Source organism: Nicotiana tabacum, chromosome 4 (assembly GCF_000715075.1).
Source record: "Nicotiana tabacum cultivar K326 chromosome 4, ASM71507v2, whole genome shotgun sequence".
Classification (NCBI taxonomy): domain Eukaryota; kingdom Viridiplantae; phylum Streptophyta; class Magnoliopsida; order Solanales; family Solanaceae; genus Nicotiana; species Nicotiana tabacum.
The window spans coordinates 147,796,160-147,868,248 of NC_134083.1; the positions used below are offsets into that span (position 1 = coordinate 147,796,160).

General features: G+C 40.4%; 1 protein-coding gene across 1 annotated transcript; it reads right to left on the bottom strand.

Moving 5' to 3' along the window:
* Positions 1-35,432: 35,432 nt before the first annotated feature.
* LOC107800730 (uncharacterized) lies at positions 35,433-39,687 on the bottom strand. Its single transcript, XM_016623953.2, has 7 exons — positions 39,382-39,687; positions 39,116-39,262; positions 38,578-38,676; positions 38,121-38,312; positions 37,574-37,693; positions 36,323-36,394; positions 35,433-35,824 (listed from the first exon to the last, which is right to left on the bottom strand). The coding sequence occupies exons 1-7, from the start codon at positions 39,646-39,648 to the stop codon at positions 35,600-35,602; spliced, it is 1,122 nt and encodes a 373-aa protein (XP_016479439.2). The 5' UTR covers positions 39,649-39,687; the 3' UTR covers positions 35,433-35,599.
* Positions 39,688-72,089: the final 32,402 nt, after the last annotated feature.

Sequence of the window (72,089 nt, forward strand, 5' to 3'; positions counted from 1 at the left end):
TTGAACCCGTAAAATTTATATTCTGGATCCAGCTCTTCTTAATAGTACACCCATCCTGCCAAAATCCTGGATCCCACTTTGATTGTCGGTTTAAGCTTTGTTTACAAAATTACCCTTACGCTTCAACGGTTATAAAATAAAAGTTCATGTGCAACAATCACCTGTATAAATTTATATATAACCAGAGATAAAGCCAGTAAAAGAACTGTACAGTGAAAATCTTTTAGAAATTGAGATTATTAATAGAGATTAAAATTGAGATTATTAATAGAGATTATTATAATAATAATAATAATAATAATAATAATATCAAAGGGAGGTAATTTTGTGGTATGTGATGTGTGTAGATGGAATTATTTGACCTTTCGAAATCAGACAAAATGTCAAGTAGTTGTTTGGTGTGGACAATTGTGGTTTGCCTAAACTCGTTTCTAGACTTAGTAATAACAGTAGTAGTATTTATTGATTATTTTTTCTTTTTTGTAAATTGTCACACATCAAGCTCTAAAATAATTTTAGTTGCTTATCATTTTTCGAGATGTCTTCACATACATGTAATTAACTAACGTGAAGGGTTGAAAAAATTAATTCGAGTGATATTCTTTTTATGTCATGCCAAGGAGATTACGATAACATTATTCGATAACATTATTCTATATTTTTCACTTTTTTTTAAGAATTGTATTTCTCATCCACCCTACTTTTTAGAGTTTCCTAACTACTCCATTTTTTTAACATGTTAAATTTATTATGGTAAATAAGGTTTTAAAATTTATGTACAGATTTATCAAATAGTTAAATTTACGTATAGTGGTCTTTATTTAAAAAATGGAATAATATTCAATTGGATTTCGATTTGAGACTAAAGTTTATACTTGACAAGCTGATGTAAAAAATGTATTTATGGAATAATTGCCGTGTTATAATTACGGTAACGTAACTTAATTAGAGTATTGTGTACTTATTGTCATCAATCATTTACGGGATCTGCTCCCATCCCCTGCACGTGTTCGAGATTAGTATATAGGGTTGTTAACCTTAACTAGATTTAACCCATTATTACATAAATTTAATAATTTAACCCTTTATTACATAAATTTAATAGTTTAACCGGAAGTTATATTTTTTGGTCAAATAATTTGGCGCCATCTATGGGGACTTTCTAGTTACGTCTTTTAGCTTCTTCTAGATCTACAATCGACACTGGTTACTAACAAAAAAAAACAAGAACCTTTTTCTCCCTGCACGCATAGATCTAATATGGAAGGATACAGAGAAGAAAGAATGAGAATAATGAGTGACCTCCCAACCAACCTCATGAACATCATCCACGAAAGCTCTAAAGCAGTGGACGAGGACACAACGCCCAATGCCTCTACTAGGCGAGGTGGATCACTCACTCCCCACTGCAGTATCACAAAATCTCTTGGCAAGACAACCTCTACATCCGTGGGAGAGGAGACACCACCAGCGATAAAGAAGCCCCTTGAGGCCTGGCTAACTGATACATTGACCAGCATCCTCCATAAGCCCGTTCAGGATGTGGCCGCAGTAAATGCGAGAACCTCTGCTGCACCATCAGTGGACGAACAACATGATCAACCCTCTCCTCCACCCACGACGACAGGTATTACTCACAATGTTGATAACAATGCAGGCGACGACGCTCTCACAACCATTATGAAAAGGATGGGGGAAATGAAAAACGAGAACAAGGCACTTCGGGACCAAATGAGAGAACATCAACAAAGGGTCTATAAAATTCCGAGCGCTCCTAAGTTATTGCCGAAGAGAGATGTCGGTTGGTTCGTCGAGTAGCCGTACAGAGATAGCGCTGCCCCACATGCCATACCAAAAACCTTTAAAATGCCTCCTTATCTGAAAATATACGATGGCACAACCGACCCCGAGGATCATGTGACCCATTACGTCATCGCCGTGAAAGGCAATGACCTTGCCAAGGAACAAGTATCCTCCATTTTGCTAAAGAAATTCGGCGAAACCCTCACGGGAGGTGCATTAACCTGGTACTCGCAATTGCCGGCACATTCCATTGAAACCTTTGAGAAAATGACCGATAAGTTCGTGACGGCCCATGCCGGACATCTTTGCTATCAAACAGTCCCCGGGAGAAGGACTGAGGGACTTCCTCGCCCGTTTTAACCGAGTAAGAATGACTTTGGTGAATGTATCAAAAGGAATGGTGGTAGCTGCTTTTCAAAACTGGCTGAGCAGAAATGGTTCAAAGGTGACAAGAAAATTATTAAGTCGGCTTATGAAATATCCCCAAACAACTTGGGATGAAATATATAAAATCATAATGTGCCGAAGTCCGAGCAGACGAAGACGACCTCAATGGGCTGGCTCATCGACTGACCTCAGTACAAGCAGAATCCAGAAAAGATCAGAGAAATGATATCAGAAGAGATCCTGTGGCCTCACGACCAAACAGGGAAAGACATCACCCATATGTCAGAACTACCGCTGCATCCTCATCTCTCCATGAAGAAGGCCCACCCCGATTAAGAACTGGGACTCACCGGAATGAGAGAGGTATGCCCCATTTACTATCCGCTCACAATTTTTGCGTGTCACCTACAGAGATCGTCTATGCCTTGGAGAAGCTCGGACCAAAGGTAAAGTGGCCACAAAATATGAGGTCGGACCCGAATACTAGAAAATCAAATGCCCTCTACGAGTTCCATAAAGAGCAAGGACACAAAACCGAAGATTGCATCGCCCTAAGACAGTAGGTCGTAAACATGTTGCGACAGGGACACCTCAAAGAATTGCTGAGCGATCGGCGAAGGACCAACTTTGCCAGGGGACGTGAACAACATCAAGGGCCACCCTCGCTAGCCCGCACCATCCACATGATCATCAGTGGAGGGGCGACGCTTCCATCAACAGCGTGAATTTCACCACAACCCATAAGCTCAAACGGTCGATCACCCACGAACGGTATGATGGACTCGAAGAAAGTATCATATTTGATAAGTCAGATACCAACGGTTTGGATTTCCCTCACTATGATTCTCTCATTATCACTTTACGAATTTTAGATACTGATGTAAGACAGATTATGGTAGACGATGGGAGCAGCGTGTGTATTATCCATCCTTGAGTACTCGCTCAAATGAAACTCGAGGACAAGATAGTGCCACACTACATCACACTAACAGGATTTAACAATGCAGTTGAGCGAACATCTGGCAAGATCACACTCCCTGTCCCGGTGGGAGGAGTCACTCTGGAGACCACATTCCACATCATGGACCAGGACACGACATACAACGCCATAATAAGGCGACCATGGATACACACCATGAGAGCTATACCCTCCAGCTTGTACCAAGTCATTAAATTCCCAACTCCATGGGGCATATTCAGTATACGAGGGGAGAAACGCACATCCCAGGAATGTTACTGCATCGCCCTAGACTGCACGGCCACCCAACAAATAAAGAATAAAGAAAAAGAGGCATAGCAATCAACAAGGTCGAGGTCGGTATGTGATGACGGCGAGGACGTCATCAGAGACCCCGATATGATCGAGGCCGCAGGATCGACTATAGAGGACCTCGACCTAGTTCAATTGGATAGCAACAACCACAACAAGAAAGCTTACATCGACTGCAAACTTTAGGAACTAGGTAAGTTTCATAAATTTTTAACTGATAACGCGGACTTGTTTGCTTTTAGCCATACAGATATGCCAGATGTCCCAAAGGAAATTGCCACGCATAAATTGAACGTCGATCCAATCTATCCTCCGGTGAGGCAAGGTAGGCGTAAGCTCAACTCCGTAATTAATGACGCAATACATAAAGAAGTGGAAATGTTATTGGAAAATGACCCCATCAGGGAGTTGAAGTATCCCCAATGGGTCGCCAATGTAGTCATGGTGAAAAAAAAGAATGACAAGTGGCGGATGTGCGTAGATTTCACTGACTTGAACAAAGCTTGCCCCAAGGATTCATTTCTATTACCTCATATCGACCAACTCCTCGACGCAACAGCAGGGCACGAGCTACTGAGTTTCTTGGATGCCTACTCGGGCTATAATCAGATCCTCATGGAGGTAGATGACCAGGAATAAACCACCTTCATCACCCCCTAAGGGATGTACTGCTACAGGGTCATGCCCTTCAGATTGAAAAATGCGGGGGCAACTTACCAAAGGCTGGTGACAAAAATGTTCAAAGAACAACTCGGAAAAATGATGAAAGTCTACATCGATGACATGTTGGTCAAATCCAAAAGGAAAGAAGATCACATCGACCACTTGAGAGAAGCCTTTGGCATACTCAGACAATACGACATGAAACTGAACCCCGAAAAATATGAATTCGGCGTGGCCTCAAGAAAGTTCTTGGGTTTCCTAGTGTCGCAGTGAGGTATCGAGGTCAATCTCGACCAAATCAAGGCCATAGAAAGGATACCAGAGCACTTGACCACCAAAAAATAGGTCCAGAGGCTGACCGGCCGTATCGTCGCCTTTTCGAGGTGCACCTCATGATCCTCCGATAGGTGCCACAAGTTCTTTGGCATACTCACAAAGGAGAATGGCCTCCAATGGACCCCTGAGTGCATCCAAGCCCTGAAGGAGTTAAAGGTGTACTTGTCCTTGCCACCATTTCTCTCAAAACTAGAACCATGACAGCCTCTCCTTGTCTACTTTGTCGTGTCCGAAGTAGCTGTGAGCGCAGTCCTAGTTCAAGAAAATAAAGGTATGCAATCTACCATCTATTACATTAGCAAGACACCAGTCGACACCGAGACCAGATACCCCCATCTTGAAAAACTAGCTCTAGCCTTAGTCGTAGCTTCACGAAAGCTTAGACCGTATTTCCAATATCATCCCATCTCGGTCGTCACGACTTTCCCCTTAAGATACATTTTACATAAACCCGAACTGTTGGGCAGATTGGCTAAATGGGCTATCGAACTAAGCGAGCATGATATTACATATCAGCCGCGAACAGCGATAAAGTCACATGCCCTCACCGACTTCAGTACGCAAATAATGCCCGAATTCAAAAAGGAAGTCATCCACGCTTCTTCCCAAAAGCAAGACCTCTGGGTCTTGTACACCGATGACCCATCTAACACGTCAGGGTCTAGGATGGGACTCATACTTGAAGTCCCTACCGGCGAAGTGATTCGTCAGTCCATAAGTTGCCCGGACATGACAAACAACGAGGCCGAGTATGAGGCCGTAATTGTAGGACTAAGACTAGCACTCAAATACGGGGTGAAACGGCTAATGTTGCGCTACGATTCTCACCTCGTGGTCAACCAAGTCACCGGGACTTTCAAAATCAAGGAGCAAAGGTTACAAAAAGACCAGACCAAAATCTGCAAACTACTACCTGAGTTCGACGACTGTTAGCTCGACCAGATTCCCCAAGCATAGAACATCGAGGTGGATGACCTCGCCAAATTAGCAGCAGCCACCAAAATTATTACAATCGGAGATCGAAATGTGGTCCACCTCCTCAACTCGTCGATAGATCAAATCGAGGTAAGAACCATAAACCTGACTTAGGACTAGCACAACCGTATTATTACATATTTGCAGGATGACGTACTCCCCAATGATAAACAAAACAGGCCAAGAAGCTGATAATGCAAGCGGCCAGATATAGCATCGTTCACAACAACCTATACAAAAGGACATATGGTGGCCCTTTGGCGAAATTCTTAGGCCCAAATCAGACACGGCGTGTCCTTGAAGAAGTACACGAAAGCCACTGCGGAGCTCACTCCGATAATCAAGCGTTGGTCAGATGCCTCATATGAGCGGGGTAGTACTGGCCCTCCATGAAAAAGGAGGCCGCAGATTTCGTGAAAAAATGTAACAATGCCAGAAGTACACCCCAATGATCCACCGAGTAGGCGAACACCTACACTCAGTAACTTTCCTTTGGTCATTCATCAAATGGGGAATGGACATCGTGTGTGTAATGACCTAACCGGTCATTTTGAATTTTAGTATTCCGTTCCCTAAAATAAAACTTCGCGTATGTGCTTTTAATGATTTATGACTTGCGGGGATGGTTGGTTCGGGATATGGAATTTTTGGGTTGAAATCGGAATATTTGGTTATTTAAAATGGCTTTAAAAGTCCAAGTTTGACTTCGGTCAATATTTTGAGAAAATGACCCCGGAATAGAATTTTGACGATTCTAACAGCTCCATATGATGATTTTGGACTTAGGAGCATGTTCGAATTTTATTTGGAACTCCGTAGTTAAATTAGGCTTTAAATGGATAAAATGAGAATTTAAGGTTGGAAGTTTGACGGGGAGTTGACTTTTTGATATCGGGGCCGGAATCCAGTTCTAAAAGTTTTTATAGCTCTGTTATGTCATTTATAACTTGTGTGCAAAATTTGAAGTCAATCGGAGTTGATTTGATAGGTTTCGTCATCGAATGTAGAAGTTTTAACGTTGTTTTATGTGATTTGAGGTTTCAAACAAGTTCGTATAATGTTTTAGGACTTGTTGGTATAATTGGTTGAGGTCCCAAGGGCCTCGGGTGAGTATCGGATGGTTAACGGATCAAAAATATGACTTAAAAAGCTGCTGTAATTTTTCTCTTCTGCTGCATATTCTAGGCTGTGATCGAGCCAAGGATCGAGCCCAGATATCGAGCCCAAGGTCGACAGCCAGGGTCGAAGCCAGGGACGAGGCTCAGGATCGAGCCCAGATATCGAAGGTCTAGCTCGAGGGCCATGATCTAAGGCAAAGCTCGAGGGCCATGATTGAAGACAATGCTCGAAGGCCGTGATCGAAGGCAATGCTCGAGGGCCAGGATCGAGACCCAAGATCGAGGGTCACAATCGAAGGCTCAGGCTCGATGCCATGATCAAGGCTATGATCAAAGGACTAGGCTCGATGCCATAATTGAGGCCATGATCGAGGTCCAGGATCGAGCCTGTGATCGAAGCCACGATCGAGGCCTAGGCTCGAGGGATATGATCGAAGCCACGATCGAGGCCCAGTTCCGAAGGCTGTCTAGGCAGTTTTATAAAAAGAGGACATTCGTCCCATTCGCCATTTTTAACAAATTGGACCTTGAGCAGAGGCGATTTTGGTTAGAGTTTCAAGGAAAGACATTGGGGTAAGTGATTCTAACTCGGATTTAGTCTATATACACAAATATATCATTGGTTTCACCATTTAATTAGTGTTTTGAGATTGAAATTTGGGAAATATTTGAAATCTCATATAAACGAAGTTTTGAGATTTCGGTATCTGTTCAGAGTCAGATTTGAGTGAAACTGGTATGGTTGGACTCATAATTTAATGGGTTGTCAGATTTCGTAACTTTTGCTAGATTCTGAGACGTGGGCCCCACGGACGAAATTTCAATTAATTTCGGATTTTTATTGAAAAATATAGTATTTTCTTATGAAATTGATTCCTATAATTGTTAGTGATTGTATCGAATTATTCTTGGCTAGATTCAAGCGAGACAGAGTTGGTCAATCGTGGAAAAGGCCTTCTATTGGATTAAATTGGAGCAAGACGAGGTAAGTCTCCTGTCTAATCTTGTGAGGGGAAAATTACCCCATAGGTGATTAAATTAAATAATTGTTGCTAATTGTGGGGGCTACGTACGCACGAGGTGACGAGAGTCCGTGCGTAGCTACTATTAAATGCTAAAGTCCGGGTAGTTTAAGACTCAAAAGCATGAATTACTTGTGTAAATGGTAGTCTTTACAGCATGAATTACTTGTGTAAATGGTAGTCTTTACTTAAATAAATTATTTGATATATTTATATATATGTTGTGAATTGTTAGATAAAAATATTAAAGGATGGAAATCTCATATGCTTGAATTTCTGTTTAAATTGATTAATTGTTAAGAGAAATTGTTCTTCCTCCTGAATTTATCTTATAATAAATATACTCTCATTCCGGAGGTACATAAGAAAATATCCTCCTTTCTTGTGGAGCGGACCGAACACCTCGGCAGGATAGATCCATCTATGGATCGTGTCATACGTCCCTCGTCAGTGTACACGAAACTCTGGATCGGGCCATACGACCTCGGCAGAAATCGTACTTGATAACAATAATAATTACATGATTTTTGGACAATTGAATTGCAGCTTGTAAAGCTATTTGATAAATTGGAAGTTTGATTGAAATTGAAGGGTTTAATTAATAGATTAGAAATTGTTGCATTTGAAGAATTTTTTATTATTTCTGTTAATTGAATAAATTATTGTTAACTCTGTGAATCATGCTGATTTGAATAATTATAATTTATTCCATTTATTATTGTTGACCCTTAGTGAGTATCAAAGTCGGCCATCTCGTCTCTACCACTTCGAGATTAAGCTTGATACTTACTGATTACACGTTGTTTATATACTCATGCTACACTTGCAGCACTTTTTGTGCATGATCTAAGACAGATACTAGAGGAGGACCTATCATCGTACATCCTCATTATCCAAGGGCGTAGTGATGAGCTGCCTTTCTGAACCGTCCTGCAGCTACCAGTGCCTCTTCTTGTATTTTTAATTCTGTCTAATTTCATTTTAGACAGTACTTGACGTTTTGTATAATCTAATAGATGCTCATACTCTTGTGACACCAGGTCTTGGCACACACACATTGGTAGAATTGGTGTCTTATTATTTTTCTTGGATTTAAATTTTATCGATATATGTTTAATTTATTAGTTGGCTTGCCTAGCTATAGTGTTGGGCGCCATCAGGACCTATAGGTGAAATTGGGTCGTGACAACATGGTATCAAAGCACTAGGTTCATGTAGGTCTCACAAGTTATGAGCAGACCTAATAGAGTCTTGCGGATTAGTACGGAGACGTCTGTACTTATCTTCGAGAGGCTATAGGGTGTTAGGAAACTACCTTTCTTCATATTCCATCATGCAATTAATGTTGTACTAAATATCCTTCTTTTATTCTCTCACAGATGGTGAGAACGCACTCTAATGAGGTTCCAAACCAGGGAAGAGCTACTCCCCCAGTTGTTAAAGGCCGAGGCAGAGGCCGAGGGAGGGCTCCAGCACGTGGTAGAGGGCGAGGACGTCCAGGACTGATCTAGTTATGCCTCCAGTGGGTCCAGCAGAGAACCCCATTGTTTAGGAACAAGATGAGGTGCCTGTGGCAGAGCCAGCTCCGGTGGATTTCACATCTGCACCGAGATTTTAGGATGTCATGGGTCGTATGCTGAGATTCATGGACAATATGACTCATGCCGATTTATTTCCGGCAGACCCAGCCATATCTCAGGTGGGCGGGGGAGCACAGACCCCTATCACACAGGCTCATGGACAGGCAGCTATTGTATATCAGACCCAGGGTGCACTACCCGTGGGTGGAGCCCAGTAAGTGGCAGCAGCTACACTTGAGCCTAGGCCAGCTGTATCCGCCGATCCGCAGAAACTATTGGACAGATGGACTAGACTACATCCTCCTATCTTTGGGGGTGAGCGACATGAGGATCCCCAGGATTTCATTGATCGGTGCAAGGATAGACTGTACAACATGAGGATATTGGAGTCTCATGGGGTAGACTTTGCTACTTTTCAGCTAGAGGGCAGAGCCCGTAGATGGTGGCAGTCTTATGTTCTTGGCAGACCAGCAGATTCTCCTCCCATGACTTGGGACAGGTTCACCCGTATCTTCCTGGACATGTATATTCCACCCTCCCAGAGGGAAGAGTTGAGGTTTCAGTTTGAGCAGCTCCAGCAGGGTCAGATGTCAGTGACCGATTATGAGGCGAGGTTTTCTGAGTTATATCGCCATGCACCTATGATACTCCCTACTTAGGTGGAGAGAGTACGGAGGTTTGTAGCTGGTTTACATACCGCAGACCACTATGGCTCGAGAGCCTGAGATGGGAACTTCTTATGAGCTAGTCGTGGAGATAGCCCACAGGATTGAGGGTGTACGTCAGCGTAGCCGAGAGCAGGTTACTAGAGATAAGTGGTTTAGGTATTTTGGAGAGTTCAGAGGTGCTCCGTCTGGGGGCAGAGGTCAGTTCGTGAGAGGGAAGTCCAACAGGCCCCCATATCTAGCACCACCACCTCCTCGAGGTGCTCTAGTGCGACCCTATCTCAGTGCTATACTAGAGAGTTCTTATCGCCCACCAGCTATTCAAGGTTCTTCTAGTGGGTATTCAGGTCACCAGGGCCAGACTTTTAGTCAGCAACCCATCGTACCGAAGAGTTGTTACGAGTGTGGAGACCCCAGTCACATGCGGAGATTCTGCCCCAGACTGATGGGTAGACCAGTGCAGCAAGGTCAGCATCTTATGATTACCACACCAGTTGCTTCACCAGTAGTCCGACCACCAAGAGGTGGAGGACAGGTGGGTAGGGGCCGTCCTAGATGTGGAGGTCAGCCAGACGGAGGCCAGCCAGTTGGCGCTCTAGCTCGGTTCTATACTTTTTTGGCTAGACAAGATGCAGAGGCCTCAGATGCCGTGATCACATGTATTATTTCTGTTTGCGGCAAAGATACCTTATTATTATTTGATCCAGGATCTACGTATTCATATGCGTCATCTCTATTTTCTCCATTCCTGGGTGTTTCTCGTGAGTCCTTGAGTACTCCTGTTTATGTGTCCACTCCTATGGGCGATTCTGTTGTTGTGAATCGGAACTACCGGTCTTGTATTATTACATTCTATGGTTATGAAACTAGAGCAGATCTCCTATTGCTTGAGATGACCGATTTTGAAATTATTCTGGGCATAGACTGGTTATCTCCATATCATGATATTTTGGATTGTTATGCCAAGACTGTTACCTTGGCTATTCCAGCATTTCCTAAGCTAGAGTGGAAGTGTTTGTCTGTTAGTTCATTTAATCGAGTTATTTCTTTTATAAAGGCTCAACACATGGTTGAGAAGGGTTGTTTGGCTTATCTAGCCTATGTTCGGGATAATACTATAGAGACTCTGGCTATTGATTCAGTGCTTGTAGTTCGGGATTTCTACGATGAATTTCCTTCAGATCTTTCATGTATGCCACATGATCGTGATATTGATTTCTGTATTGACTTGGCTCCAGATACTCAGCCTATATCTATCCCACCATATCGCATGGCTCCGAAAGAATTGAAAGAACAACTCGAGGAGTTACTAGCCAAAGGGTTTGTCAGACCGAGTGTATCGCCTTGGGGTGCACCAGTATTATTTGTAAAGAAGAAGGATGGAACAATGCGTGTATTGATTATCGCCAATTGAACAAAGTCACTATTAAGAACAAGTACCCGTTTCCGCGTATTGATGATCTATTTGACCAGTTGTAGGGTGCTAGGGTGTTCTCTAAGATTGACTTGAGGTCGGGGTACCATCAGTTGAATATTCGGGATTCGGATGTTCCGAAGACTGCTTTTTGGACTAGATATGGTCATTATGAGTTTCTGGTGATTTCCTTTGGTTTAACTAACGCCCTGACAGCGTTTATGGATCTGATGAACAGGGTATTCAGGCCATATATTGATTCGTTTGTCATTGTCTTTATTGATGACATTTTGATCTACTCGCGCAGTAAGGAGGAGTATGAGTAGCATATGAGAGTAGTGCTTCAGACATTGTGGGAACAAAAGCTATATGCTAAGTTCTCTAAATGTGAGTTTTGGCTAGAGTCTATAGCATTTTTGGGGCATATTGTATTGGATGATAGTATTAAGGTTGATCCCAAAAAGATTGAGGCAGTTCAAAATTGGCATCGTCCCACTTTGGCGACTGATATCAGGAGTTTTCTGGGTTAAGCAGGTAATTATTGTCGGTTCGTGGAGGGTTTTTCATCTATTGCAGCACCTTTGACCAAATTAACCCATAAGGGTGCTCCATTCTGATGGTCCGATGATTGTGTGGTGAGCTTTCAGAAGCTCAAGACAGCATTGACTACAGCACCTGTGTTAGTGTTACCTTCCGGTTCGGGAATGTATACAGTGTATTACGACGCTTCATGTGTTGGCTTGGGTTGTGTATTGATGTAGGAAGGGCGAGTTATTGCATATGCTTCACGTCAACTGAAGCCCCACGAGAAGAATTATCCGGTACATGATTTAGAGTTAGCTGTGATTGTTCACGCTCTTAAGATTTGGAGGCACTATCTTTATGGGGTATCTTGTGAGGTTTACACTGACCATCGCAGCTTGCAGCATTTGTTCAAGCAGAGGGACCTAAATTTGAGATAGCGTAGATGGCTTGAGTTACTAAAAGACTATGATATTACTATCCTGTATCATCCAGGCAAAGCAAATGTGGTTGCAGACGCCTTGAGTAGAAAGGAAGAGAGTATGGGTAGTTTGGCTTTCATTTTAGCAGAGGAGAGGCCATTGGCTTTAGATATTCAGTCCTTGGCCAATATACTTGTGAAGTTAGACATTTTAGAGCCTAGCCGAATTGTTGCATGTGTTGTAGCTCAGTCTTCACTATTTGAGCAGATCAAGGCTTGCCAGTATGATGATCCACACTTAATGGTTCTTCGAGAAACGGTACTATGGGGTGGTGCCAAGGAAGTTATTATTGGAGCAGATAGTGTTCTGCGACTCCAGGATCGTCTGTGTGTCCCTAGTATGGATGGACAGAGGAAAAAGATCCTAAAGGAAGCACACAGTTCTCGGTATTCTATTCATCCAGGTGCTACGAAGATGTATCGTGACCTGAGGCAGTATTATTGGTGGCGATGAATGAAAAAGGACATAGTTGAGTATGTAGCCAGGTGTCTAAATTGTCAGCAAGTCAAATATGAGCACCAGAGGCCAAGCGGCTTACTTTAGCAGATGACTATACCATAGTGGAAATGTGAACACATCACTATGGACTTTGTAGTTGGGGTGTCTCGGACCTTGCGGAAGTTTGATGCAGTTTGGGTCATTGTCGACAGGTTGACCAAGTCATCACACTTTATTCCTATTGTGACTACGTATACTTCAGAGAGGTTGGCCCAGATATATATTCAGGAGATAGTTCGGTTGCACGGCATGCCAATTTCCATCATATCAGATAGAGGACCTCAGTTTACTTCATATTTTTAGAGAGTAGTACAGAGTGAGTTGGGGACCCGTGTAGAGCTCAGCACAACCTTTCATCCGCAGATCGACGGGCAGTCAGAGCGGACAATTCAGATTTTGGAGGATATGCTCAAGGCATGTGTGATTGACTTTAGAGGTCAGTGGGATCGTTTCTTGCCTTTGGCCGAGTTTGCTAATAATAATAGTTACCAATCCAGCATCGAGATGGGTCCATTTGAGGCTTTATATGGTCGGCGATGTCGTTCGCCCATCAGATGGTTTGAGCTCGGTGAGGCTAAGTTATGTGGTACTGATTTGGTAAAGGATGCCTTGGAAAAGGTAAAGTTGATTCAGGAGCGATTTCGTACAGCGCAGTCCAGACATAAGAGTTACGCAGATCAGAAAGCGCGAGATTTATCATTTATGATGGGTGAAAAGGTTCTTTTGAAGGTTTCGCCGATGAAGGGAATCATGAGATTCGGGAAGAAGGGCAAGTTGAGCCTAAGGTTTATAGGCCCATTTGAGGTGTTGAGACGAGTTGGGGAGGTTGCTTAAGATATTTCATTGCCTCCCAGCCTATCGGGAGTTCATCCGGTTTTCCATGTATTCATGCTCCGGAAGTATCATGCCGACCTATCGCATATGTTAGACTTCAGCACAGTTCAGCTAGATAATAGCTTGGGTTATGAAGAGAAGCCAGTTGCCATTATTGATAAACAGGTTCGACAATTGAGGTCCAAGAGGATTTCTGCAGTAAAGGTCCAGTGGAGGGGTAACCAGTCGAGGAAGCGACTTGGGAGGCCGAGGAAAACATGCAGAGCAGATATCCACACTTATTCAGCACTTCAGGTATAATTCTAAACCCCTTCGAGGGCGAACGTTTGTTTAAGAGGTAAAGAATGTAATGACCCAACCGGTCATTTTGACTTTTAGAACCTCGTTCCCTAGAATAAAACTTCCCGTATGTGCTTTTAATGATTTATGACTTACAGGGATGGTTGGTTCGGGATTTGGAAGTGTTTGGGTTGAAATCGGAACATTTGGTTATTTAAGATGTCTTTAAAAGGCCAAGTTTGACTTCGGTCATCATTTTGAGAAAACAACCCTGGAATAGATTTTTGACGATTCCAACAGCTCCGTATGATGATTTTGGACTTAGGAGCGTGTTTGGAATTTTATTTGGAAGTCCGTAGTTAAATTAGGATTGAAATAGCTAAAATGAGAATTTAAGGTTGGAAGTTTGACCGAGGAGTTGACTTTTTGATATCGGGGCCGAAATCCAGTTTCGAAAATTTTCATAGCTCCGTTATGTCATTTATGACTTGTGTGCAAAATTTAAAGTCAATCGGAGTTGATTTGATAGGCTTCGTCATCGAATGTAGAAGTTGGAAAATTTTAAGTTTCATTAAGCTTGAATTGGAGCATAATTCGTGGTTTTAGCGTCGTTTTATGTGATTTAAGGTTTCAAATAAGTTCGTATAATATTTTAGGACTTGTTGGTATAATTGGTTGAGGTCCCGAGGGCCTCGGGTGAGTTTCAGATAGTTAACGGATCAAAAATTTGACTTAAAAAGTTGATGCAATTTTTCTCTTCTGCTGCATATTCTGGGCTGTGATCGAGCCCAGATATCGAGCCCAGGGTCGACGGCCAGGGTCGAAGCCAGGGACGAGTCTCAGGATCGAGCCCAGATATCGAAGGTCCAGCTCGAGGGCCATGATCGAAGGCAATGCTCGAGGGCCATGATCGAAGGCAATGCTCGAGGGCCAGGATCGAGGGTCACAATCGAAGGCCCAGGCTCAATGCCATGATCAAGGCTATGATCGAAGGACTAGGCTCGATGCCATAATCGAGGCCATGACCGAGGTCCAGGCTCGAGCCTGTGATCGAAGCGACGATCGAGGCCTAGGCTCGAGGGCCATGATCGAAGCCACGATCGAGGCCCAATTCCGAAGGCTGTCTGGGCAGTTTTATAAAAAGAGGACATTCGTCCCATTCGCCAATTTTAACAAATTGGAGCTTGAGCAGAGGCGATTTTGGTTAGATTTTCAAGGAAAGACATTGGGGTAAGTGATTCTAACTCGGATTTAGTCTATATACACAAATATATCATTGGTTTCACCATTTAATTAGTGTTTTGAGATTGAAATTTGAAAAATATTTGAAATCTCATATAAACGAAGTTTCGAGATTTCGGTATTTGTTCAGAGTCGGATTTGAGTGAAACTGGTATGGTTGGACTCATAATTTAATGGGTTGTCAGATTTCGTAACTTTTGCTAGATTCTGAGACGTGGGCCCCACAGACGAAATTTCAATTAATTTCGGATTTTTATTGAAAAATATAGTATTTTCTTATGAAATTGATTCCTATAATTGTTAGTGATTGTATCAAATTATTCTTGGCTAGATTCAAGCGAGACAGAGTTGGTCAATCGTGGAAAAGGCCTTCTATTGGATTAAATTGGAGCAAGACGAGGTAAGTCTCCTGTCTAATCTTGTGAGGGGAAAATTACCCCATAGGTGATTAAATTAAATAATTGTTGCTAATTGTGGGGGCTACGTACGCACGAGGTGACGAGAGTCCGTGCGTAGCTACTATTAAATGCTAAAGTCCGGGTAGTTTAAGACTCAAAAGCATGAATTACTTGTGTAAATGGTAGTCTTTACTTAATTAAATTATTTGATATATTTATATATATATATATGTTATGAATTGTTAAATATTAAAGGATGGAAATCTCATATGCTTGAATTTCTGTTTAAATTGATTAATTGTTACGAGAAATTGTTCTTCCTACTGAATTTATCTTATAATAAATATACTATCATTCCGGAGGTACATAAAAAAATGTCCTCCTTTATTGTGGAGTAGGCCGAACGCCTCGGATGGATAGATGCATATATGGATCGTGTCGTACGTCCCTCGGCAGTGTACACGAAACTATGGATCAGGCCGTATGATCTCGGTAGAAATCGTGCTTGATAATAATAATAATTACACGATTTTTGGACAATTAAATTGCAGCTTGTAAAACTATTTGATAAATTGGAAGTTTTATTGAAATTGAAGGATTTAATTAATAGATTGGAAATTGTTGCATTTGAAGGATTTTTTATTATTTCTGTTAATTGAATAAACTATTGTCAACTCTGTGAATCATGCTGATTTGAATAATTATAATTTATTCCATTTATTATTATTGACCCTTAGTGAGTGTCAAAGTCGGCCATCTCGTCTCTACCACTTCGAGATTAGGCTTGATACTTACTGGGTACACATTGTTTACGTACTCATGCTACACTTGCTGCACTTTTTGTGCAGGATCTGAGACAGATACTAGTGGAGGACCTATCATTGCACATCCTTGTTATCCAGGGGCGTAGTGGTGAGCTGCCTTTCTGAGCCATCTTGCAGCTACCAGTGCCTCTTCTTGTATTTTTAATTCTGTCTATTTTCATTTCAGACAGTACTTGGAGTTTTGTATAATCTAATAGATGCCCATACTCTTGTGACACCAGGTCTTGGCACACACACATTGGTAGAATTAGTGTCTTATTATTTTTCTTGGATATAAATTTTATCGATATATGTTTAATTTATTAGTTGTCTTGCATAGCTATAGTTTTGGGCGCCATCACGACTTATAGGTGAAATTGGGTCGTGACAACATGGTATCAGAGCACTAGTTTCACATAGGTCTCACAAGTTATGAGCAGACCTAATAGACTCTTGCGGATCGGTACGGAGACGTCTGTACTTATCTTCGAGAGTCTATAGGGTGTTAGAAAACTACCTTTCTTCATATTCCATCGTGCAATTAATGTAGTACTAAATATCCTTCTTTTATTCTCTAACAGATTGTGAGAACGCACTCTAATGAGGTTCTAGACCAGGGAAGAGCTACTCCCCCAATTGTTAGAGGCCGAGGCAGAGGCCGAGGGAGGGCTCCAGCCCGTGGTAGAGGGCGAGGACATCCCAGGACTGTTCCAGTTATGCCGCCAGTGGGTTCAGCAGAGAACCCCATTGTTGAGGAACAGGATGAGGTGCATGTGGCAGAGCCAACTCCGGTGAATTTCACATCTGCACCGAGATTTCAGGATGTCATAGGTCATATGCTGCGGTACTTGGACAATGTCTCAGGCCGGTTTATTTCCGGTAGACCCAGCCAAATCTCAGGCGGGCGGGGGAGCATAAATTCCTACCGCACATGCTCATGGACAAGCAGCTGCTGTATATCATACCCAGGGTGCACTACCCGTGGGTGGAGCCTAGCCAGTGGCAGCAGCTACACTTGAGCCCAGGCCAGCTGTAGTCGCTGATCCGCAAAAACTATTGGACAGATGGACTAGACTACATCCTCCTGTCTTTGGGAGTGAGCGACATGAGGATCCCCAGGATTTCATTGATCGGTGTAAGGATAGACTGTACAATATGAGGATATTGGAGTATCATGGGGTAGACTTTGCTACTTTTCAGCTAGAGGGCAGAGCCCGTAGATGGTACTAGTCTTATGTTCTTGGAAGACCAGCGAATTCTCCTCCCATAACTTGGGACAGGTTCACCCGTATCTTCCTGGAAAGGTATATTCCACCCTCCCAGAGGGAATAGTTGAGGTTTCAGTTTGAGCAGCTCCAGCAGGGTCAGATGTCAGTGACCGATTATGAGGCGAAGTTCTCTGAATTATCTCGCCATGCACTTATGATACTCCCTACTGAGACGAAGAGAGTACGGAGGTTTGTAGCTGGTTTACATACCGGCATTCAGACCATTATGGCTCGAGATGTTGAGATGGGAACTTCTTATGAGCTAGTCGTGGAGATAGCCCGTAGGATTGAGGGTGTACATCAGCGTAGCCGAGAGCAAGTTACTAGAGATAAGCGGTTTAGGTATTCTGGAGAGTTTAGAGGTGCTCCGTCTGGGGGCAGAGGTCAGTTCGTGAGAGGGCAGTCCAGCAGGCCCCCATATCCAGCACAACCGCCTCCTTGAGGTGCTCCAGTGCAACCCTATCTCAGTGCTATACCAAAGAGTTCTTATCGCCCACCAGCTATTTAAGGTTCTTCTAGTGGGTATTCAGGTCACCAGGGCCAGACTTTTAGTCAGCAGTCCATCGCACCGAAGAGTTGTTACGAGTGAGGGAACCCCAGTCACATGTAGATATTCTCCCCCAGACTGATGGGTAGACCAGTGCAGCAAGGTCAGCAGCCTATGATTACCGCACCATTTGCTCCACCAGTAGTCCGAACACCAAAAGGTGGAGGACAGATGGGTAGGGGCTGTCCTAGAGGTGGAGGTCACCCAGGCGGAGGCCAACCAGTTGGCGCTTCAGCTCGGTTCTATGCTTTTCCGGCCAGACTAGATGCAGAGGCCTCAGATTCCATGATTACAGGTATTATTTCTGTTTGCGGCAAAAATGCCTTAGTATTATTTGATCTAGGATCTACGTATTCATATGTTTCATCTCTATTTGCTCCATTCCTGGGTGTTTTGTGTGAATCCTTGAGTACTCCTATTTATGTGTCCACTCCTATGAGCGATTCTGTTGTTGTGAATCAGATCTACCGGTCTTGTATTATTACATTCTATGGTTATGAAACTAGAGCAGATCTCATATTGCTTGAGATGACCAATTTTGAAATTATTCTGGGCATGGACTGGTTATCTCCATAACATTCTATTATGGATTGTCATGCCAAGACTGTTACCTTGGCTATTCCAGCATTTCCTAAGCTGGAGTGGAAGGGTTCGTTTGTTAGTTCATTTAATCGAGTTATTTCTTTTATAAAGGCTCAACACATGGTTGAGACGGGTTGTTTGGCTTATCTAGCCTATGTTCGGGATACTACTGTAGAGACTCCGGCTATTGATTCAGTGCCTGTAGTTCGGGAGTTCTCTGATGTATTTCCTTCAGATCTTCCATGTATGCCACCTGATCGTGATATTGATTTCTGTATTGACTTGGCTCTAGATACCCAGCCTATATCTATCCCACCGTATCACATGGCTTCGAAAGAATTGAAAGAACAGCTTGAAGAGTTACTAGCCAAAGGGTTCGTCAGACCTAGTGTATCGCCTTGGGGTGCACTAGTATTATTTGTGAAAAAGAAGGATGGAACAATGCGGATGTGTATTGATTATCGCCAATTGAACAAAGTCACTATTAAGAACAAGTACCCGCTGTCGCGTATTGATGATCTATTTGACCAGCTGCATGGTGCTAGTGTATTCTCTAAGATCGACTTGAGGTCGGGGTACCATCAGTTGAAGATTCGGGATTTGGATGTTTCGAAAACTGCTTTTCGGACTAGATATGGTCATTATGAGTTTCTGGTAATGTCTTTTGGTTTAACTAATGCCCCGACAGCGTTTATGGATCTGATGAACCGGGTATTCAGGCCATATATTGACTCATTTGTCATTGTCTTCATTGATGACATTTTGATCTACTCACGTAGTAAGGAGGAGCATTGAGCAGCATATGAGAGTAGTGCTTCAGACATTGCAGGAACAAAAGCTATATGTTAAGTTCTCTAAATGTGAGTTTTGGCTAGAGTCTGTAGCATTTTTGGGACATATCGTATCGGGCGAAGGTATTAAAGTTGATCCCAAAAAGATTGAGGCAGTTCAGAATTGGCATCGTCCCACTTCGGCGACGGAGCTCAGGAGTTTTCTGGGTTTGGCAGGTTATTATTGTCGGTTCGTGGAAGGTTTTTCATCTATTGCAGCACCTTTGACCAAATTAACCCAGAAGGGTGCTCCATTCCGATGGTCCGATGATTGTGAGGTGAGCTTTCAGAACCTCAAGACATCATTGACTACAGCACCAGTGTTAGTGTTGCATTCCGGTTCGGGGATGTATACAGTGTATTGCGATGCTTCGCACGTTGGCTTGGGTTGTGTATTGATGCATGAAGGGCAAGTTATTGCATATGCTTTACGTCAGCTGAAGCCCCACGAAAAGAATTATCTGGTACATGATTTGGAGTTAGTTGTGACTGTTCACGCTCTTAAGATTTGGAGGCATTTTCTTTATGGGGTGTCTTGTGAGGTTTACACTGACCATCGCAGCTTGCAGCATTTGTTCAAGCAGTGGGACCTAAATTTGAGATAGCGCAGATGGCTTGAGTTACTAAAAGACTATGATATTACTATCTTATATCATCTAGGTAAAGCAAATGTGGTTGCAGGCTCCTTGAGTAGAAAGGTAGAGAGTATGGGTAGTTTGGCTTTCATTTCAGCAGAGGAGAGGCCATTGGCTTTAGATATTCAGTCCTTTGCCAACAGACTTGTGAGGTTGGACATTTCAGAGCCCAGCTAAATTCTTGCATGTGTTGTAGCTTAGGCTTCACTATTTGAGCAGATCAAGACTCGCCAGTATGATGATCCACACTTAATGGTTCTTCGAGAAACGGTACTATGGGGTGGTGCCAAGGAAGTTATTTTTGGAGCGGATGGTGTTCTACGACTCCAGGATCGTCTATGTGTCCCTAATGTGGATGGACTGAGGAAACAGATCCTAGAGGAAGCACACAGTTCTCGGTATTCTATTCATCCAGGTGCTACGAAGATGTATCGCGACCTGAGGCAGCATTATTGGTGGCGACGAATGAAAAAGGACATAGTTGAGTATGTAGCTAGATGTCTAAATTGCCAGCAAGTTAAATGTGAGCACCAGAGTCCAAGTGGCTTACTTCAGCAGATGACTATACAATAGTGGAAATGGGAACGCATCACTATGGACTTTGTAGTTGGGGTGCCGCGGACCTTGTGGAAGTTTGAAGTAGGTTGGGTCATTGTCGATAGGTTGACTAAGTCGGCACACTTTATTCCTGTTGTGACTAGGTATACTTCAGAGAGGTTGGCCCAGATCTATATTCAGAAGATAGTTCGGTTGCACGGCATGCCAATTTCCATCATTTCAGATAAAGGCCCTCATTTTACTTCACATTTCTAGAGAGCAGTATAGAGTGAGTTGGGGACCCGTGTAGAGCTCAGCACAGCCTTTCATCCGTAGACCGATAGGTAGTTAGAACGGACAATTCAGATTTTAGAGGATATGCTCAAGGCATGTGTGATTGACCTTGGAAGTCAGTGGGATCGTTTCTTGCCTTTGGCCGAGTTTGCTTATAATAACAGTTACCAATCCAGCATCGAGATGGCTTCATTTGAGGCTTTATATGGTCGGCGATGTCGTTCGCCCCTCAGATGGTTTGAGCCCGGTGAGGCTAAGTTATATGGTACTGATTTGGTAAAGGATGCCTTGGAAAAGATAAAGTTGATTCAGGAGCAACTTCGTACAGCGCAGTCCAGACAGAAGAGTTACGCAGATCAGAAAGCGCGTGATTTATCATTTATGATGGGTGAAAAAGTTCTCTTGAAGGTTTCGCCGATGAAGGGAATCATGAGATTTGGGAAGAAGGGTAAGTTGAGCCCAAGGTTTATTGGCCCATTTGAGGTGTTGAGACGAGTTGGGGAGGTTGTTTAAGAGATTTCATTGCCTCCCAGCCTATCGGGAGTTCATCCGAAAATGACCGGTTGGGTCGTTACATAAACGCTCTGCTAGCACATGAATACCCCATCAAAAAGGCAACCGGTTGAATATTTTTCCTTGTACATTACTTCCACAAGGAGCATAAACTCCGGGTCTTCCCAAAACCTGATCCTCAATCGATAAGGCGAAGTATATCACACATTCATCAATTTTTTTGCTGAATTACCCCTGATAGTTTCTTTTCATAGTCATAAATAATCCACTAACGCATCGATAACCAGAAACCGCACAAGCAGATAACCACGTGATCTACTCGTAGACGGTGGGGCTCCCCCACTTAGCTTTAAGCTACCATCACATAATGTAGAGTCAACAATGATTCCTTCTTCTTATTTACCATGATCATGTATTGTTAACCCGCCAAATTTCTCACAATCTTTTCTTAAGATTTTCGTGAACATTCTGAATCATCAGTCACAATCACATATTCGACCTCTTACCGGGTAGCAAGTAGTATTCTTCGCAGAAGCTTCATCAACATCATGCAACTACTAACATGATCACAAGATATAACCCACCTGTGGAATTTCTTACCGACCTCTTCCAACGACGTTGCACTAGGTACAACCAACACGAAATCAGTAAACTCTCCTCATAATTAGAAATTTAAGCTAGGAAAGTCGACTGGATGGAGACTTATGTGTAAACGACCTCGGATTTGAATTCTGATAATTCCAATAGCTCAGTATGGTGATTTTGCACTTAGGAGCGTGTCCCAAAAAATTATTTGGAGGTTCATAGTAGAATTAGGGTTGAATTGGCAAAAGTTAGAAATTCGGCGATTTCGGTCGGCAGTGGAAAATTTGATATCGGGGTCGGAATAGAATTCTGGAAGTTGGAGTAGGTTCGTAATGTCATTTGTGATGTGTGTGGAAAATTTGAGGTCATTCGAATGTGATTTGGTTGGTTTCGGCATCGGTTGTCGAATTTGTAAGTTTAGAATTCTTAGGCTTGAATCCGAGGGTAATTTGGTGTTTTGATGTTGTTTTGAGTGATTTTAAGGTTCGACTAAGTTCGTATGGTGTTTTAAGATTGGTTAGTATGTTTGGTTGAGGTCCCGGAGGCCTCGGGTGTGTTTCGGGGTAATTTTTGAGCGAGTCCGGGCATTTCCGGAACTCAGGCATGGTTGTGGTGCTTTGAATTTCGCGGACCTCAGCAGAATTTCGCGGCCCAACTTGGAATTTCGCGGATCGCATAATTCTGCCGCGGCCGAACTCCAGGGAGTTCTGCATATTCGCCGGTACGACTTCGGAAGACTATATCTTTAATTTGATAAGGAATTTTGAGATGATTCAAAAATGAAGGTTGTAGCCCTTCGTGTCTAGTTTCCAGAAAGATAAATAAGTTATCATTTGGACATTTGTAGAGAAAGTTATGGCCAAAATACTAAAGCCTGGCAGTGCGGCCACCAAGAATTTCGCTGACCGCAACATTTGTTCGCGACCGCGGGACCTGGGAGGCGCGGCCGCGCTCGGAATTTCGCGGACCGCGAAGTGGGAGTTCAGAGGGTGCACTATATAAACGGGGTTTAGGAAAATATTTCACATTTTTTACCTAGGGAGCTCGGTTTGAGGCGATGTTTCGTGGGTTTTTCAAGAAATTCATCGGGGTAAGTGATTCTAACTTGAATTTGGTTAATATACATGAATATATCAATAACTTCATCATCTGATTAGTACTTTGAGGTGGAAATTTGTGGAAAATTGTAGAAACTTCATAAAATGAATTTTTGGGATTTGAATGTCGATTCGAAGTCGGATTTGAGTGAAACTAGTATGGTTAGACTCGTGGTTGAATGGGCTTTCGGATTTTATAACTTTTGCCGGGTTACGAGACGTGGGCCCCACGGGCAATTTTCGGGTGAAATTTCGGATGTTGATGAAAAAATTGTATTTTCTTATGGAATTAATTCCTATCATTTTTATTGACTGAAATAAATTATTTGTGGCTAGATTCGAGGCGTTTGTAGGCCAATTCACGAGGCAAAGGCATACCGGAGTAAAGAATTACACGGTTTGAAGTAAGTAACACTTCTAAACTTGGTTCTGAGGGTATGAATCCCTGAATTTGGTATGATATGAATTGTTGAAGTTGACACACATGATAGGTGACGAATATGTAGACGTGCACCATAGAAATTGTGTCTTGAATAAATCCTATGAAGTTGTAAAATTAAAGAATCATGTTATTATCTGAACATGTGGCACGTGTTAGAGGAATTGATCTGAGGCTTGTGATAAAGATCATGTTTAGGCTACGTGCCGATATTGTAGGACCCATGGGGTCGTGTTGTTGTTGAATTAATTGTTTAAAACTATACATTTCACACTCAGTAATAATTGTCCATTGCGAGGATATTTATGGGATTGAGCTACGCGACGCAGTAGGCTATAATGGCTTTATACATCATTATTATATGGATCGGGGCTGCCCGCCTGCAGCAGGCCTTATAGGCTTTACTATTTTATGGATCGGGGCTTCCCACCTGCAACAGGCCTTATAGGCTTTGTTATTATACGGATCGGGACTGCCCGCCTGCAGTAGGCCATATTGGCTTTGTATTACGCTTGGGCTGAAGGAGCCCCTCCGGAGTTTGTACACACCCCCAGTGAGCGTAGATGATCATCGATATTCGGGATGGACTTCCTAGGGCATGGACTTGCCTTACTTACTGCTTATATATATATATATGGGATGGATTTTCCCAGGGCATGGACTTGCCTTACTTATTTGTATTGTAATGAGTTATCTGAACATGGAACTTGTCAGTATCATTTATATTTAGGGATAAATTATCCCTGGGCTGGATTGGCCTTATACGGTACTGGGTGACTAATTGTCAGTCGATGTGCATATATATACGGGTTGGAACACCCCTGGGCTGGATTGGCCATAAATAGTACCGAGTGACCGGATAATTTGTGACCAATATTTACATGAGGTCTTTCTACTGAGATGTCATATGCCTCATATCATGCAGTATTGATCTATTTCACTTGTACTGAGTTTAACTGTTGAACTTGAAAGCATGCCTACATTTCTGTACCATTATTTTTAATGGACTGTACCTACGGAGCTCATCATTTCTTTCAGCCCAGAGGTTAGTTTTGTTACTTATTGAGTTAATTGTACTCATACTACACTCTACACCTCGTGTGCAGATCCAGGTGCTCCCGGATACGACGACTGCTAGAATTCGGAGTTATTTCTATTGGAGAGTATCAAGGTAGCTGCTTGACGACTGTAGACTTAATTCCCTTCCTCTTTAGTTATTGTACAGCTCTATACTTCAGACAGTGATGTTTATCAGTCAGACTTTGTATTCATTTAGATGCTCATGTACTCAGTGACACCAGGTTTTGGGGAGTGTTCGTATCAGTATTTGTGGGATTTTGTATTGTGTTTAATTATTGTATTTTCAAACTTAAGAGAAATTATGGTTTATCGAGCTTATCATCTTGCCTAGTATCGAGATAGGCGCCATCATGACACGTTGGGATTTTGGGTCGTGACAAGTTGGTATCAGAGCCTAGGTAACATAGGTCTCACGAGTCATGAGCAGGTTTAGTAGAAACTTGCGGATCGGTACGGAGACGTTTGTACTTATTTTCGAGAGGCTGCAGAACCCTTAGGAAATATTTCACTTTCTTGTATTCTATCGTGTGAATTTGTTGATTCTGGAAACTAAATTTCTGTTATTCTATTCTCTCATAGATGGTGAGAACACGTACTACCGGATCGGACGGTCAGCCACCAGTTAGGGTCGCGAGAGGCTGGGGCCGTGGTAGAGGCTGGGGCCGCGGTAGAGGTCGAGGTGTAGCTCGTACCACAGTTGGACCAGCACCTGTAGTACCACCAGTTGCTCCAGCTCAGGAGCAGATTCCAGATATAGTTGAGCTGATAGGATCAGCTCAGGCACCAGCTATACCCATTGAGATTCCAGGCCTTCAGGAGACTTTGGCCCAGATATTGGCAGCCTGCAATGGTCTTGCTCATGTGGTTTTGGCTCAGGCCGCACCTGCCACTTCTCAGGCCGGGGGAGGTACTCATACCCCTGTTACCCTTACTCCAGACTAGGTAGTACAGGAACTCCAGATACCGGGGGCACTACCAGCCCAGTCGGCTGCAGCTGCTCAGGCCCTAGTACTTCCTGTTATGACAAATGATGAGTAAAGGAGACTTGAGAGATTTGAGGGGCTTCGACCTCCACCATTTAGCGATACTGAGTCAGAGGATGCTCAGGATTTTCTGGATAGGTGTCAACGGATGCTTCGAACAACGGGTATTCTGGAGACTAGTGGGGTCTAATTCACTACTTTTCAGTTTTCTGGGGCTGCAATCAGATGATGGGAGATTTACGAAAGGCGTAGGCCTGTTGGCGCATCACCCCTTACTTGGCAGCAGTTCTCCGTGGTCTTTTTGGAGAAGTTCGTGCCTCAGTCCCGCAGAGAGGAGCTGCGCAGACAGTTTGAGCAGCTTCGCCAAGGTGATATGTCCATGACGTAGCACGAGATGAGATTTTTTGAGTTGGCTCATCACGCAGTCTGGTTGGTTCCCACTGATAGGGAGAGGATTAGGAGGTTCATTGATGGCCTCACATATCAGCTGCAGTTACTTATGGCTAGGGAGAGAGTATCTGGTGCTACTTTTGATGAGGTAGTGGATATTGCTCGGCAGATAGAGATGGTTCGTAGCCAAGAACGTGGAGAGAGAGAGAGATTAAGAGGCCTCGTGGTCAAGGTGATTACAGCGGTGTTCCTTCAGGGGGTCAGTTTTACAGCGGTAGGGGTCATTCTTACAAACACGCTCAGACGAGTCGTCTAATTCACAGTGGTGCATCATCTAACCATGGTTCATACATTTCTCATCAGAGTCAGTCATCTCTCAGTGCACTTCCAGCCCCGAGTACGCTCCATGCACCATCAGTTCAAGGATCATATGTACCAGTTCCTTCTGGTAGTCATTCTGGTTCCCGAGGTCTGCCTCAGAACTAGCCACCATTCTTCGAGATGGAGTGCTATGAGTGTGGAGAGCTGGGCCATGTGAGGAAATATTGTCCCCACTGTACGCGAGGTATAGTTCAGCAGAGGAGTCAGGCTACTACTTCTGTACCAGTTGCTCCACCACCCGCTCAGCCAGCTCAGGGTGGATCTCAGTTAGCTAGGGGTCGCCCAAGAGTGGGAGGCCGATCCGGTGGCGGTCAGGGCCGATTCTATGCTTTTCCTGCCACGCAAGATGTTGTTGCTTCAGATGCAGTGATGACAGATATTGTCTTAGTGTGACACATGGAGGCATCTATATTATTTGACCCTGGTTTCATCATATTCTGTTCATTTCTGGATATGCCCTGTGAGTCCTTAGTTTACCTGTTCATGTATCTACGTCGATGGGCGATACTATAATTGTGTACCGGGTGTATCGGTCGTGTGTGGAAATCATTGGGGGATGAGACCTGAGTTGGTCTTTTATTGCTTATCATGGTCAATTTAGATATTAACTGGGTATGGTGAGATATCAGATGTTTTGTTATATGACCTTGGGCCAAGTGGGGGAGTCTGCTATCTACGATTTGATTGCACGATTAGGTGTGGTTTTGCTTTTGGTCTGAGGCATACTTGTTGATTAGTTATGACTTACAGAGGTTGAGATCGGGGATGACTCGAGTAAGAAAATTTCTTGAATACGGGTTACATCGCGCTTTATAAAAGTATGAAAATTATGGAATGAGTAAGCTGTTATTTTGAAGGATGTAATGCACACGAAGTATGAATTTGATTGGTCGAGTTAAGGTAGGGTTACTTATTTGAGTGATTGTGCTAAAAGAGCACATGTCCTTGTTCGGGAGGTGCAATTTAGATCTGAGCATAGCGGTGTGTTGTGAGGGATTTAGATTTATAGGTACGAGGTGGCAATTCATTCTTGAAAGGGGCTTTTTGTTTTGATTTACAGATATTCATTGGTATTACGGTACTCTCCTGGTTGATAGACTGTTGATATTCAAATTATTGATATTATTGGCACGTGAGTTGTCCGTGCAGGTTCAGATATTGATACTATAGCACGTGAGTTGTCCGTGCGAGTGATGTTAATGTGAGCTCTAGAAGAGCTGGTTACTGGTATTAAACTTGTGTGTATGGGTTCTACTATATATAATAATAATGAGCTTATAGCATCACAGTTGTGGTGGTGCTTGTTGAACTTACAATACGGTTCTCTACTTTGAGACATTTTTCATTTTTGGGTACAAGGTTGTGAGTTGTGTAGTATGTTAAGTGATTATATTCGTGATTATAGTTATAGCTGATGCAGCTTGTTTAGACTCATACATTGTGTAAATGTAAGATTCGTGTCTTGAAAAGAAATTCTGAAAGGTTGGGAATTGAATTTCCAAGGTTTTTGGGCTAAGGTTAAATTAATGATTTTCAGTTGTATTGTGTTGCCAGGCCTATGTGGAATAGGGTGGCATGGGATCACCCCTGGGTACGTGCGTGGTAAGATGGAATAGTGATGTGGTGGCTTGGAAACAACTCCTGGCACGTTCGAGGACGAACGTATGTTTAAGTGGGGGAGAATGTAATAACCTGGCCGGTCGTTTTGAGTATTATAACCCCGTTCTTCCATTTACTACTCAATTTATGCTTTACAGTTATTTTATGACTTACCAGGTTAGTTGGTTCGGCTTCGGAAGGAATTCGGAGTGAAATGAGACACTTAGTCTCATAATTGGAAACATAAGTTTGAAAAGTCGACTGGATGGGGACTTATGTGTAAACGACCTCAGATTCGAATTCTGATAATTCCAATAGTTACGTATGGTGATTTTGGACTTAGGAGCGTGTCAGAAAAAATTATTTCGAGGTCCGTAGTAGAATTAGGCTTGAATTGGCGAAAGTTGAAAATTCGGCGATTTCGGTCGGCAGTGAAAAATTTGATATCGGGGTCGGAATGGAATTCTGGAAGTTGGAGTAGGTTTGTAGTGTCTTTTGTGACGTGTGTGCAGAATTTGAGGTAATTCGGATGTGGTTTGGTTGGTTTAGGCATCAGTTGTCGAATTTGTAAGTTTAGAAGTTCTTAGGCTTGATCCGAGGGTAATTTGGTATTTTGATGTTGTTTTGAGTGATTCGAAGGTTCGACTAAGTTCGTATGGTGTTTTAGAATTGGTTAGTATGTTTGATTGAGGTCCTGGGGGCCTCGGGAGTGTTTCGGGGTGAGTTTTGAGCGAGTTCGGGCATTTCCGGAAAACAGGTATGGTTGTGGTGCTTTGAATTTCGCGACCTCAGCAGAATTTCGCGGCCGCGCTTGGAATTTCGCGGACCGCATAATTCTGCCGCGGCCACACTCCAGGGAGTTCTGCAGATTCGCCGGCCTGACTTCGGAAGCCTATATCTTTTGATCTACAAGGGATTTTGAGATGATTCAAAAACGAAAGTTGTAGCCCTTCGTATCTAGTTTCCGGAAAGGGAACAAAGTCATCATTTGGACATCTATAGAGAAAGTTATGGCCAAACTACTAAAGCCTGGCAGTGCAGCCACCAAGAATTTCACGGACCACACCATTATTTCGCGACCGCGGGACCTGGGAGGCGCGGCCGCGCTTGGAATTTCGCGGACCGCGAAGTGGGAGTTCAGAGGGTACACTATATAAATGGGGTTTAGGGTATTATTTCACATTTTGGACCTCGGGAGCTCGGTTTATGGCGATTCTTCGTAGATTTTTCAAGAAATTCATCGGGGTAAGTGATTCTCACTCGAATTTGGTTAATATACATGAATATATCAATGATTTCATCATCTGATTAGTACTTTGAGGTGGAATTTTGTTGAAACTTCATAAAATGAATTTTTGGGATTTGAATGTCGATTCGTAGTCGGATTTGAGTGAAACTAGTATGGTTAGACTCATGGTTGAATGGGCTTTCGAATTTTGTAAATTTTGTCCGGTTTCGAGATGTGGGACCCACGAGTGATTTTCAGGTGAAATTTCGGATATTGATGGAAAATTTTTATTTTCTTATGGAATTAATTCCTATCATTTTTATTGACTGAAACGAATTATTTGTGGCTAGATTCGAGGCGTTTGTAGGCCAATTCACGAGGTAAAGGCATACCAGAGTAAAGAATTACACGGTTTGAAGTAAGTAACACTTCTAAACTTGGTTCTGAGGGTATGAATCCCTGAATTTGGTATGATATGAATTGTTGAAGGTGACACACACGATAGGTGACGAACATGTAGACGTGCACCACAGAAATTGTGTCTTGAATAAATCCTGTGAAGTTGTAAAATTAAAGAATCATGTTATTATCTGAACATGTGGCACGTGTTAGAGGAATTGATCTGAGGCTTGTGATAAAGATCGTGTTTAGGCTACGTGCCGATATTGTAGGACCCATGGGGTCGTGTTGTTATTGAATTAATTGTTTAAAAATATACATTTCACACTCAGTAATAATGGTCCATTGTGAGGATATTTATGGGATTGAGCTACGCGACGCAGCAGGCCATAATGGCTTTATACATCATTATTATATGGATCGGGGCTACCCGCCAGCAGCAGGCCTTATAGGCTTTACTATTTTATGGATCGGGACTGCCCACCTGCAACAGGCCTTATAGGCTTTGTTATTATACGGATCGGGACTGCCCGCCTGCAGTAGGCCATATTGGCTTTGTATTACGCTTGGGCTGAAGGAGCCCCTCCGGAGTCTGTACACACCCCCAGTGAGCGTAGATGATCATCGATATTCGGGATGGACTTGCCTTACTTACTGCTATATATATATATATATATATATATATATATATATATATATATATATATATATATATATATATATATATATATATATATATGCGATGGATTTTCCCAGGGCATGGACTTTCCTTACTTAATTGTATTGTAATGAGGTATCTGGAAATGGATCTTGTCTGTATCATTTATATTTAGGGATAAATTGTCTCTGGGCTGGATTGGCCTTATACGGTACTGGGTGACTGACTGTCAGTCGATGTGCATATATATACGGGTTGGAACACCCCTGGGCTGGATTGGCCATAAACAGTACCGAGTGACCGGATAATTTGTGACCAATATTTACATGAGGTCTTTCTACTGAGATGTCATATGCCTCAAATCATGCAGTATTGATCTATTTCACTTGTACTGAGTTTAACTGTTGAACATGAAAGCATGCCTACATTTCTGTACTATTATTTTTACTGGACTGTACCTGGGGAGCTCACCATTTCTTTTAGCCCAGAGGTTAGTCTTGTTACTTATTGAGTTAGTTGTACTCATACTATACTCTGCACCTCGTGTGCAGATCCAGGTGCTCCCGGATACGACGACTGCTAGAATTCTGAGTTATTTCTGTTGGAGAGTATCAAGGTAGCTGCTTGACGACCACAGACTTGATTCCCTTCCTCTTTAGTTATTGTACTGTTCTATACTTCAGACAGTGATGTTTATCAGTCAGACTTTGTATTCATTTAGATGCTCATGTACTCACTGACACCAGGTTTTGGGGAGTGTTCGTATCAGTATTTGTGGGATTTTGTATTGTATTTAATTATTGTATTTTCAAACTTAAGAGAAATTGTGGTTTATCGAGCTTATCGGCTTGCCTAGTATCGAGATAGGCGCCATCACGACAGGTTGGGATTTTGGGTCGTGACATAGTCACTTTCCACCATGCCTCTCAAATCGCTCTAATCTTCCATAAGGTATATGGCTATTCTACCACATAATCCATATGCTACTCTGCCACTCCCATTTCGGTCAAACCATCTCCTTTAAGCAACTTCTCGACCTCCGCTTCTCATGCTTGACCTGCTAGTAATTCATCTGCCGTGAGTCACCTCTCGCTGTGTCCTTCCTCATACTTCACCGCCCAAATGTTGCCTCAAATCAAATCCATATATGTAGCATCGGAACTAAGGAATTGCTACCAACTCTAAACCTCCTAGAAGATCATCTTCCTCGAGCCATCAACATTAGAAATACCACCAATTCGATTCTGAACCGCTGCACACCGCTATCTCTGACAACCGCCCCTCAGGCACCATTTCACCACACCCTGCCCCGAAGGCAAAATCCAAGAAGACCATAACACCGGCGAACCATAATGCGTTTAAAGAAGGACGGCGATACCGCATCACAATGAAAATTCCACCACGCTCGAAAATATCAAGTCTCGTTACTTCATCAACCAAACCTGGACATCTATAGTCCAATTGCCTTTCCTCCGCTGGAATTAAATGTTGAACCCCTTAATCAGGCACTGAGAAATCCTCTCTTCATGCAATTCACTACCTCAACACATAAACGAGAACCTTACCATTACACCAACATTGTACGATAACAACGCATAAACATCATAGCAATCCGTGCGCAGTCTCGAAACCATAGAAAATACAGATACTGAGCTGGAACAAAAGAACATCCTTCCGCAAGGCAAATGATAATAGCCTGCCCGAACACGCGGGGAAAAACATCTTGCACCACGTTTACAGTATCACCACAACTCCTCGACGCCAAATTGATTACAAGCGCTTCGCGTCGCATAAGATTGAGTAGGAAGAAAATAAAGGCACAAGCCCCAATGGAATCAAATCGCACGATGAGGAAATCAAGAAGGGAAGTGCTCCTAACGGCCCTGTAGCCTCTTGAAGATAAGTACATACGTTTATGTACCGATCCGCAAGACTCAACTAGACTTTCTCATGACTCGTGAGACTTAAGTGAACCTAACGCTCTGATACCAAGCTGTCACAACCCTAAATCCACTAAAGGTCGTGGTGGCGCCTAACACCGCCTAACACCGTCGTCTTAAAAGAACACACTGCCCAGCAACCTCTCGCACCTACGGCCACTTGACTGCTTCTGCGATTCCGCAGGTGCGGCCAAAATAACACTTCTGCGGTCACCCTTCAGCCCCCTGCCTTCGCATCTGTAGACAAGACTCCGCTTTTGCGGAGTCGCACTCGCACCTGCGACCAACAATCTGCTTCTATGGTCCCGCAGGTGCGGCACAAACCTCGCACCTGCGCCTCTAACCCGCCTCACTCCCTATCGCTTCTGCGACCACTGGGCCGCTTCTGCGGTCTCGCAAATGCGGGAAACTCTTCGCACTTGCGGCCGCTGCCAGTCCCTTCCCATTTCACTTTTCCAAGCTCGGCCTCGCTTCTGCGACCAAGACAAAGCAGAAGCGATCATACCAGTTGTTGTCCAGCTTCAGCATTTCTTAAGTCCAAAAATCAATTTGTTAACCATCCGGAATTCACCCGAGGCCCTTGGGACCTTAACCAAATGTACCAACACGTCCCAAAATATAATACGAACTTAGTCGAAGCCTCAAACCACGTCAAACAACAACGCAGGGCATGGCAGGGCGTGGCCATGGCACGGTGTCGGACGTGGTAGGATATGGCCATGGCACGACGCAGGACATGAAGGGACATGGCAGGACGCAGGACATGGCAGGGCGTGGCCATGGCCCGACGTCGGACGTGGCAGGACATGGCCATGGCACGACGCAGGATATGGCCATGGCACGACGCAGGACATGACAGGACATGGCCACGGCAGGACGCAGGACATGGCAGGACGCAGGACATGGCAGGGCGTGGCCATGGCTCGGCGTCGGACGTGGAAGGACATGGCCATGGCACGACGCAGGGCGTGAGCAGAAGGTACCTGGGGGCTTGCTTGAGCCCTTACCAAATGCAAAAAGGCCATGGGACACTGTCACAATGGACTTTATTACGTGATTGCCAAATTCAAAAGGCTTTGGCATGATTATGGTATTGGTCGATCGTTTTTCCGAGAATGCTACCTTCATCGCCACTACCACCAATTGCAAAGCCAAAGAGGCAGCTTGTTCCTACGGGACGCGGTAAAGCATTGGGGCATTCCAAAGCAAATTATTAGCGACCGTGATCCATGTTTCACTGGTACTTTTTGTAGGGAGTTGTTCAACTTATTGGGTTCGGATTGCACTTCTCAACAAGTTTCTATCCCAAACGGATGGCCAAACGGAGAGGGTCAATACGCTTGTGGAGCTGTACTTAAGATACTTCATTAGCGCAAATCAGAAGGACTGGGCAAAGCTGCTTGACACAAATCAATTCTCATACAATTTGCAACGTAGGGAATCAACCGGGAGGAGCCTTTGAGCTTCTAATAGGGCAGCAGCCCAACACACCATAGTCCTTTCCCGTGAGTGCGGAATTGAAGAACCCATGCACATTTCATATGGCAAAGGCATGGGAAGAGCATGTTGATATGGCCAGGTCTTATCTACACAAGGTTGTCCGCAAGATAAAGAAATTTGCTGATCGTAAGCATCGTCCGATTCACTATGGAATTGGGGATAAAATCATAGTAAAGCTTAATCCCTGTCAATTCAAGTCATTGAGAGGCTTTAATCAAAGCTTGATCTGACGTTACGAGGGGCCATTCGAGATCATTGCCAAGGTGGGCAAGATTTCTTATAGACTAGACATGCCACACCATTTGAAAATATATCCAGTCTTCCATGGTAGCCAATTGAAGTCATACTATGAAGACAGGTGGACGTGGAGTTCCCTCACCCCTTCAGCTATTGACAAGAAGATTGAGGCCATAATTGATCATCAATTGGTCCGAGGCAAAAGTTGGGGCAATTCAAGTGCTCAATTTCTTGTCCATTGGAAGGGGCTATCACCTGAGGAGGTGTCGTGGAAAAAATACAAAGATTTATGGCACTTCAAGGATCAAGTGCATGATTACTTGAAGCTTTGTGGCGCCGCGATCGTCGCCATTTCAGGTAGGGAGAGTGTACTGCCCCGCCAACTTCCCTACTGGCTTTGCTGCCTAAAGCACCACCATTTGATTCAAACTTAGCTGGCACAAGCCATGGAGCCTTTCCACACAAGCTCTCAACGTTAGGCACCCTTTTCTCTTCTAGTTAGGCACCTTTAGGGTAGATTCTCTTGTAATTTAGGCCAAGTAGTGGCTAGCCCAATTATATATACATGTATAGGCCTTAAGGCAAGGCATCTCATACTTTGTATTTTCTCTCTTATCAAGTAAATCTGTAAATTAGCTTTGGCCTCCCAATTTCTGTGTGCCTTTACTTTCATTGTCTTTCATTACCTTTATGTGTGCGCCTTTACTTTGGAGCTAGGTTTCTTGGTAGGATTGAAGTTTTGGATAGCATATAGGCTGTCAACGTTGTCTGCCTACTTGAGTTAGGCCCGTGACAAGCTCTCTTTATTGATTGAGCAATTCATATATCTTTCGTCTCTAAATAAATGTTCCATTTAGCCTTTCCAATAACAAATTATTATCTCTGTCTTTAGATTTTTATTGTTTCTAATTCACTCGCAATAATCATCAATTTGTTAAAGAATACTCACTAGGCACATTTAGGAAATTAACCGGATACTACATTTTACTAGTAGTACTATTAGGTTGACGTTTGTCAGCTAAGTATGCATGTATCGGATTAATACAAAAATTTCTCCTGACCTGTACGAATTTCTGGTGGCAATGTACTCGTCCAAATGCATCTAATACCAAGCAAAGCAAAGGCTCATGCTGATTGGGATACAGTGGGCAGTGGCTTTGTTCAGTTTTGCAAAGGCAGCAACTTCTGTACACATAAGTGAACGGTGAAGCACGCAAAAGCAGAGCATCCACAAACGCAAATAGTATTGAGCCAGGGGCTTCGATGAATGTATCAAAAAGCTTCGCGCAGCTGACTTTATGACCAACTAGTAGACATCAAATACCAAAAAAGATTTTGAATGACGATGAAATCTATTGTATTTTACAACAACTGCAAACACAACATTGGGCTGTAAAAGTAAAAGATAGCATCTGAATATGTAAAAAACTGTCTGCCGGGTTGTGTATAGTTTCCTTAATAACCTTGAATAAATTCAACTCCAATGTGCTATTTAAATGGCAACCTGATGCCATGATCAGCTATAATGTTAAATCAAAAAGAAATCACTCAGTTTCTGAAATCCATTTATAAAACTGTTTCTGTGCCTAGAGCTTCAGAGCAGCTTTTGCCATTGCGAGTGCTCCTTCATAACTTTGATTTCCTCCAATAAACCCACTCATGTGGATAAAAACACAGCCAGGAATTCCTGTTTCCTTGGAGAGTTCATCGTCTCTTAAACCTCGCCACTGAGATGGAAGGGCTTTCCTGCTCTCAAATCTGTCAGGAGCTACACCCACAGCTTGCACTCGCCAACTTTTGCTCCTATCATCCTACAAACATGAAGTCACTGTCACTTGCTGTTTTCTTAATCAAATACAGAAAGAACATTGCCACACTTCGCTCTTTCATGTTTCTCTCTATTTTTACTTCCCACCACTGCCTTTATCATGCTGTGTGATTATTAGCTACTCTTTTCCAGGACAATAACACTGGAAAATGTAGCAAAATCATTCCTGAGCACTTCTTCATTTGTTCAACATAGAGATTAAGAAAAAAAGCAGATCTTGATGGAGCAATTAATACTAATGCACACTTCTTCAACCAATCATTCTACAACTGATACAAGTAGTAAATATTTACGGGTGATAAAGTTTCCAGAGCGACCTAAAGGCTAAAAGACAACCCCCACACTATTACTAAACCTGCTCCGAATCTTTCCTCTCCTCGCATACAAGGAACCCAAAATGAAGAATTTAAGCAGAAATATGAGACAAAACATTAACTGTAGCGCAGAAACGGAAGAACGAAACAGCAGAGAACTCAGGCACCTGATATAAAGCATATTTGATGGGAGGATCAATCTTCATCTCCTCTTCCAGCTCAAACAAATGAAGCTTCCACTGTTGGACAGGAATACAAAAATAAAATGTATTTTCAGTACAGAGTTCATACTAGCAGTGAATATTCACTTTTGTTAATGATAACTCAAGGTATTTCATTAACTAAAAACACAAGGTGTGTACAAAAGTATGTCCCAAATGTGAGGAAGTGACTTAAGCACAGTTAGCTAATAAGCTACCCCAATCATATATACACAGGAATATTCTTTAGACGTAAAACATACATGCAACCTTCCTATACGACATATATCTCTTACACTATTCTGGCAATTTTCCAGTTCTTTCATTCCACTGTTCATAAGATGCATAATGGAAATTGCCTTTCTTTTTATCAACCTACAAATCCTACAACTCGTTATTGTTTCCTCCACCGTTACTTCGTATTGCCCATGCAACGTATTGAACATGCTAGATTCCACAAGTGCATAGTAAATTTGTGGTGCAATAGGATATGGATAGAATATGGTCAGTGTCTTTCCCCCTTTCTCTACATAGAGAACAATAGCTTGCTATCATTCTTCTCATTCACAAATTATCTGCTGTGAATATTGTATCCTTAATGGCACACCAAACTAAGAAAGCTGCCTTCTTTAGTGCTTTGGTTAGAACATTTCTTCCACACCTCCCTCCTATTCCACTCTCCGGATAATACGATTTCACCAACGGCGACCTTACCCTTTCCCCTCCACGTCTTCCTAGCCTCTCCCATACTACCACTGAATATTGTGACTCAGGTTCATCACAAAATCTGTGATGTATCCCAATTTTACATGTGATGTGATGTATAGCAACCGGAGGAAGTACTCAGTAGAAGGATGCTTCCTAGAAATGAACTACCATATCTGCAGCTTATCAAGATACAAGAGGACAGGTCATTTTAATAAAGTGCCAAATATTTATAGATTGACTGAAAATGGAGATGCTCTACTTATGCTGGTATATAAGTGACATTCAAAAGCTACTATGCCCGACTAAAATTTTGTCCGTACACGTTAGTCACAGTGAGAACTAGGCATTTGATAAAGTTATTTTCTACATGTAAGAAAATGAAGCTAATATACAATCATTATTTAAATTAGCCAAAAAACTTAAAAACTTGTGACCTCTAGCACTATTTAGCTATAAACAAAGCAAATTTTAATGATGTTCATGCTGCCTCATGCACAAAAGTTTACTTACCGGGCAAAACGTAGTAAGAACTACAATCTCTCCACTAGGATCAATCTTGTGTCTTGCAGCAAGGCACTCCATAACGATTGAGCGTGCTGGTAACCATGATCTTACATGAAAGCGGACGCTCTGTGCATAGACAAACATGTTAACTCAGGGAAAGAAACTGAACCATACGCTCATTCTAAAACCTGCCTCTTTCAGAATAAAATTAAGCTTATAAATGTGTTATCTAAATGACTTAAGACAGTCTGGTGCCAAAAAAGGGCACTCTGAAGACCAACCATTATGCTAGTACAGGGGCGAAGCTATGCTGGCCCAAGGGTGGTCGACCACCCTTCGCCGAAAAATTATACTACGTATAAGGTAAAATATTGCTTGTTATTGATTAAAAATAGACTTTGAACACCCTTGCATAGCCCACTGGCAAAGGGTTTTCAAAATTTGAACACCCTTATTGAATTTCTTGGTTTCGCCACTGTGCTAGTATAAACTTTATATTACTAACCAAAGAAAATAGAAACAAAGCTTTTTAGCTCTGTTAAGAAAGTCTTACATTCAAGAACTCACTGCCAGCTAAATCCATTGCACGTTCGAAAGCTTCATTCTCCTTTTCAGAAGACTGATCAGGTTCAATCCAGTCCAAGTTTAGTCTTCCAACTCGTGAGGACAAATGAGTATTATTTACGTATCTTGGTGGCTGGTCTGTATCGTACTGATTGATCCCATTGTCGACTGCATCAATTGCCTGTTCGCAGTCGGCAATTGTATTAGGCTTACTAATAGTACTAGAGATATGGTAGTTTGATCCTTCAATTATATCACATGGTATCAGCTCTCAAGATTTTAAGTAAACCTTGCAAATACTTGTAATAACATAAAAAAGAAACAAAATCAGAAAATAAGAATCCAATCACAAACCACAACATAGACACAATTGATGATTTTAACATCAGTAACTTGGAGATAAGAAGATTCCAAGAAATAATTATTTCTCAGACTGAATGCCTTACCTCCATGAAGCTCTTGTAAATAGCAAGGAACAACCTATGAACGTCCGGATGTTCTTCATCAACTTGGAGCTCCTTTGCAATTATCTCCTTCCCAAAGTGCTATGAAGCAGGAAAGGCCAAGTAAATTGCAATTAAGAGCTACATATGAAATTAATCAAAATACATTAGAGCTAAGTAATTTTCTAGCCAAATGGAAGACCTTGAATTACTAAACTTCCATAAAGAGTCACTACAAGGTATCCAATCCACAAGCTAGTATTCCCCCACGTCAAAATTCTGTGAAATTTCCAACACTCGATCATATATTCCAAAATGGTCCAATCACTTTTAAGTTTTCGAATCCTTTCATAATCTAAAGGCGTAGATTAAATATTGAAACCTCAATTTTTCTTAAATTGTGTAAAAATTACATGAGTGACAATATTTATATGAGGGAGGAAGTACACAGTGACATACAACATAGTTGAAATTTAGAACGGAAAGGGTGAGACTTATGCACATCCATGACATTAACTATTTACATAAAGAAAGAAATTACCTTGTAAACAAGACCAGCACTGCTAAGCTTAGTAGTGAAACCATGTCCAAAGACCTCTTGAAATCCCTTTTGGTGATGATCATAACGGTCTCGACTAGGATCATAAACCCCACCAACATCAAGCACCGCATCAAGCGTTTCCAACACCTTTCATTCATTCAAGCATTTCGTCAAACATTTTACCTACATAAGCCTTCCCAAACATCTAATTACCCACAAACCCCAATACCCAATAACATAATACGCACAAAAAAAATTAAGCTAACCTGGGTATCGCGAGTACGGACAATCTGAGCATTGTAAAACTTGTTTGTAAGACGAATCATGAAGCAACCAAGAGCTTCATCACAATGGAAGCTACCATTGTGAGTACCTACTCGCTTTAGGGGAACATGGTTTGAAGGGGAAGACACAGGTGAGAAAGACGAGGAGTTAGCGGTAGCCATTACTAGAGAGAATGCGAGAGGATTTTGATGTTTGAAGGTGAAGAGTTTAGGTTTTTGGAGTAGAGTTCTGCTGAAAACTGAGAGCATTTCTTAAACCCAAACAATGTAGTCAATTTAATAGCCGACTATGCTAAGTAGTTAGTAGTACATTTATTTATTTTTAGAACAATAGTAGCACAAAAAAGTTTCTTTTAGAAAAATTTTAATACCTTTTTGTTCACTTTTACTTGTCAAATATGAACTTTGTATATCCCTTAAAAAATACTCTCTCCGTTCACTTTTAGTTGTCCACTTTGAACTTTTCACGACCCTTAAAAAATAATAATAAAGTGTATAATTTACCATGATACACATATTAATTGGTGTATAATCTTAATAGATTTGGAAAATTATTTGGAATGAGTAATTAATGCTAAGGGTGAAACAAAAAAAATAAATTATTTTTCTCTTGATATGCGAAAAGTGATAAGTAAAAATAAAAATTTATTTTTAGAATACTTGACAACTAAAAGTGAACGAAGGGAGTAATAAATAAAGTGCATAATTTACCATGATACCCATATTTTTGATGCATATTTTTAATAAATTTGAGAAAATGATTTAAAATGAGTAATTAATATTGTGGGTATAACAATAAAAAAAGAAATTATCTTCTCTTGATATGCTAAAAGTGACAAGTAAAAATAAAAATTTATTTTTAAAATATTAAAAAAGTAAAAATAAACGGAAGAAATAATAATAATAATAATAATAATAATAATAATAATAATAATAATAATAATAATAATAATAATAATAATAATAATAATGAAAACTTAGTGGAAAGGGGAGGCATGCAAAGGAATGTGTTCGGACAAAATTTGAGTTGACGTTGAAAAATTTATTTAAAGATAAATTTTAAAAAATGGTAAAAGTTAAGGTAGTCAAACTGAAAGCTTAAATATGCTAGGTACATTTAGGCACAAAAGATTATATTTTAAAAAGATTAGAATGGAAACAAAGCCTAAAAACTAAAAAGCAAATTTAAATATGTATTCTCAAGTCTTAACCAATAGCGTAAACAAATCAGACTTTCCACCTCTTTCGTATTTCAGTACAAAGTCGATTCGAAACGTTCAATTTAAAAAAAGACAAAGTATGAGATAAACATAATTGGGATTCTTTGAAAATAAAAGAAAATTAAATGAAAACTAAACAAAGAAAGTTACTACAATTAAAAAAGAAGAACTTACGAACTTACAATTGCATATCATGTTTTTTCAGATTATCGACTCTTATAATCTAATAATGATGGTGTTCGAGATAATTTGTATGTATTTTAATTAGTAATTTATCGATGTCTGTTACTGTTACGATCCGAAATTTTCCACCGATGGGACCGTGATGGCGCCTAACATTTCACTTGTTAGGCAAGCCAATGTTAGAAAATTATTTACCAATTTCTTATTTCCATTTAGTAATTAACATTAATTAACTACAACGAAATGTAACAAGTGCGGAATATCATAAATCTGTATTAACTACTACCACCCGGATCTGAAGTCGCAATTCACAAGCATTCTAGAATTTACAACAAGTAATGGTCCGAAAGAAATACAACTGTCTGAATGAAAGAAAACAGTAAGACATAAAGGACAAACGGTGACTTCAAGGTCTGTGAACGCCGACAAATCTACCTTGAGTCTTCGGACAGCGGACCAATAGCAAATCTCGATCAACCTGAGCCGGTATCAAAATCTGCACAGAAAGTGCAGAGTGCAGCATCAGTACAACCGACCTCATTTACTGGTAAGTATCGAGCCTAACCTCGGCGAAATAGTGACGAGGCTAGGACAAGACACCCACATATAACCTGAACAGTATAATCATGCTAGTGGCAATAATAGTAATTAAGAAATAACAAGAAATAATAGGAGGGGAACATACAGTAGGGAAATACAATATAAGGAGTGAGAATAATGAAAAGACATAATTAAACCGGAAATCCTTAAACGAATTGAGCAATTAAGACAACAAGGAAAACTGTACGGCATCACCCTTCGTACTTTTACTCTCTTGCTCACAATATATATAAATTATGCACGGCATCACCCTTCGTACTTTACACTCTTCCTCGCAATATAATTAAATTATGCACTGCATCACCCTTCGTGATTTACACTCTTTCTCATAATATAATTAAATTATACACGGCATCGCCCTTCGTGCTTTACACTCTTCTTCACAATTCACAAAATCAATAACAACGGATAGAGAGGAGTTTCACAAAAAAATTAATATTTCATAAATGATTACTTTCACAATTAAACATCTCAACCTCGAATCAATATTCACAATTTTATCGACCTTGGTGGAACCGGATACAAGTTTTCCAACATTTCAACAACAACAATAAGCATGGATAACAAGATTTAAGACTATAAATTTGCAAGAATGGAATTTCACTCGCGTACTATGACTCGACCACAACGTATAGATGCCCATCATCTCAACTATACATCGTATTTAACAATAAAACACGTAGCAAATACTCACACAATACCTATTCCCTCAAGCCATAGTTAGACACAATACTTACCTCGCTCCGAAGGTCACTTAATTCTCAATCACAGCTTTTCCTTTGAAATTCACCTCCAAACCACTCGTATCTATTCAAAAATTACTCAATAATATCAAATATTGCTAAAGAAATCAATTATATTTCATAAATTAAATTTTCCAAATTGTTTTCCTCCAAAAAGTCGAAAAATCGACCTCGGGCCCGCTTGGTCAAAACCCGAGGTTCGGACCAAAATCCTTTTACCCATTCACCCCCGAGCCCGAATATGTAATTAGTTTTGGAATCCGACCTCAAATCGAGGTCTAAATTCCCAAATTCCCGAAATTCCTAGTTCCTTCCCTAATTCTACAATGAAAACTCTAGATTTTTGGTTAAAGATTCAAGAAATATAATGGGTAATTGAAAGAAAATAGTTTAGAATCACTTACCAACACTTTGGGGAAGAAAATGATTTTTGGAAATCGCCTCTACCCGTTTGGTTTTTGAAAATGTTGAAGAAATGGCTCAAACCCGTGTTTGGAGTCTGTTTTAAGCCACTGGACAGGCCTTCATCGCGTTCGCGAGAGGCCTGTCGCGATCGCGATGCACAGCGGCCTAAGGCCTTCGCGTTCGCGAGTCTTCCTACGCGTTCGCGTAAGGCAACTCCCTCCTAGCCTTCGCGTTTGCGACCCAGTGGACGCGTTCGCGTAGAAGAACATGACCAACCCTCCCCCAGGTCCCCAAGTGCTTCGCGTTCGCGATGGTCAGGTCGCGTTCGTAAAGGGTAAATCCCCCATCACTTCGCATTCACGACCAGGCCTTCGCGTTCGCGAAGAAGAAGTCTTAGCCTCACCAGTTTACTCTTCGCGTTCGCGAGAGGACCTTCGCGAACGCGAAGAAGGATATGCCAGACACCAGAATCTGCAGAAAACGAAAATTTTCCCAAGTCCAAAACATCCCGTGGCCTATCCGAAACTCACCCGAGCCCTCAGGGATCCAAACCAAACATGCACACCATTCTAAAAATATCATACAAACTTACTCGCGTGATCAAATCGCCAAAATAATATCTAGAACTACGAATTTAGCACCAAATCAAATGAAATTCTCAAGAACACTTTAAAATCTGTATCCTCTCAACTGGACGTCCGAATCACGTCAAATCGACTCTGTTTTTCACCAAAATTTACAGACAAGTCTTAAATATCATAATGAAACTGTACCGGGCTCCGAAACTAAAATACGGACCCGATACTAACAATGCCAAACATCGATCAATTGTTAAAAATAATTAATTTTTAGACTTTTAATTTTTATCAAAAATTCATAACTTGAGCTAGGTACCTCCGAATTCGATTCCGGGCATACGCCCAGGTCCATAATTCGATACGGACCTAACGGGACCGTCAAAACACGGATTCGGGCCTGTTTACCAAAAATATTGACCGAAGACAACTAAAATCAACTTTTAAGGCAAAAATTCTTATTTTCATTAGTTTTTAACATAAAAGCTTTTCGAAAACTTGCCCGGACTGCGCACACAAATCAAGGAGGGTAAAAATGAGATTTTTAAGGCTTAACAGCGCAGATTCGAGTTCTAAAACATAAGATGACCTTTTGGGTCATCACAATCTCCACTTCTAAAACAACCGTTCATCCTCGAACGGACATAGAATAGTACCTGGGCTGGTAAAAAGGTGGGGGTATCTACTCCGCATATCGGACTCGGACTCTCAAGTAGCTGCCTCAATAGGCTAACCTCTCCACTGCACTCGAACTGAAGGGTAACTCTTTTACCTCAACTGACGAACCTGCCGGACTAGAATGGCCACCGGCTCCTCCTCGTAAGTCAAATCCTTGTCCAACTGGACAGAGCTAAAATCTAACACGTGGGACGGGTCACCATGATATTTTTGGAGCATAGACACATGGAATACCGGATGAACTGAAGATAACCCTGGAGGCAGCGCAAGTTTATAAACTACCTCCCCCACTCTCTCAAGGATCTCAAATAGCCCGATATACCTAGGGCTCAACTTGCCCTTCTTCCCGAACCTCATTACACCCTTCATGGGTGATACCCGGAGTAACACTCTCTCTCCAACCATGAATGCAACATCACAAACTCTACGATCGGCATAACTCTTCTGCCTGGACTAAGCTGTGCGAAGTCGATCCTGAATAATCTTGACCTTATCCAAGGCCTCCTGAACTAAATCTGTACCCAATAATCGAGCCTCTCCCAGCTCGAACCACTCAACTGGCGACCGATACCGCCTACCATATAATGCCTCATAGGGAGCCATCTGAATGCTTGACTGGTAGCTGTTATTGTAGGTGAACTCTGCAAGGGGTAAGAACTGATCCCACGATCCTCCGAAGTCTATAACACGAGCGCGGAGCATATCCTCCAAAATCTGAATAGTACGCTCGGACTGCCCGTCCGTCTGAGGATGAAATGTTGTGCTCAACTCAACCCACGTACCCAACTCACACTGAACTGCCCTCCAAAAGTGCGAGGTAAACTGCGTACCTCGATCAGAAATGATAGACATGGGTACACCGTGAAGACGGACGATCTCCCGAATATAAATCTCTGCCAACCTCTCCGAGGAATAGGTAACTGCCATAGGAATGAAATGCGCTGACTTAGTTAGCCTGTCCACAATAACCCAAAACTGCATCAAACTTCCTCTGAGTCCAACAACAAAATCTATAGTGATACGTTCCCACTTCCACTCAGGAATATCTAACCTCTGAAGTAACCCACCAGGTCTCTGATGCTCACACTTTACCTGCTGGCAATTTAGGCACCGAGCTACATAGGCAACTATGTCCTTCTTCATTCGCCTCCACCAATAATGCTACCTCAAGTCCTGATATATCTTGGCGGTGCCCGGATGAATAGAATACCGGGAACTGTGGGACTTCTCAAGGATCAACTCACGAAGTCCATCCACATTAGGCACACAAATACGACCCTGCATCCTCAAAACTCCGTCATCTCCAACATTAACCTGCTTGGCACCCTCGTGCCGCACTGTGTCTCTAAGGACAAGTAAATGAGGATCGTCATCCTGCCGATCTGTGATGCGCTCAAACAAAGAAGACCGAGCAACTGTACAAGCTAGAACACGGCTGGGCTTAGAAACATCTAACCTCACGAACTGGTTGGCCAAGTCCTGAACATCCAATGCAAGCGGTCTCTCATCAACTGGAATATATGCAAGGCTACCCATACTGACTGACTTTCTACTCAAAGCATCGGCCATCACATTGGCCTTCCCGGGATGATACAATATAGTGATATCATAGTCTTTCAATAGCTCCAGCCACCTCCTCTGCCTCAAATTGAGTTCCTTCTGCTTGAACAAATACTGCAAGCTCCGATGATCAGTGAATACCTCACATGGCATGCCGTAAAAATAGTGCCTCCAAATCTTCAGCGCGTGAACAATGGCTGCCAGCTCTAGATAATGAACAGGGTAATTCTTCTCGTGAACCTGCAGCTGCCGTGAAGCATATGCAATAACCTTGCCTCCCTGCATCAATACCGTACCCAGACCAATACGAGATGCGTCACAATATAATGTATAAGATCCTGAACCTGTGGGTAACACCAATACCGGTGCCGTAGTCAAAGCAGTCTTGAGCTTCTGAAAGCTCGCTTCACACTTGTCTGACCACCTGAACGGGGCACCCTTCTGGGTCAATCTGGTCAATGGGGCTGCTATGGATGAAAACCCCTCCACAAATCGATGGTAATAGCCCGCCAAACCCAAGAAACTATGGATCTCTGTAGCTGATGTAGGTCTAGGCCAGTTCTGGACTGCCTCAATCTTCTTAGGATCCACCTAAATACCCTCTGCTGATACAACGTGACCCAAGAAAGCAACTGAACTCAACCAAAACTCGCATTTTGAGAACTTAGCATATAACTGGCTATCTTTTAGAGTCTGAAGAACGATCCAAAGATGCTGCTCATGCTCCTCTCGACTGTGGGAGTAGATCAAGATATCATCAATAAACACAACCATAAAGGAATCCAAGTAGGGTTTGAACACCCGGTTCATCAAATCCATGAATGCTGTTGGGGCATTTGTCAGCCCAAATAACATCACTAGAAACTCATAATGTCCATACCGAGCTCGAAAAGCTGTCTTAGGAACATCGGATGCCCTAATCCTCAACTAATGGTAGCCAGATCTCAAATCAATTTTTGAAAACACCTTGGCACCCTGAAGCTGATCAAATAAATCATCAATCCTCTGCAATGGATATTTGTTCTTGATGGTGACTCTGTTCAACTGCCGATAATCTATACACATCCTCATCGATTCATCTTTCTTCTTCACAAACAACACAGGTGCACCCCAGGGCGAGACACTAGGTCTAATGCAGCCCTTATCAACCAAATATTGCAACTGCTCTTTCAATTCTTTCAACTCTAGCGAGGCCATGCGATATGGCGGAATGGAAATACGCTGAGCGCCCGGAGCCAAATCAATGCAGAAATCAATATCCCTGTCGGGTAGCATCCCCGGTAGGTCTGCAGGAAACACCTCTGGAAACTCTCGAACAACCGGCACTGAATCTATGGAAGGAACCTCCGCACTAGAATCGCGGACATAAGCCAGATAAGCTAGACACCTATTCTCGACCATATGCCGAGCCTTCACATAAGAGATAACCCTGCTGGCAGAATGGCCAAGATTTCCTCTCCACTCTAATCGAGGTAACCCCTGCAAGGCTAAGGTCACTGTCTTGGCGTGACAATCTAATATAGCATGATAAGGTGACAGCCAATCCATACCTAGTATGACATCAAAATCAACCATGTCGAGAAGTAGGAGATCTACACGAGTCTCAAGACTCCCAATAGTGACCACACACGAACGCTAAATACGATCTACAATAATAACATCTCTCACTGGTGTGGACACATACACATGAGCACTCAAAGAATCACGGGGCACAATCAAATAGGAAGCAAAATAGGATGACACATAGGAGTAAGTAGATCCTGAATCAAATAGAACTGAAGCATCTCTACTGCAAACTAAAACAGTACCTGTGATAACAACGTCAGATGACTCAGCCTCAGGCCTGGCTAGGAAAGCATAACATCGGGGCTGGGGCCCACCACCCTGAACTACGTCCCTGGGATGACCTCTAGCTGGCTGGTCTCCACCTCTAACGGCAGACCTCCACCTCTAACAGTCTAGCCTCTACCTCTGGCTGCCTGACCCCTACCTCTGGCTGGCTGAGCAGGTGGTGCAGCAACTGGTGCCGGAACCATGGCACGAGAACTCTGATGCTGTGAGCTGCCCATTTCCCAAGGAAAAAATCTAGCAATGTGCCTCGAATCACCACAAGTATAACATAACTTCGGTTGCTGTGACTGCTGGCCCTGAAACTGACCCTGTCGACCTGAATAACCACCCTGATGACTCTGGAGTGGAGGTGCACTAATAGGAGCTGATAGTTCACTGTAGGCTAGCTGGTCGGAATAATACATCTGAGGGCCACGACCACCTGAGGCACCGTGAGATGCCTTTCGGCCTGGGAGGATGGCCTCTACCAAAAGTACTCCGGCCTGTAGGTGAGGCACCATTATACTCACCGGAATGACGAGGTCTCTTGTCAGACCCCTGACCTCCCTCAGTAAGGACCAGTTCGACTCGTCTAGCGACATTAGCAGCCGCCTGAAAAGAAATCTCACTCCCCGTCTCCTTAGCCATCTGCAATCTGATAGGCTGAGCAAGTCCATCGATAAACCTCCTCACCCTCTCTCTCTCTCGGTGGGAAGTAGAAGCATAGCATGGCGGGCCAAATCTACAAAACGGGTCTCATACTGAGTAACAGTCACACTGCCCTACGGGAGACGCTCAAACTGACGGCGACGCTCCTCTCTCAATGTGATAGGCAGAAACTTCTCTATGAAGAGCTGAGAGATCTGGTCCCAAGTAAGAGCAGGCGACCCAGCTGGTCTGGTTAACAAGTAATCTCTCCACCATTTCTTGGCAGAACCCGTCATCTAAAATACAGCAAAATTGACCCTATTGGTCTCCACTATACCTATGTTCCGTAAACCCTTGTGACAGCTGTCAAGATACTCCCGGGGATCCTCTGAAGGAGCATCGCTGAAGTGAACAGGAAAGAGCTTGATAAATCTGTCTAATCTCATAAGGCCTCAGAAGACATAGTTGGCCCATCTCCGACTTGTGCCGCAATAACCGGCTGAACTAATCCGATTGGCTGAGCTGCTGGAGCCTGATACTGGGAGCTATCTACTCTGGAATGGGAGTGGTAGGAGTCTGGGCTCCTCTAGCCTGAGATACTGCTGGTGCCATGGGAAATGCGCCAGTCTGGGCCACACTCTCCATAAGGCCCACCAAATGGACCAAAGCATCCTGAAGTACTGGGGTAGCAATGAACCCCTCCGGAACCTGAGCTGGTCCGGCAGGAACAGTCTGGGCTGGAACCTCCTCGTCAAGCTCTATCTGAGGCTCCCCTACTGGGGCTGCTGCTTGGGCCCTAGGCTGAGCCCTGCCCCTGCCTCGGCCTCTGACACGGCCTCGGCCTCAACCTCTACCCCGCGTAGGAGCTGTCATTGGAGGCTCTGGCTACTGCTCAGCTGAGGAAGCAAAACATGTTCTCGCTATCTGCGAGAGAATAAAAGTAGAAGAGTTCAATCAGTATTAAGAAAGCAAAATCGCACGACAGAGAAGAAAAGAAGTGAAACTTGTTCCTAAACTTCATAGCCTCTGGAAGATAAGCACAGACGTCTCCGTACCGTTCCTCCAAACTCTACTAAGCTTGCACGTGAATCATGAGACCTAAGCAACCTAGTGCTCTGATACCAACTATCACGACCTGAAATTTTCCACCGACGGGACCGTGATGGCACCTAACATTTTATTTGTTAGGTAAGCCAACGTTAGAAAATCATTTATCAATTTCTTATTTTCATTCAGTAATTAACATTAATTAACTACAACGAAATGTAACAAGTGCGGAATATCATAAATCTGTATTAACTACTACCACCCCGATCTGGAGTCGCAATTCACGAGCATTCTAGAATTTACAACAAGTAATGGTCTAAATGAAAGAAAACAGTAAGACATAAAGGATAGACGGGGACTTCAAGGTTTGTGAACGCCGACAGATCTACCTTGAGTCTCCGGACAGCGGACCAGTAGCAAATCTCGATCAACCTGAGCCGGTATCAAAATCTACACAGAAAGTGCAGAGTGCAGCATTAGTACAACCGACCCCATGTACTGGTAAGTATCGAGTCTAACCTCGGCGAAGTAGTGATGAGGCTAGGACAAGACACCCACATATAACTTGAACAGTATAATCATGCTAGTGGCAACAATAGTAAATAAAGAAATAACGCAGAAATAATGGGAAGGGAACATACAGTGGGGGGAAATACAACATAAGGAGAGAATAATGAAAAGATATAATTAAATCGGAAATCCTTAAACAAATTGAGCAATTAAGACAACAAGAAAAACTGCACGGCATCACCCTTCGTGCTTTTACTCTCAACCTTACCAAATAACAAATAAGACTCCACGGCATCACCCTTCGTGCTTTTACTCTCTTGCTCACAATATAAATAAATTATGCACGGCATCACCCTTCGTGCTTTACACTCTTCCTCGCAATATAATTAAATTATGCACGGCATCACCCTTCGTGTTTTACACTCTTCCTCATAATATAAATTAATTATGCACGGCATTACCCTTCGTGCTTTACACACTTCCTCACAATTCACAAAATCAATAACAACTGATAGAGATGAGTTTCACAAGAAAATCAATATTTCATAAATGATTACTTTCACAATTTAACATCTCAAACTCGAATCAATATTCAAAATTTTATCGACCTTGGTGGAACCGGATACAAGTTTTCCAACATTTCAATAACAACAATAAGCATGGATAACAAGATTTAAGACTATAAATTTGCAAGAATGGAATTTCACTCGCGTACTATGACTCGACCACAATGTATAGATGCTCGTCATCTCAACTATACACCGTATTCAACAATAAAACACGTAGCAAATACTCACACAATACCTATTCCCTCGAGCCAAAGTTAGACACAACACTTACCTCGCTCCGAATGTCACTTAATTCTCAATCACACCTTTTTTCTTTGGAATTCACCTCCAAACCACTCGTATCTATTCAAAAATAACTCAATAATATCAAATATTGCTAAAGGAATCAAATATATTTCATAAATTAAATTTTCCAAATTATTTTCCTCCAAAAAGTCGAAAAATTGACCCCGGGCCCGCTTGATCAAAACCCGAGGTTCGGACAAAATTTCTTTTACCCATTCACCCCCGAGTCCGAATATGTAATTAGTTTTGGAATCTGACCTCAAATCGAGGTCTAAATTTCCAAATTGCCGAAATCCCTAGTTTCTACCCTAACCCCTAATTCTACCATAAAAACTCTAGATTTTTGGTTAAAAATTCAAGAAATGTAATGGGTAATTGAAAGAAAATAGTTTAGAATCACTTACCAACACTTTGGGGAAGAAAATGACTCTTGGAAATCGCCTCTACCCGTTTGGGTCTTGAAAATATTGAAGAAATGCCTCAAACCCGTGTTTGAAGTCTGTTTTAAGCCACTGGACAGGTCTTCATCGCGTTCGCGAGAGGCCTGTCGTGATCGCGATGCACAGCGGCCTAAGGCCTTCGCGTTTGCGAGTCTTCCTACGCGTTCGCGTAAGGCAACTCCCCCCTAGCCTTCGCGCTCGCGACCCAGTAGACGCGTTCGCGTAGAAGAACATGACCAACCTTCCCCTAGGTCCCCAAGTGCTTCGCGTTCGCGAAGGGTAAATCCCCATCACTTTGCGTTCGCGACCAGGCCTTCACATTCACGAAGAAGAAGTCTCAGCCTCACCAGTTTACTCTTCGCGTTCGCGAGAGGACCTTCGCGAACGCGAAGAAGGATATGCTAGACACCAGAATCTGCAAAAAACCAAAATTTTCCCAAGTCCAAAATATCCCGTGGCCTATCCGAAACTCACCCGAGCCCTCGGGGCACCAAACCAAACATGCACACCAGTCTAAAAGCATCATACAAACTTTCTCGCGTGATCAAATCGCCAAAATAACATCTAGAACTGTGAATTTAGCACCAAATCAAATGAAATTCTCAAGAACACTTTAAAATCTGTATCCTCTCAACTGAACGTCTGAATCATGTCAAATCGACTCCGTTTCTCACCAAATTTCATAGACAAGTCTTAAATATCATAATGAAACTGTATTGGGATCCGGAACCAAAATACGGACCCGATACTAACAATGCCAAACATCGATCAATTCTTAAAAATAAATAATTTTTAGACTTTTAATTTTCATAAAAAATTCATAACTTGAGCTAGGGACCTCCGAATTCGATTTCGGGCATACGCCCAGGTCCCATAATTCGATACGGACCTACCGGGACCGTCAAAACATGGATTCGGGCCCGTTTACCAAAAATATTGACCGAAATTAACTAAAATCAACTTTTAAGGTAAAAATTCTTATTTTCATTAGTTTTCAACATAAAAACTTTCCGGAAACCTGCCCGAACTGCGCACGCAAATAGAGGAGGGTAAAAATGAGATTTTTAAGGCTTAAGAGCTCAGATTCGAGTTCTAAAATATAAGATGACCTTTTGGGTCATCACAGTTACTTACCATCATTATAAATATCAAATATTTTTATCCACCAATATTTAGATAAATGAGAAAAAAAATCACCTAACAATTTATATTTGACTTAAGCCAAACTGTTACAAGCTTTGACAGAAATCATATCGTGTAGAACTGTTTCAACTGTTCACCTTTGAAAATATCCAATTATTTTGAATTCGAATATGAGGTCACTTAGGAATAAAACTAATATTTTATTATTCTCAAGAACATCATATTTGTCTAATTCAATTTCCAGTTCATGATTTTAATATATACATATATTTTTGGAATATGTACTTATTTATACTTATACCTTAAAAAAGATACTATTATATGATAATACCGTGATTAGTTAGCGTGTGTTTAACCAATTCACCTTGTCAATATTCTTTTTGTAACTACATAATTTTATTTACCGTGTATGAATTAGGGGAATTTGCAGGCATACCCTATATTTGTGCCACCTTTTAACCTGTATTCTATTTTTAAAAATTATTGATTTGGTACCTGGTTGACAAAACATCCGTAATAATATTACCATTATACCCCTGACAAAACATATAAAAGATGCATCACGCATAAATCACTTTACGGTTCTCCTCCATCACTCCGTCCCTCCTCAGATCTTCTCTCGCATCTGCCATAATCACGAAACCAGAAAGTTGAACCAGATTCAAATTCCAAATTTAAAATTACAAAATACATTGTAAGTAGTGCAAATCATCTTCAGAATTCAAATTAGTTTTTGAAACTGACTAATCTTCATGAATTCATCATGCTTTTTAAGTTTTAATTCAATCAACCCATATATTTTAATCATACTTGCATGAAGTTATAGAATAAATTTGTTTCTGGATATTGTTAAATGCAGGACACATAGGCATTCAACAGTTTTGTCATGAGAACAAACATGCTGAAGTTTTTGGTTTGTTTGCTAGAACATGATACTAAACAAGCTGAGTTTTTACATAATTTGCTAAACCTTCATACCAAAATGCCGAAGTCTTTGTCTTGTAATATAAACAAGCTGAAGTTTTTTAGTTCATTTCCTAATACTTCAGCACTAAAATATGCTGAAGTTTTGTCCTGGATTCAATAGTTTTGTCATGAGCTTTTTTCGAAACTTCAGCAGAAGATGCTGAAGTTGTTTAGTTCATTTGTAAAAATTTCAAGACAAACCTGCTGAAATTTTTCTCCTGCACTATGTAATTTCCTAGTGAATTTAACTAGCTGAGTTTTTACATTATTTGCTAAACCTTCACACCAAAATGCTGAAGTCTTTATCTTGCAGTAAAACAAGCTGAAGTTTTTTAGTTCATTTGCTAATACTTCAATACTAAAATATGCTGAAGTTTTGTCCTGGATTCAATAGTTTTGTCATGAGCTTTTTCCAAAACTTCAGCAGAAGATGCTGAAGTTGCTTAGTTCATTTGTAAAAACTTCAGGACAAACCTGCTGAAATTTTTCTCTTGCACTATGTAATTTCCTAGTGAATTTAACTAGCTGAGTTTTTATATAATTTGCTAAACCTTCACGCCAAAATGCTGAAGTCTTTGTCTTGTAGTATAAACAAGCTAAAGTTTTTAGTTCATTTGCTAATACTTCAGCACTAAAATATGCTGAAGTTTTGTCCTGGATTCAATAGTTTTGTCATGAGCTTTTTCCGAAACTTCAGCAGAAGATGTTGAAGTTGTTTAGTTCATTTGTAAAAATTTTAGGACAAACCTGCTGAAGTTTTCCTCCTGCATTGTGTAATTTCCTAGTGAATTTAACTAGCTGAGTTTTTACATAATTTTCTAAACCTTCACACCAAAACATTGAAATCTTTGTCTTGCAGTATAAATAAACTGAAGTTTTTTAGTTCATTTGCTAATACTTCAGTACAAAAATATGTTGAAGTTTTGTCCTGGATTCAATAGTTTTGTCATGAGCTTTTTCCGAAACTTCAGCAGAAGATGCTGAAGTTGTTTAGTTCATTTGTAAAAACTTCAGGACAAACCTGCTGAAATTTTTCTCCTACACTATGTAATTTCCTAGTGAATTTAAGTAGCTGAGTTTTTACATAATTTGCTAAACCTTCATACCAAAACGCTGAAGTCTTTGTCTTGCAGTATAAACAAGCTGAAGGTTTTTAGTTCATTTGCTAATACTTCTGTCACGACCCAATTTCCCCTCCGTGTGACGTCGTGACAGCACCTAGTCTCTACAACTAGGTAAGCCTAACATTTTACGAAATAATGAAATAAAAATATAAATTTAACCAACTATTCAAAAATACTCAACAAATCCCAAAACCCAAAACATCGTGAATCACAAACTACAGACGGAAAAATCTAGTGTCTCTATACATCAGAGTCTAACAAGGAAAAATACAGAAGATAATGGACATGAGAAAGAGTAGAAGGGGACTCCGAGGTCTGAGGACGCGGCAGATATACCTTGAAGTCTCCAAAGCTATCCCGGCTCACTGATAGTGCGGCTGATAAGGAGCACCTGGATCTGCACACGAAAAATATGTGCAGAGAGTAGCATGAGTACACCACAATCTGTACCCAGTAAGTGCCAAGCCTAACCTCGGTCGGGTAGTGACGAGGTCAGGTCAAGGCCCTACTGGTAAATATATAATAAAATAATATAGAGTGTAATACCGCAATAAAATAAAGGCTAAAATTTAACAACAATGAAATCATAGAAGGTAACAGCTTAGTACACAGAAACACAACATGGTATCTCCCGAGATACCGTCTTGTAGTCCTAAACGTAAATGAGCAGGGGGATCTCCCGGAATACCGTTCCGTAGTCCCAAAGTAAATGTGCAGGGGGATCTCCCGGAATACCGTTCCGTAGTCCCAAAGTAAATATGCAGTACAGGGGGATCTCCCGGAATACCGTTCCGTAGTCCCAAAGTAAATATGCAGCGCGAATGATAGAAATACAACTACATCACGAAATTCTTACAATTTAGACTAAGTACCAGTCAGGGAAGAAGCAGGAAATTCACTAAGCATGTTGCACATAATTCACATAAATAATTAAGACACGTAGACATGTTGTATTAGACTAAACATGATAGCTACACATATTGTAATAACTCAATTAAGAATAAAAATAGATTAATACTCATTAAAATGGTATAACTCAAAATAACAGGAAAATATGTTGTTGCTTAGTAAGAAAATCGAGTTTTACCACAAATAGCCCATGTACGTACTCGTCACCTCACGTACACGACGCTCACATATCACAATAGTTCCAAATTTTAAGGGGATTTCCCCCACACAAAGTTAGGCAAGCCACTTACCTTAAACCAAGCTCAATCAATCGGGCACAATGCCTTTCCCACGAATATCCGGCTCCGAATGGCCCAAATCTAGCCAAAAGCAATTACATATCATAAATACAACAATAATAGACTCATCTAATTAACGAAATCAACACTTTAACGAAAATTCCGAAATTGACTCAAAAATCGTCCGTGTGGCCCACATCTCGGAATCAGGTAAAAGTCATAAAATACGAAAGCCCGTTCACTCACGAGTCTAACAATATCAAATTTACTAAAATCCGACACCAAATGGTCCTCCAAATCCACAAATCAAACTTCCAAATCCCTAGCCTCCAATTCCCAATTTTTACCTTAAATACATACTAACTAGGTGGGAAAATACATGGCAAAGCAAGATTATTGATCAAAAATAAGCACAGGGGATTCACCTCAAGAAATGCCTCAAAAATCGCCCTAAACCGAGTTTGCAAAGTCAAAAATGACAAAAATCACGAAGCCATTTGGTTTTAACCAATTGCCCAGGTATTTCCGCACCTGCGGAACCTGGGCTCGCACCTACGGGTGTGCTTGTGCAGAAATTGTGTGTATCTGCGCAATTCACTTGCCCCCTCTGCCTTCGCACCTGCGATGAAAGGACCGCATCTGCGCGTGCGCGCCTGCGGAATTCCCTTCCGCTTCTGCGGACCTTGCGCACTTGCGAAGACCCCTAACGCATCTGCGGGCATCGCAGATACGGAAATCACCTCGCACTTGCGACCCCTGGCACTCCTCCATTTTCCGCTTCTGTGCCAATTTGCTCGCACCTGCGGGCTCGCACCTACGGGCAGCCTTGCGCATGTGCGATTATAGCAGAACCAGCAAAAGCACCAGATTTTCCCAAGTCCAATTTCACTCCGTTAAGCATCCGAAACACACCTGAGGCCCCCGGGACCTTAACCAAACATACCAACCAATCCTAAAACACCATACGAACTTAGTCGAGCCCACAAATCATATCAACTAACCCTAAAATCATGAATCACCCTCCAATTCAAACTTAAAGTACTTGAAACTTCAAATTCCTACAACCGATGCCGAAACCTATCAAACCACGTCTTAATGATCTCAAATTTTGCACACAAGTCATATTCAACAATACAGACCTACTTCAAGTTCAGAAATCGAAATCCGACCCCGATATCAAAATTTCCACTACCGGTCCAAATCTTCAAAAAATCGACTTTCGCCATTTCAAGCCTAAACACAATCCGGACACGCCCCTAAACCCAAAATCACCTAACGGAGTTAACAGAACCGGCAGAATTCCATTCCGGAGTCTTTACACAATTTCGACTACGGTCCAAATCCTAAGGGTTAAACCTCCATTTTGGGACTAAGTGTCCCAAAATACTCCAAAACCAAAAAGAAAACCTCCCGGCAAGACACCTAAGCAAAAAAAGGTACATGGAAAATAGTAAGTAGGGGATCGGGGATATTACTCTCAAAATGACCGATCGGGTCGTTACAACTTCAGCATTAAATATGCTGAAGTTTGTCCTGGATTCAATAGTTTTGTCATGAGCTTTTTCAGAAACTTCAGCAGAAGATGCTGAAGTTGTTTAGTTCATTTGTAAAAACTTCAGGAAAAACCTGCTGAAGTTTTCCTCCTGCACTATGTAATTTTCTCCTGCATGCTGAAGTTAAATTTAGTTCATGCTTAAGTTTTGTCTTGCATTAAACAACTTTTTCATGAGCTTTTTTTCGAAAACTTTAGTATAAACAAGCTAAAGTATTCTAGTACATTTGCTAAAACTTTAGCTTAAACGTGCTTAAGTTTTTCTCCTGCAGTATGTAATTTTCTAATGAATCTTTTATGAACTTCATACTTAAATTCTTTTGTTCAGTTTCCTAATACTTGACACTAAACATGCTTCTGCAGGATGAGTTCGATTTGCATTGGTATTACTTTCAATGGGAGGTGGACTTTTGATTTCAAATACTTGGATCATGATACAAAACTTGTTCTGTGTAATAAACAAGTATCATTCAATACTTTCCAAAAGAAAATTAGTGAAGTTACAGATATTGATTCAACCAAATATTCACTAAAGATATGGTTTGATATCAAACTAAATACAAGCAAAGGGATGCTTGTAACTTCAGATGAAGAACCTATATACATTTATACATTTGCTAACAACTGATTCAGCCTACAAGAATTTCCATTTTATCGTCGAAAAAATACAACTCATTTCTGACAGTATAGCTGCTTCAGAATCTGCAACATTTAAACCATCTCTTACATATACAATAGATTCAGAACAATTTGCTGATTATCAACATGAACTAGAATAACCAATAATGGAAGTAGACAACGAGCAACAACCTTCTAACATTACGGCTTCTTCAGAATATGAAATGTTGCAACAATTACCTGCCGCTACAATAAATTCATACCAGTTTGTTGATGACCAAGAAAAAGAAGGACAGCTAATAATGCAAATAGACAACCAACACACGATCCAACAAAGATTTTTGTTATCTTCTGTAGTGACAAGCAACAATAAAGATGAAGAAAATAAGGAATTTTTACCGATAACATCAGATACAATTGAAGAAATTGCTGAAACTTCTACTGCTTCTAAGAAATCAAGAAAAAGAGTGAGGAGAAAGCTGAAAGAATCTCCAACATGTAAAATACTTAGGCACGATGCATTGCCTGAGGAAGTAAGAGTAGGATCAATTTTTGACAACAAGAAGAACATGACTAAATTTTTCTGTAGCTTGGAGATAAACCAAAAAATTGAATTCACCGCTGTTAGATCATGTTCAAAGAGATATGAGCTAAAATGCATCGTGGAGAAATGTGGTTGGAATGTACGTGCTACCAAAATAAAAAATTCCTCACTTTTCAGGGTGATGAAATATCATAACAACCATGAATGCTCGGTTGATGCAAGAAAATCAGATCAGAATCATGCTACATCAAATTTTATAAGTGAATAAATTTTAGAACATGTTCGAGATAAAAAGATTGAGGTTATACCAGCCTTTGTAGAAAGTGAAATGAAAAAGAAATTTGGAATTGACATTGGATATCACAAGACATGGCGTGCTATTTAAAAAGCTATTTCTTCCATAAGGGGAACACCGGAAGAGAACTACCAGATTCTTCCTTCATACCTACACATGATGGTGCATAGAAACCCAGGGACGTAAACTAGCATAAAAAGATATGAGCAGAATCGGTAAGCAAAACAATACTAACCATCAGCCTGAAGTTTCAAATGTTCCTATTTGAAAAACTTCACAACTTACGATTTGTTTTTTTGTGTTTCACTATACAGATTTACTTACATGTTCTTTTCTCCTGCGGCATCAATAGCTGATTGGTGCTACTGTAGACCAGTGATTGCAGTAGATGCAACGTTTTCAAAGTCAAAATATCATGGCATTCTATTTGTTTTTGTATCAAAGGATGCAAACAATCAAATCTTTCCTCTATCTTTTGGTGTAGCAGATTCAGAAAACAATGATGCATACATTTGGTTCTTCGGGGAAATGTGTAACAACTCGGCTGGTCATTTTGACTATTGCAATGTCGTTCCCCCATTTACTGCTCAAATTGTGAATTACAGTTGTTATTTGGCTTGCCGGAGTAATTGGTTTGGGTTCGGTCAGGCTTTGAAATAATTTAAAGTGCTTAGTTCCAAGGTTTAGAATTTAAGTTGAAAAGGTTGACCAGATGCTAACTTATGTATAATGACCTCGGAGAAATTTTGCTAAGGAAATTACGTTTTGGTGGTGCCAAGGTAGATCAATTATTACAAAGATTCCGCAGCTCGGACTTTTTGGGTTGAACAATGCACCGAAGTGTAAACAAAAATTTTGTCGGAAAATGGTCATTTCTGCGGCCACTATGCGGTCGCAGAATCACTCTGCGGACCGTATAATGGTCGCAAAGTGGAACAGGAGGAGGGCAAGATTTGAGGAAAATCTGCGGTGCACTATGCGACCGCAAACCTATTTTGTGATGTATTATGCGATCGCAGAACAAGTATGCGGACCGCATAATGATCGCAGAACAAGTCAGTAATGCCCAGCTTTGGAGGCCAAATTATACGGCCGGTATGCGGACCGCATACCTATTATGCGATCGCATAACTGTGTCGAAGCTTCCGTTCTTTCTAATTTTTGACCCGACCCAACTTCGATTTATAGCCCTTGAAGCTCATTTTTTAGCCAAAATCTGATATTTTAGAGAGAGGTGAGAGCATTTTAGAGAGAGAAAGTGAAGACTTAGTCATTTATCCATCAATTCTTGTTCAAGGTTTGAAGATTTCACAAGGATCTTACTAGGGCTTCAAAGAGGTAAGAATTTCTTCCCTAATTCTTCAATTTTGAGTTTGGAGTAAAGATAGGTGATTAATTGTATGATTCTTGGGTGTAGAGTATCATGTATACATACCAATAAGGTTATGGAAAGATTGTTAGGTCCAAATGGGTAAGGATTGGGTTGAAAATGGTAAAAATCTTCATAGACTTTAATTGAAGATTTGAGGGTCGAGTTGGTGTTGGATTTTGGTGAAATTTATATGGTTGGACTAGTGGTTGGATGAGCATTCTTATTCTGTAACTTTTGTCGGGTTCCGAGATGTGGGCCCTACGAGCAATTTTTGAGTTAATTTCGGATTTTATTGGGAAAATTAGTATTTTCTTATGGAATTAATTACAATAATTTGTATTGACTGATTCGAATTAATTGTGGCTAGATACGAGGCTTTCAGAGATCAATTCTCGTGGCAAGGGCATAGCGGAATAAATAATTACACGGGTTGAGGTAAGTAACAGTTATAAATCTGGTCCTGAGGGTATGAAACCCCGAATTTTATGTCATGTGATTATTTTGGAAGTGACGCACATGCTAGGTGACAGGCGTGTGGGCATGCACCGAAGGGATTGTGACTTGGTCCATCTCGTGAAACTGTAAAGTTGAATAACCTGTTGTTAGCTATAAGCTCTCTTTGTGTTGAAGAAATTTGATTGTAAATCATGATTAAAAATCATGTTTAGGCTATGTGATAGTATTATTGGGACCCACAAAGGTCGCGTACTTGTTGAATTATTTGCTAATTGTTGTCTTGTACTCAGTCATGATTTTCTTGCGTATTATACCTCAGTCTTTCTGGATATTTGTTGATATACTATGTTATCTTTGTTTGGGCTGATCTTGTGATTTCTGAGATCCCGAGAGACTTGAGAGTTTGATGAGCCGTAGGTACCCATTGAGTGTGACTGTTGAGGGCTAAGAGCCGAGTGGTTGAGTTATTGTGATGAGCTGAGTGACTGTTGCCTGAGAGGTTGTACTTGCTTTGCATTTGTTATTGCACTTGGTTGCTATCTGTCATGGTTGTGAAATCTCTAAAATAATTTATATCCGGATTACTTGAAATTGAACTGTATAAAATTTATTTGACTTAAACTGCCGGATTCGAAAGCATGTCTATTCTTTGCTGGAATTACTGAAAGTGAACTATAATTGTGTAGCCCGTCATTATCTTCAGTTCCTTAGTTATTTTTGTTACTTGCTGAGTTGGTTGTACTCATACTACACCCTACACTTCATGTGCAGATCCAGGTGTTCCCAGATATAACGGGTGTTGATCATTTCGCGCAGTTAATTTTCAGGAGATTTTGAGGTAGCTACCGTGTTCCGCAGACTTTGTCTCTCCTTCTCTATATCCTTGTATACTGTATTTGGTCTCAAACTATTATAGACCGTAATTTCCAGACTTGCACTCATATTAGACTCTCATGTACTCAGTGATACCAGGTTTTGGGAGTGTTGTATCGGAAATTGCTAGATTTTTGGTATTGTATTAAACATTACATTTTTAAATTTAAAGAAAATTGTGGGTTATTGATGTTGTTGACTTGCCTAGTACTGAGATAGGCACCATCACGACAGGTTAGGATTTTTGGGTCGTGACAAAATGAGAAAAGCAATTCAAGTCCATCGTGAACTGGTTTTCTTATCAGATAGAAACCAATCGATCGCAAATGGGATTAGAAAAGTTTATCCTGAAGCTCACCATGGTATCTGCCTCTATCATTTTGAGAAAAATTTAAAGCAAAGACATGCAAAAGCCACGGTAATAAATCTTTTTCAAAGCGCTGCAAGGTTATACAAACGTGAAGATTTTAATCAGTTAATGTCCCAAATCAAAAGTGTTGACAAAAAACATACAATTACATAATAGAAGAGCCGCCAGAGAGATGGGCTCGATCGTGGTTCCCACGGCGACGTTATGATATGCTGACAACAAACATGGTAGAATCAATGAATTCCGTGTTACTAAAAGCGAGAGAGATGCCTATTTTAAGAATGTTCAGATTTCATCCAAGAAAAGTTGGGAGAGTGGCTTTACGAACGAGAAAAAAAGCACATGAAACTTTTCACAAAGTATCAATATGGGCAGAAGAAGAGATGAACAAGAAGATGGACTTGGCTTGCAAAATGTTTGTGAGTATATTTATTAACTTCAGAATTTACTTCAATGTGTTTTCTCTGAAGTAATTAACTAATGCATAATCACTTCAGCTTTTTATATCTGCTGCAGTGATTTACTGGTTACATATAAAAAATTTCATACTTTTTCTTTTTGAAGCAATAATACACTAATATAGTTTTTTTTACTTTTTTATTCGTTCTTAGGTGTTCATCCTTGATTCAATGTTGTTTAAAATAAATAGTAAAGGAATGGAATTCATTGTGGACTTAAACAAGAGAACTTGTGACTGCTTGGAATTCCAACTTGATGAATTGCTCTGTCCACACGCAATTGCTGCTATTAATAAGAGATATTTATAGAAATCTGATTACTGTTCAAAATGGTATTCAAAGAAAACATGGTTCAAAACATATGAAGGACATATGAATACTGTGGCAGATCAAAATGCATGGGATATTCCATAAAATGTAGAATCTGAAATCACAATACCTCCCGATGTAGAGATTTTACAAGGAAGAAGACAAAAGAAGAGGCATATCCCTACGACTGAATCAGTACCATTGAAGTCTACCAAATGCAGTCACTGTAAACAAATTGGGCATAACAGAACAACTTGCTTGTCTTCTCCAGCACCTCATCCATATTCCAAGAAACACGCTGAAAAATACTCCAACGTTCAATAATCCTTGGTCGGAATTTACACTTTCATTATTGAATGATATATGTGAAATGTGATTGTTTTCGTAGAAATAAAAAAAATAAGCTCTTGGATTGAAAAATACTCTTTTATATATTGCTTGAAGTACAAACCACTCATTTTTGTTGCGCGACTTACAGGTTTGGTTGCATTTTTAAAAAGTACGCAATGACTTCGGCGAGAAAAAACTGTAAGTGAAATACATATCTTTAACACACACACACACACAAAAAGAAATGTATAACAAAACTTCAGTATATTTAGACTAAAGTTTTAGAAAATGAACTAAATAATTTCAGCATATTCTCTCTGAAGTTTGGAAAAAATCATTACAAAAATTACAGACTGCTGGACAAATTAAGTATGTTTTGTGTGAAGTTTTATGAAATGAACAAAATAATTTCCGGATATATAAGTCTGCCTCTTAAAAGATTGCTTATTAACGGGAAAATGTATGCAAAAATACTACAACCTATAAAGTGTGACTATCAAAAGCTATAAACTTCATATAAAAAAGGTTCAAGTTTCTAACTTATATTTGCTAACTTCAGCTTATAAGGCATGAAGTTTTATGTTGACATACTATGTTATTATATTAAAATCATAATGTAGCCTTCAAAATTTTAAAAAATTATACAAAAAACGTAACAAGATTTTCATTTATATAACAACATAAACATTAACAAAACACTACCATCATCAAAACATTGACAAAACAAAAAGAAGAGCCATAAAAAATATTAACAAAAAACACAGAAGAAAAACATAAAAAAAGGATTACAAAAACTAAGTATCATCACCATCATCAGAACAGTAATCTTCAATTTCTCGATATATCTCATCATCATCTGAATCAGAGAAAACTATAGGATACTCGGGCAGAAGACCGCAAAGTCTAATGAGATCACACTTCAACTTGTTGAATTCATCACGCCACTGACTTTGTTCAATTATTACTATGTCCAGAAGATAAGGAAGACTCTTCAAGTTATTTTGCAGCTTGGCATAGTCGTCCCAGATGGGAAACTTAAAACAATCAAACTGCTGGAGAACCTTGTCACGAGGTTGAATAACCTTCACAACTGCGAGGTTCAGCCTGTTCTGGAATTATTCATCGGCAAAAAACTGTGGTCCGATTCTTTCCCAATCAACCTTTATTTGATCCCACGTCTGCATAAGATTAGCCATTAGTACGTTACTATTCCAATCAGACTTTAAACTCTCCTACTTCTGCATAAGTTCATCCATTGTAACCTTCCTACTTCCGCTAGCACCAGACATTATTTCTTTTAAAAAGCTAAAAGGCTAAGGATGAACATAAATTTAAAGAAATATGATAGAAGTCTATGGATGACTATGAAATTTTCAAGTGAAGAGATTGTTAATATAGCCAAAGAGTGCACCTAATCAATTTAATATCTATAAATGCAAAGGTAACTTTTTAGGTTTATTTACTGTTTTACGTTTAGAGAAATTGAATGTAACAAGATAAGTAGGTGGTAAAGAAAATATAACTTCAGCCTAACAAGATAAGTAGGTGGTAAATAGAAAAAAAAATATAACTTCAGCCTAATAAGTCCACAGCTTTTCTATAGTAAAAAAATAACTTCAACCTGAAAAGTTTTCATTTATTATTTTTAAATTCAAAAGTAACTTTTCAGCTCATTTACTATATGGTCAGACAAATTTAAATGTAAGATGAAGTAGGTAATAAAAGACAAAAAGTAGCTAGTAAATGCAAATAAGATAAGTATCAAGTTAAAAAAAAATACCAAAACATGCTGAAGTTTTCGTTAGCAATGAGTTTCCCATAAAAACTTCAGTCAACAGATGCTGAAGTTATTTTGTTCGTGTGCTAAAACTTCAGACTGAACATGCTGAAGTTAAAACTTCATGCTAATATACTAATATTTATTTCATGTGTTAATATGCTAAAGTTATTTAGTTCATGTGCTAAAACTTCAGTCTAAAGATGCTGAAATTATTTAGTTCATGTGCTAAAATTTCAGACTGAACATGCTGAAATTTTTTTGTTCATTTCCTAACACTTCACACTAAATATGCAGAAGTTAAAACTTCATGCTAATATGCTAATATTTAGTTCATGTGCTAATATGCTGAAGTTATTTAGTCTAAAACTTCAGTCTACAGATACTGAAATTATTTAGTTCATGTGCTAAAACTTCAGACTGAACATGCTGAAGTTAAAACTTCATGCTAATATTTATTTCATGTGCTAATATGCTGAAGTTATTTAGTTCATGTGCAAAAACTTCAGTCTAAAGATGCTGAAATTATTTAGTTCATGTGCTAAAACTTCAGACTGAACATGCTGAAGTTTTTTTGTTCATTTTCTAACACTTCACAATAAGCATGCAGAACTTAAAAACTTCATGCTAATATCCTAATATGCTAATATGCTAAATATGCTAATGTACTTTTTGTCCTACAGTCGACACTTTTTATCCAAAACTTCAGCCTAAACAAGAAGTTATTGAGTTCATGCTGAAGTTTAGTGTGCTGAATTTTCACAAAAATATACTTAAGTTCATGATAAAAGAGACAAAAGTATTTGATACAATCCAAGATAACTAAAAGACTAATTAACGCGAATAGAACAAAAATTTAAAATACAGACATCACATAATTCACAAAAATTAATGTATATTCACAAATCCAATTTTGTTTTCATTTTACATCCTTGAAAAAAAAGAAAAAAATTATTTTTCATTTACAAGTTATTCTCTATCGAAAAAATTCACATAGAGTGTCTTCATATTCTCCACAGTCATGTCCTAGTTGCTCTTTTGGGGTTTCATAACCGCTATCTTGTTTCCACTTTCCATGAGCCCAAAGATTTGCAGCCAATTCTCTCTTGAATATCAATGTATGACTTTGATTGAATTTGAAGACATCTTCTTGCTTCAACCGCATATCAAGGAACTTAAGAGCAAATATACCACAATCAACACTACAAAAAGAACATGAAAAAGAATTGAAGAATAGTTAACACAAGAAGAAAAAATAATAAACATAAGATGCGTGGTAAACATATGCCAAACACGTAATTGTTATCCTATAGGGGTGTGTTCATCCACTTAATTGCAAATTGTTTCACAGGATTTTTCCCATAAATTTATTGTGTGTGCCAAAGTCCAAGCATTTGAGACAATGTGGGATCAATCGGGCATAATTTTGGACATGTTCGACCGCACGCTCATATGGTGTATTGCTCATGGAATCATTCACATATATATTTTTATCTTTAAAGTGCAGAATTCCAAAAAAGTAATGCGTAGATCTCTGGCCCGACCTTGGCTTAAGTCGAAATGGAAAGAATATTTTTTCGGCAGATGCCCATGTGATACCACATGAAAGGTCAATGCCTCTTTCGTAGTTGGCCACCTTTTCACCAATTGATTCTTTAATAAGCCAAGTAAACTCGGTAAGATCCTCAATCTCCACTTCATCTTCTTCATAATCCTCATATTTCTGTCTTTTGGCAGTCCTCTTTCTCTTTGATTTGCTCTTTTTCCCTTCCATTTTTTTTCTCCTCCATTCTCTTTTCCTTCCTTATTCTAATTTTCTACTTCTATTCATCTGAAGGTTGAACACTAGCCAACTTAGTCATATACTGATCAAAAATTAAATTTGTTACTGCACATCTTGATTTTGGATAACTTGGAAGGTGATAGCAATATTTTTTGCACAAAAAATATACGCCCACTTTAATATGCTACAAATGAATAACAACAAAAGAAAATATGTGAAATAAAAAACTTCAGCATGCATAAGTACGAAATTTAGAAAAAACGCATTACAAAACTACAAACTGCATGATAAAAACTTAAGCATATTCAGTATGAAGTGTTAGGAAATAACCTAAAAAACTTCAGCATGTTTGATTTAAAGTTTAGAAAAAAGAACTAGAGACTGCATGTCAAAAACTTCAGCAAGTTTAGTCTGAAGTTTTAGCAAATAAGCAAAACAACTTCAGCAGTTTTACCATGCATAAAACTGAAGTTTACCAAATTATAGTACAAAAACATTAAAACAAAAATAAGCTGATGTTTTGGGAAATACAATTGAAAACCAATTCAAAAAACAAACTTAATAACTTACTTCATCCGAAAGATCAGAGGTAGGATCTACAAGCTCGGTAAAGAATGACTTTGGAATATCAGTTCCAGCTAATCTGAATGGCTTGGAATTATATTCACTGGCATCCGTCTTCAACCAGTCTGTAAATCTTTGCATCAATGCACTGTCTTGATTAACATAATGGAAGGGACACCTTCATGTAGTCTTTCCTACTTTCCAATCTTGCCCCCTTCACTTTTGTTTAGGAATGACGTAAGGAGATTTCAACCAAATACTCTCCAGATGGATCCTTTTCCCTATTTTATCTGGTTTTCTTTTTGCTTGCTCTTCCTGCTGTTCCGTCACAACTAACTGCTATGGTTCACCAGCAAGGAAAAAATCCACAGCCATGGTGGCAGATACTTGACCAACTCCCTGCTGTTTACGATGTTCTTGTCTCTCTTCACCAACAACAATAGCAGCAGAATTACCTTCTGAACCAGTCCCTTCTGTACTACCCAGCGAAAATGAACATAACTTGAAGTTGGGGATATCACTGGTGTCACTCATAATATTAGGAGAACTGGACATCTTCCTTCTCTTAGGATTTGGAAGAAGTTATGATGCATCAGATGAGATCTGCAAAAGCAAGGAAAATATATACATAAAATACAACTGATATAAAATACACATTAGGCAAAAAAAATCTTGTAATCGAATTGCAGAAAATAACTACCTGGTCTAAGTGTTGCGACACATATGGTGTTTGCATTGCAACGGATCCACTTCTATTACCTTCAGATACGCTTATATCTTCATGCAAAAAAAATATACTCAATAATACTGACTAAATTTTAAAAATAATATAAACACACTTCACACCTGTTTGTGAGCCAACATGTGTGAATAAATGTATTTTTTCTTTTTCATATAGCCGAATGATCTCACCAATTTCTTTTTCAGCTGCATTGAGTCTTTCTGAATAATCATAAAAAGCATAAAAAGGAAAAGAAAGTATGTAAAATTTCAAACTGAAAATACATAATTGGATCAAATGTAATAAATTCGTGATCTATAGAATACCTTGACGTTTGTCTTCCACTGCGGTTTCGCCAGACTGCATGCCTTTGTCAATCTCAGCAGCTCCAGCTTCATTCAATTGTGCAGCAACGACGTCAAGGAGCATTTGAGTATTCTCTGGAAGGATTTTCTCAACTCTATCTTCATGCAATGCAGCATCATATATATATATATATATATATATATATATATATATATATATATATATATAACATATAAAATATTTATACCTGTAATGAAAACTTCCTGTGTCTCGACACCTAAAATTTCTTGGCAAATAGCTATTGCATCCGCAAACGGATTGCCTTTTCCAATAGTGGTACACACATCACTCAGTGTCAGTTCTTCAGTACCAATAGGTTCATGATCTCCATCGCCATACATATTGCCTTGTGCAATATCACTACTCAAAGCACAACTCGATGCATGTTCTTCAGTATCGACAACTTCATCAGCTGAACCTTTCTTGCTTCCTACATTCTCGGTTGATAACTGTTCATCATATCCATCTTTGCTCAGTCTATCAACACTGGTATATTCCTCTTCAACTTGTTGTTCAACACGTTGAACTTCCTCGAATACTTGAACATCGCCTTCAAGAGCCGCTTCCTCACCTGTTACATTTTCATCTGCGACTTTATGCAGTGGATCATGAGCAACATTAATATCCGATAGAGGTTCGAACGAGTCGTTCATCTTATCATATTGTCGATAGTTCATCAAATCAAAATCTGCATCACCATCGTCCATTCCTTTTGATTTATTGACAATCTTAAACAACTTTTCAAACTTCTCATCAAAATATTCCTATAAAAAAATTACTAACAATGATTAATCTGAATAACATTAGCAGAAAAAAAGACTTCTCTATAAATAAGCTCACCTTGACTTTTATCATAACCTCATCCATAATAGAAGATCGCTCATCCTATTGAAACTCCTCAATAACTTTTTTCGCGATCATACGTCTTTCTTCTTCTGCATGTCTTTTAATCTCGCTTGTTACCCTCTAGTATAAAGACACAGAACAAAACTTCAGGTCTAAAAGAATGCTGAAGTTCAGCAAACACATAACAAAACTTCAGCTAAACCATGCTGAAGTTCAGCAAATACATAACAAAGTTTCAGCTAAAACATGCTGAAGTTCAGCAAAATACAAAACAAAGCTTCAGCTAAAAACATGCTGAAGTTCAACAAATACAGAACAAAGCTTTAGCTGCTAGAATGCTGAAGTTCATCACAAACGGAACAAAAAACTTCAGCTAAAACATGCTGTAGTTTTACAAAACACAAAAACAAAAAACTTCAGCTCAAAACTTACATGACATATTGTGTTGACTAATTCATCATTGTCAAACGGCATTGTAGAACGGTTAGAACGACTCTGGGTACGAGGTGATTCGCCAATTATAGGAGTTCGATTGGCTTCTTTTGATAGACTCCGACTACGTGATGATTCACCAATTACAGGAGTTCGATTGGCTTCTTTTGATCGACTCTGACTATGTGGTGATTCACCGGTTGATGGAACCAGATTCAGTACCTTTGAACGAATCCGGCTGTATGGTAACTGTCCAATTAAAGGCATTGAATTCAATTCCTCTTCGGTAGGAATTATATCCACTATCCTAAATGTCCAATATTTCCGTTTAATAAAAAAAGGTATATTATGAAAATAAAATAAAACTGATACATCAACATATTAACACAACTACAAAAAAAAGGAAAAATAAAAAAAATATTAACTTACACCATGATTACTGAAGTAATCCTCATAAAGTTCTTTATATTTAATCTCTCCCAAAGATATATAACGTAACATCCTGGGAACTTGAGGGGCATCAAGGAAGTCTTCCTCTTTTAAATACTTCTCCCGAATATCTGGGAAGAGCTCATAGAACCAAACACATAGTGGAAATAGAAATCCACCTATAGTATACTCAGTTGGTTTCTTTTTGTCCTAGTTGTCCAAAGAATGTTTCATTGAGGTAATGAGATTCTCATAAGACGCATTAACCCAAGGATAATCAGCACAAGCCTTATCGTCTTTAACAATAGCTGCATACTCCGCTGACATAGTTGATTCATTCTTTTTTCCAAACAAAACAGACTCCACAACAAGAATTTTCATAAGCTTCACAACATCTTCATCACTCTCGCATACGTGTTTGAAATTCACATCATCCTTTTGAATTTTATTCCGGGTCATATAATCTCGAATATCCTTCAAGGTCATACCCTTAGACTTGCCAAAATAGCGCTTCAAAATCTTGCTCTCTTGTTTAACTAGTTTTTCAACATTATGTGCTGTGATCCTCAAACCGCACATAATATGAAAGTCTTCAAAACTGAACAACACATTATGACCAAAAATTTTGAAACTAATGGAGTCTCGATCATTGGTGAATACGCGAGAAAGAATCAAACAATGAACCAACTTCATGCTGCAATGGAAATTCTCCATAGCTATAATATACCGAAATGTACCATTATTCAGCTTCTCCTATTATGTAGGAGTCAAGAAAGTTGCAATATAATGCTTCAATCCGTTGTTCCCCTTCCAGTAAGCACGACAGTTAAACCAAACTCCAAACTCATAATATTTGTCCCCTGGTTTTGTAGGTAGAGCAATAGGGACTGAAGGAGATTTGCATATTCTACGTGCTTTAGGTGCTTTAGGATCTTTAGGATTCGTAGATACCATCTGTTAAAAAAAAATAGGAAAAATAACGTCAGAACATTATCAAAAAAATCAGGTAAAACTTCAGGTCTGAGAAGGCTGAAGTTCAGCAAATATAAAACAAAAACTTCAGCTCCTAAATGTTGAAGTTCAGCAAATACAAAATAAAACTTCAGCTCCTAGAATGCTAAAAGTTCATCAATTACAAAACAAAAACTTCAGCATAAACTCGAAGTTCAGTAAACACAAAAACAAAAACTTCAGGACTATAATGCTAAAGTTCAACAGTTACAAAATAAAAAATTCAGCAAAAACTCGAAGTTCAACAAATACAAAATAAAACTTCAGCTCCTAGAAATGCTGAAGTTACAAATACGTAACACAAATTCAACTCCAAACAATGCTGAATTCATAAAATAATATAACAAAAAAACAAAACACAAAACAAAACTTCAACTCCTAGAATTAAGGTATCATTGAAGTATTATAAACTTCACACTTTAATAGCATCATCTATTTCACTCTCAAAATTGTTAAAAATATCAAAGTATCCAAAAATCACTGAAGAATTTATAGAATTTTCATCAAAAAATACAAACACACATTCAAAAACCTAAAAACACAATCGTAAAATTAAAACCGAGAAAACTAATACACTAATCAAAGTAAAACCTAGGAAACTCTTTTATTATAAATAAAAAAGGGAAACGATTCAACTAAGATGACTATAAACAAAAAAATCAAAAATTAAATCGTAAAAATATACTAAAATAAAACCCAGAAAGTTAATGCAATGTACCTGTGATTAAACGTAATGTTATTGGGGAACAAACAGTTGAAAAATCAAGAAGAATCGAAAATCATTTGATTTCTGAGAGAAACAAATCAACAAACGCGAAGAACGGGAGAAGAGAGACAGAGAGAGTAGATTGTCGTATATTTGGAGGGAAAATAGTCTTTTAATAAAGAAGGGCAAAATCATCTTTTTAAAAGGCTTTTAACAAAAAAACGGGTACGGATACAAACAGAAAAACAAAGAGGGTACAGGTTAAAAAGGGGCGACCAAATAGGGCGCCTCATGCAATTTTTACTATGAATTATGTACAATAACAACAACAATCTAGTAAAATCTAACAAGTGTAGTCTGGGGAGGGTAGTGTATACGCAGACCTTACCCCTATCTGAGGGAGTAGAGAGGCTATTTCCGAAAGACCCTCGGTTCAAGACGACGAAAAGAAACACTATATCAGTACCATTAATAGAAAATCAAGAAATAATGAGAGCATCATAAGAACCAGAAAATAGATGAAAAATAATAACAATAACAGTAAATAAGGCCCGGCACAATGAAAATAGAGAATAGTGTGAACACAACATTAACCACTAGCAGTCAAAGACAAAACCCTATATGACTAGCCTCACACCATTACGAAGTAAAAAAAATGCTCAACTACCTCATAACCTATAACCCTAATACACGACCTCCACACCTTCCTATCAAGGGCCATGTCTTCAAAAATCTAAAGCCACACCATATCTTGTCCAATACTTCTTAGGTCGTCCTCTACCTCTTCTCGTACCCGCCAAAACCAACCACTCACACCTCCTTACCGGTGCATCCGAGCTTCTCCTCCGTACGTGCTCGAACCATCTGAGCCCCGCTTCCCGCATCTTGGCATCCATAGGAGCCAAGCCCACCTTCTCCCAAATATCTTCATTCCGAATCTTATCCATCCTAATGTGCCTGCACATCCACCTCAACATTCTCATTTCTGCTACTTTCATCTTCTAGATATGTGAGTTCTTAACTGGCCAATACTCAGCCCCATACAACATAGCCGGTCTAACCACCGCTCTATAAAACTTACCTTTGAGTATCGGTGGCAATTTCCTGTCACACAGGACTCTAGATAATAATCTCCATTTCATCCACCCTACCCTTATACGGTGGG

What these genes read in the sequence shown, in the direction of transcription:
- LOC107800730 (XM_016623953.2), bottom strand. Translation starts at nt 39,648, where the DNA reads ATGCTCTCAGTTTTCAGCAGAACTCTACTCCAAAAACCTAAACTCTTC. An exon ending in TCCGTACTCGCGATACCCAG is followed by an intron (nt 39,263 to 39,381) that starts GTTAGCTTAATT and finishes AATGAATGAAAG; the next exon opens with GTGTTGGAAACGCTTGATGC. An exon ending in TCAAATATGCTTTATATCAG is followed by an intron (nt 35,825 to 36,322) that starts GTGCCTGAGTTC and finishes TCATGTTTGTAG; the next exon opens with GATGATAGGAGCAAAAGTTG.